Genomic DNA, 72,089 nt, shown 5'->3' on the forward strand with positions numbered 1-72,089 from the left:
ATTATAAATTTAACTCTTTTATAGAATGTTATAATATAAATAGTACCATGTTATGATGAGGGCTATTAATTTGTTTAGTTTCAAACTTTTCTCTTAAAAAAAATCAAATCTTTCTTTCTTATATTATAAATAAAATTTTAAGAACCAATCAAAACATAGTTGAAATCGATATTTTAATCATGTATTCTTCAACATACACGTACTATATTATTTTACATCACATATTCAAATTCTAATACTAAATATATTAAAAAATAATCGGAGAATAACATCACTCTAATACTCAAATAATTAGATAAGTAGGGACAACTTAGAAAAAAGAAAAAAAAAAAAAGAGTGACACATGTCATACCTAAGAACACAATATTATTATTAATTTGAAAAAAGAAATGATTAAATTAAAAAGAGTAAAAAAGTAATTAAGAAGAAGAAAAGGAGAGTTATTCCAAAGTGAATTATGAGCAAACCTAGATTCATCCAAATGTTACCCAAAGAGTGAGCTATAAGTCATAGAGAATGGACCACCTAACCTCTATAATGGAACCCTACCCTCTAAACATAGGCCCCTATCCCCTATATAACTCCAAATTATCATATTTTTTTAACTTACCCCTTTTCACTTTTTTTTTTTCTTTTTTTCTTTTTTCTTTTTTCACCCTCTAAGTGCATCCCTTTTTCCTTTTTATGGGCCACTTGTGGGGGAATGGGCACATTTTATTACATAATAATTACTCCATAACTTGTTTATTTTTAACAAGTTAACAAGTGGAGGATTTTTAAAATACCATAATCAACCATATTTTTTATTTTTTAGATTTTTTTATTCAAATTTATACTATATAAATATAATATAGGAGCTTAACTCAACGATAATTGACATAATTTTTCTTTTTAAACATCGAAATTGAAATATTATTCTGGAATAATATATTTTTTTCATTTTCATTTTTTTTTTCATAAATCTCATTCATATTTTGGTTGATATTCCTTCCATGTTGTCTCTATTAAAAAAAATGTTTACTAAAAAAACTTATGAACCTCTTGAATGGGTACAATTATTTTGATTGATAACTATTTATAAACATAATTTTCCCCTTATTTTGTCTATTTTGTTATCTATATTTTTTTGTGTTGTTTTCAAAAAACTAGATTTTTAAAAATAAAATAAGTAATTTATAAAAGGTTTCTTGCAGACTTGACAAAATAAGTTTTAAAAGTTAGGTTCATAGTCTAAACTTATTATTTTTGCAAAAATGGCAAAAAACAAGTCAAACCCATGAAATGTAAAAAAAGTATGGATACACCTAATACATCTAATACACACTTGATACCCTTGATACACTCAATACACTTCATATACTAAAAGTATCATATCTATAAAATGAGAAAAGTGTTATTACACACTTTAAATATCCTATTCTTAAATTGTCACCCACTACAATTTCCCTTTATAAAATTTCATTTTGATTTGAAAGATAAAAAGTTATTATAAAAAAAATTGTGAGAAATAAACACAATTTTAAAAACGAAAAACGAAAAACCTAGACCATGATAACTTGGTTTTTTGTTTTAGTTTATTTTTAAAATTTAAGTCTATGACACGGCCTTTACTTCTAAACTTCTTTGTTTTGTCAACAACTTTTTACTAATGTTTTAAAAAATCCTACCGAGTTTTGAAAAATTTTAATAAAATACTTTTTAATTCTTTTAGAATTTGACTAAGAAATTATATTTAAAAAAATGAAGAAAATCGAGAAAATAAAATAAAAATTTTCAAAATAAAAAACTAAAAATGAAAGTATAGTCAAATAAGGTCCAAATGATTATCCATCTAAGTCTTAATTTCTTTTAAACATCATCATAAGAACAGATACCTTAAATATTATAATTTTAAGACCCTCTTTAAACATTGATTTTTCAGTTAAGAGTATGAATTAAGGCTATGTAGTTTAATTAGTGCCACTATTATTTGAAACGAAAAAGTAGATTCCATGCACAATCCCAAAAGAATTTTTTTAGAGAGAAGCATATAAATTTCTTAATTATCATATTATTATAACAAAAAATAATTAGAAATCAAGAGATTCGAACTCGTAATGGATTCTTTACCAATAAAGCAAAAACGTTTTAAACGAGTAACTAAAAAGAAAGCCTCATTAATTTATTAATATTGTATTTATAAATTTCTGCTTAGGGAATCAATCTCATTAAACCATATATATTATGGAGGCTTCAAGATAAGCATATTAATAAACCATAATTTAATTTATTCTTTTGGATAATTTGGAGAGTGTTTAAAATAATTTTGGCATTTTCTAGCTATTACCCCCATCATTTAAAGTGTAATCCATATTTTTCTTATTTTAATTGAGAAAAAGTTTTAGTAACCAACGAATTTAGCTCTTACCATTAAAGTTTGAGCCAATAATTTTATAAATAAATGACATGGTTTTTTTAAAAAAATTATAGCATGATCAATAGTTAGGAAAGGGTAAGTTCAAGAATAATGTATTTTTTAAAAAAATAATGACAAAAATAAGGTACATAGGAAAGAAATTACAAAAGTAAGCGGAAAATAGTGTACCAATACATGATTTTTGTTAAACATACTACCAAACTCGTGGATGGAGTCCATGAATTTCATATTTTTATTATTTTTTTTATTGCTTTTCGATTTAAGGGGATACAAAGTGGAACAAATCTCTTTGAATTTTACGGTAAAACAAATCTATGGTAAAATAAATCTATGTAAAAAAAATTTACGGTAAAACAAATCTACATGAAAAAAATTTACAATAAAATAAATCTATGTGAAAAAAAAAATAGATTTAGCCTTAATTTGTAATTAGAAATTTGATTCAATTTTATCGTAGGCCATTAAGAATTTAAATTTCATAGTAAAAAATTCTCCGAAAATACAGAAAAAAATAAAAGAAGAAGACAAAAGTTGGGGTTGAAAAAAAAAAAACCTTAATCCGTGGCTAGAAATTTGATTCAATTTTTATTTTATGGCAGATCTTTGAAAATTTGAATGAGAAAATATGAAGAAAAAAAGATTTAGCCCTGGATGGGGTACACGATTTAGCCTTAAATTGTGGAGGAGTACACTTACTCAAAACTCGTGGATCCCATCCACGATTTCACAACCCTATTTTTGTCAATAGTTTCAACACAATCCTATTTTTGTCAATAAATATTAAAATAACATTATTTTAAAAAAAATTCTTAGGAAAGAAATATAAAAGGTGAGAATATTAAAGAAATGAAGGCTTAAAACCACAAATGTCATACAATATAAAATATTCAATAGATGTCACTTTTTTGTTTTAATTTATTTGGGTTAAAGATATTAAAAACCACAATGAGTAAGACTTACAAAAAACATTTAAAAGGGACTAAAAAACAAAACAAATTTAAACAATGGGGACAAAATATGAAAATAAAATCAAGTTCAACTGTGAAAGCCCCATTTGAACCAAAATTAAATGAATGTTAAATAAAATTTTGTAGAGGTGTAAATTCATTGCTAAAATTGTCCTAAGCAATAAAACTACTAATTAATTAAGAACTTAAATAACTCTAAGTTGATGTTACTATAATTAAGGTTTAGATTTAATACACAAAAATGATGGCTCAAATTGTATAGACTAATAGAAGTGATGAAATTACATTGTATGACTAAGATGTGAGAACAATGAAGTATTTTCTATCCCTACCATAGAAGATACCTTTAGAGTATTTGCATCAATATTTCAATAATTTATATGATTTACACTATTAGGTGTGGCACTTATATGAATTAGTAAACAAATATTCTACATTTTTTAAACGAGTAAAAATTTTATTGACTATTTTTTTTTTCATGATTCATCTAACTTTTTTTATGATATAATGACAATGTCGATGTAAAATCTATATCAATGGAAATAATGGACCTCTAATCACTTTTTTTAACCTCTTTTCAAAGGGGAAAAAAATCTCCATCATATTTATGTTTGTTGAGAAATGATTGTGAAATAGAGTAAGATCGTAACTAAAGTAGATTGGGAAGAATAATAATGAAGAAGAAGATGAGAGAGAACAGAGTGATTTACGTGCGAACCCCTAAACAAATTAGGGTAAAAACCACATCAAGAATGAAAGAACTCCACTACATAAAATAGGAATTACAAACTTTCTTTGAAGAATACCAAATTTTTTTATGAAAAGAAACTCCCTCTATTTTAGCTCACTCACTTGTAAGAGATTTTGAAATAGTACGGAACCATGAATCCCCATCTATTTATAGTCCAAAGAAACATGACCATCAAACAAATTCAATGGCTCAAAATTGTCTTTGATAGATGTGAAGAATCCAATGACCCCAATTGTTCTGAAGAGACGTGAAAAATCTAATAGTCATGAATTGATCTTAAACGAAGTGTAAGATCCAACGCCTCATAATTGTCTCCAAAAAAAACTTTTAGAATAATAAATAAGTTTCTAGAAAAAATATTGAATTATCGAACAACGTCTACACTCAATTTGATAACAAAGGGTTAACCCCATCCTACCTTGTCCCTCTCCAAAAATAGCCTACATCACAATTTTGAAATTAGACTAATTTGATTTGATGAGATCATAAAAACATAATACAACTAATTTAAGGGACATAAACTGTATCTTTTAAGTACATTTCAGCATAACATTCTACTAATTTATACTAAACCATTTGTCTCCTAATATAATCTTAAATACAATTCTTTTCATTAAGAGTTCACTAGTCCCTAAATCAAAAAATAAAATAAAATAAAATGTTACCACAGGGATAAATTGTCAATTAACATATTGTTCTTTGTCAGAGGAATAATTTTCTTTGCATTAATTTTTTTAACCATAAGGTTCAAACTTTTCTACTTTTTAACCTACACGTCTTTCTTTTTTACTGATTTTTTAATGAAAACAATAATAAATAAATAAAAAGGACCCCACCGTATCCCCCGGTGAAGACGGGTGCAGAACATTTATTGCGACAAAGAATTTTATGAGCAATAATGAAATTCATATACATACATTTTTAATTTGGTATAATATAAAATATAATTCTATAAATAATGATTAATTGATGGAAAAGTAATTCAATTTGAATTAGTTTTAAAGCTACTAAAAGTATTCTTTAAAAGATAATTAATTTAGTAACCATTTTGTTTCACACTACTTCTACATCTAAATTTCTTTCTTTATTATCTATTTTACCCTAATAATTTAAAAAACCAAGCCAAATGTTGAGAACTAAAAAAAGTAGCTTTCTAAAAATTGTTTTTGTTTTTGAAATTTGACTAAGAATTCAATTATTGTACTAAATAAAGATGCAAATCATTCTACGAAATATAGATGAAATAGAATTGATTTAAAAAATAAAAATGAAAATACTAAATGATTACCAAACAGGGCATTACTATTAATATAGTTCGGTGATTGAGAAATCCAATCATAAATTCACATATATATGTATATCTTGAGAAGGAAATTGTTTAAGTGCCATTTCTCCAAACTTTTGAATGACTTTTTAAAGTGAATAAGATGAATATAAATCAATTGTTAAGATCCAACAATACCAATTATGCTACTTTTTACTTCTAAAAGTTAAATTTGCTTGTTCAAAGATATATTTTTTTAATCAGAAATTAAGGATTGGACTTTCAAATTTATGTCTATTTAATCTCTAAACTTTAAAAAATATATAATAATTCTCTAAATTAAACATTCAATTTCGTTTTAATAAGTATGAGAAGTTTAAAAATGTCTAGCATAACTCTATAATAAGTCCCTAACATATTCTATTTATTATTTTTTTTTAATAATTGATCTATTAGGTATAAAACTAAATTTCATGTCTAAATGAATTCTAAATTTTGGATTTTGTGTCGAGTAGATCAATAAATTTAAAAAGAAAATATTTTATAGGTCAAGAAACAATTAGGCACAAAATTAAGAACTAATTGACCTATTAGACACTTTTTAAAGTTCAGAGATTAAATAAACACAAATCTTAAAGTTCAAGAACTAAACTTGTAACTCAACCTATGTATTTCATGTCAATGGTAACACAACACATCTCTATAAACATAACGATGCAACACGACAAAAGAGATAACTACGCAACAAGAAGGATTTCGTATCTCCGCATGTCAATCTCATCGATCCCTTCTCTCTTCAAACCATTCGTCAAGGTTTCAATCAACAATGTTGAAAAAGAGGAGAAAATGGAAGTAAAAAAGAAAGAACAAAAATGAAAACTTGATTATAGACTATATATCAAGAAAAGGAATGGATTGCAAGAAAAGAAAATAGGTATGAAACTAGGTAGAGATAGTGATAGAAAAAGAAATAGAGAAAGAGAAAGAGAAAGAGAAAGAGAGGATAGTAAGGTAAAATTAGGAGAAGCTAAGGGAATAGGCATAAAGAAGTAGATTCAAAGGTAAAAAGAAGAAAAGGGTTAGGGTTGGAATAGTCCAAACCAAATAAAAGCAACCAAAAATTCAAATTTCAACAGCAAAATGCCAATGGGCTAAAGACCGAAATGTAATAGGGAAAATGTACTAACACTAACACTACTAACCACCTATTCTACTACAACTCTTTTAGGTCTTCTCTTGATCCATATCCCACCACTATTCTTGTTTCTTGTTTCTCTTTTCATCTAAACCAATCCTACTACAACTACATAACATGCTTTACCTTTTTTCCCCTCTATAAATTGTATCCATCAACAAAGTTCACAATGATTTGGCCTTCTTTCATAACAAATAATTTTAGTTTGATTCCTTAGAAGAATTGGCTAATTAGCTAAAAAAATTGATAGAAGAACAAATAAATCCATATGTGGAAGTAGTGTTTATAATTTTTTTTTTAATTTCAAGAATTTAAAAAATAAGATCTTGTTTTATAAAGATTATATTTTTAGTTTTATGTTTTTGAAATGTATGTGTTCTTTCACATGATTTCCTAACTACTATTTTCATTTTATTTAAAAGGTTCATCACAAATTTCAAAAACAAAAACAAAATTTTAAAAAAATTACTTAAAAATGACTTGACTTGAATTATGAAAACATATCTATGAAAACAAAGAAACTCACATGGGTGAAAGTAGTGTTAATAAATTTAAGCTTATAAATACTACTCCACCCAAAATTTCTAGTTTTTTCTTTTTAGAAAAAAAACTACTACCTACAAGTATTTACAAAATCCTAATTAACTTTTAATTTCTTTTTATAAAAAATTTAAAATCTTATTTTATTTTTAAAATATGGTTTAAAATTCAAATGTTTCTTTAGAAAAATCGGGAGAAAAAGACACAATTAAAACAAATAAATGAATAAACGTAACCTTAATCCTTTTAGTTCTAGGAAATTGAAAGCTTAAGAAAAATTTAAGGTATGCTTCAGGTTCGTATATGTGTTGAACAATTTAATAAAATTGTTTCGAAGAACTGTGTTTAAGCAAGAGTGTAGCCTTTTTACAACTTCTTGTTCACTTACAATTACTATTTAAAGTGTGATTTTCGTGGTTTTTAAGAACACTCAAAACATTATTTTAAAGTTAAGTTGATTCTAAAAGCTCAACTGAAAACATACTTGAAAAAGTTTGATATACAATCACATTTTCGTGTTAAACATGTCACATTGAAAAATCCACATATTTTTTTTCCTTCTTATTTTTCTTGAACACTTGCACCACAAAAAAAAAATAATAATAATAAAATAAATAATAATAATAATAATAATAAAAATTGACACTCACTAAAGAAATAACGTTTATGTATAGATTTTTTTTTTTCTTTCAAATAGACAAAGCCAACTTCTTGTTTTGATTTTTATTTGAACCATAATGAAATTTGTGTTCCAAAAACGACAATTAAAGTTCTCAAACAATCTGTTTCCCCGATTTGACGGGTACCAAATAATTTGAAAAAGAACACGTCAAGTTAAAACACACAACTACTTATTGGTGCTTTGGAACTATATTAGAAAACGTCAACCAATAGCTTTTATATGCCACAAATATAATATTAAATATGTTAAATAATAATTAGTACTTTGGTATTTCATGTTCTCTAAAATAATACTCTTAACATATTAGTTTTATACTTCAATTTTATTCCATTTTACTTATCCAATTTTAGTCCATATACTTCAGTAAATCCTAAATTTAGTAAGTTAATTTCCATTGAAATTAGTTAAATAACTATGATCATTGTACTTTGAGACTTGTTCAATTTTAATCTTTGTACTTTTAAATGACCAATTTTTAGTCCTATACTGAGGATAAATCTTAAATTTATCGCCTACTATAAGTTTATTATCGATTTTTTTTTTCAAAAAAGAATATATATTTATTTGCATGTTCACTATAAATTTTGAAATCATATTCACATACTATATTTTCTTACATGAAAATTATTATAACTATTTAATTAATTTTGGTAAAATTTAACTTTAAGTGACTAAATTTAAGATTTATTAAAAATAAATGGACTAAAACTGGACATTTGAAAGTAAAAGACTAAATTTGAACAAACTGTAAAACCAAAATAGTATTTTAACGAAATTATTATTTCTACATAAGAAAAAGCACAAAGTGAATGCTTTCAAAATTTATAATTAAAACGCTAATATATTTATTTATTTATTTGGGAGGGGTTAATCAAAATTAAATAAATAGCAAAACTATTTTGAAGTTTATTGAAAGTACACCAGTCAAGTTTGAACATTGTAAAGTATAGGCAATAAAATTAAATGAAATCTGCAATTTGAACCAAAATAGTATTTTAAGCATAATTATTTATATGGCAACCTTAACTATAATTTTAAAAATTTTGAAATTTTAGGAGTGAATATATGTAAAAAAAAAAAAAAAAAAAAAAAAAAAAAAAAAAAAAAAAATGAATCTGATCTTTCTAAAACTTTGAACTGTCATGAATATTTTGTCCGGTTACTAAACCAGTTAAGATTCAATCTTGACTCAACGTGTGTTAGACTTCGCAATTAAGAATCAGTCCCCTATCTTATATGCGATCATTTAAATGTCAAATGAACCTTTTTTTTTCTTTTTGGAATATCATATGGATAATATTATTCATCGCATTTTTCTTTCATTAATTTGGAATAAAGCTCGTATGATAAGACTGATTCTATCATTTAATGGGAGTGGAAGGGCTAAAATTAAGATTCTTTATATAAGAGCCAAGAGAGTGGGAGAAAAAAAAAAAAAAGTCCTTTGATGTTAGACCAAAATAAAAAATTTCAAATTTTTTAAGATGTAAATGAATACAATAGATGAGGTAAAAAACCCTAATTCAACCTTAGATTTATCATCAATAGTTTTTTTTTTTTAATTAAAATTTTTACCATCAATGTTCACTAGTTCCATTTAAAGAATTTAGAAGATATTTTGATGATATTTTGTCTCTTTGTATTTTGTCTTAATGTAATTGAGCTATTGTTCTTTTCATTATATCAATAAAAAGTTCCGTATCCATTGAAAAAAAAAAATTAGAGAAATCCCATGGAAACAAAACCTTCCCTTTTCTCTTAGTTTTTGGGCATATTGATGCCAAGGTAAACAAACAAGACAGAAAAATAATTTTATCTACTCCCTAAATCTGAAACCTAAGCAATTAAAGCTAAAGGGCAATGTTTTTTTTTCCCCCTCCCTAAAACAGAATGATACTGTAGCTAAATAGAAATTTCAGACAAACAAATACAAAAGTCCTCGAAAAAATTCCAGCTAATAATTTAGTGCTGATTGATGAGGCCAAAAAATATGCCAAGGGGGTAATTACTGGAGAAATAAGCAAAGAGCAAAAATAAAAATTTTTAAAAGTGCAATGAAAATGACATTGATTAAACGTCATTGAAGGCAGTGACTAAACTGGAAAAGTTGAAAAGAAAGCTACTGCTGGAAACTAGAAAATAGAACTGATTGTGAATGTCATAGCATGTATTGAACCTTGAACTATATGAGCATAGCCACATGCTTTCCATGTTAATATTCACATGCATTATTGACCAGCAAACAGTGTTTATGTCAAAGAAAATTCAAGATTAATGTATACATATGGTAACACATGCTCAAATTTATCTTGGAGCTAAAGTGAGAGGTACCTCTTGGATTTTGAGTTTGTTCAAACAGCTGCAACACATGAGATCCTTAGCCCGGTGAGCCAGGTCGCCTTTTGAATTCAGTAGATAGAAGCAACTATTATCAAGATAAAAACGGGAGTTAGAGTAGGAGAGTGAGCCCTCACTTTTGGAGTCAATGCATCCTTTAGCAAATGAGCACACACCATTAAGGATAGGCCTGTATACCACCAGTATACGTTGCTTCGATAAAAGCCGATCCGTCAGCTGCAAACTTATCCCATGAATCTCTAGATAATATAACAAAATCTGCAAGCTTTCCTGGGGACAGAGATCCGAGATCTTTGTCAAGAAAGGATGCATAAGCAGCGGATATTGTATACCTGCAAGGTTGATGTGCAAATGTTCTTGAATGGAAGTTGATTTCATTAAAGAGAGGAAAGAGATGCTTACATGAAACCTTGCACATTACCTACAAATGCAAAAGATTTTCCAGTATCAAGAAACTAAAAATTAGAAGGCATCCTGCATAACAATTAACATTTCTGAATTTTCAGCTATATCAAGTGAGGCAATTAGTCTAAGCTTCCCTTGAAGCGTTAACTAATGGCAGCAACTCAAATGCATGTTGGGAATTGGGATGACAACAGATAGGTTGGGATTTAGGGGACCTTGACCCCACAGGGGTTTTTAATTCCCATCCTCACCCCATATTGTGAAGAATAAAAACCGGTCTGAGATGTCACCCAAGTCCCAACAGGTATTTTCATACAGGAAAAGAAATCCCAATTTAATCTCTCTATTTTTCTTCTTTAATTTTTAAATAAAAGATAATCCAAAATTAATATATAGAAAAATATATACCCAAGGGCCAGAAATAGATAATTTTTTTTAATTATTATTATGCCTGACTTTATTTATTTAATTTTTAAAAGGAAACACTTATCTTTGATTTCATTGGTTTTGAGAGAAAAAAAAAAGTTACATATAGAGTCTAGACCTTCCGAGTTTAGAAAAGAAAACACAGCACCCAGAGTAGAGTTAATTACAAAAAGACGCTGGATGCAAGGACACAAGAGCTGAGCAATGGTACTAAGCTAGGTCATAATCATTCCTCAATCCCTTTCCTTCTCATGGCATTCCCCCGCGAGTTTCTTTCTAACAATATGGCACACATACAAACAACCAAATTCATCCAAGGATTATAACTTTCCCTTTAAATATATGGCCAAGTAATAATCAAGCCGACCATTTTCGGTTGACGAGCCCAACACCCAAGACAGTTTGAAGACTGAAATAATACATTCCACTCTTTCCTCCGCAAGAGGATTGAAAACGGGCTTTCCAGGTTTTCTTCTGAATGCAGAAAGGACTCAACCAGCAGTTTTTAGCCCCTTACTGAGGAATACTTAACAGTGTTAATAATACATAAATAATTAACACTTTTATCAATAAATTAAACAATTTTATGATCGAAAAGACTTGGGTCGGGGTCAGGTTCGGGGTGAGGAAATGCATCCCCCAACCACTGTCCATCCATATCACTGAAATAGAATTTTTAAAATTATATCCTAACCCTGTTTCCATTTCAAACAGAGATTTACCACTCCATTTGAGGTAGTAATTTGTTCATCTCTACGCTAGGTCTGGCCCCATATTTAACAAGGCTAATACTTAGGAAAACTGTGTTGCTTCTATGAGTGCCGAACAGACCCCTAAAATTAGAAACAAACAAAAGCAAACCAAACAGGTACATCTGAGAAAGTGATTTCAGAGTATTGCTTACGCCTTTATGGCTTCATCGAGTGTGAGGCACTCTGATGGCATCCATGCGTGATCCCAGGATGAAGGGATCCTTCTCATTGCAGTACTGATACCACCCAATGGATTGATATTTGCAACCTACTCACAAGAAGCAATCTTGAATATTAAACTTAATACATATAATTTAGAAGTTTTCTTTTCTCAAGTTTAATTTTTTAAAATAGCAACACACGAGATTAAGCCCATGCAGTATTTAAGTTATGAAAAAGTCACAAGCTCACCGGGCAGTCAGAACCAAATGCTAAGCATGCTTTGCAAGTTAACAGTGATCTAAATAAAAAAGATTCTTTTTCAGTCCTCTGTGCCCCAAGTTTGTTTGTTGCAGACTCTGCATCATCCAAAAGGTGTTCGGGCTGCCAAGAAACAGATTAGATCGTCAATAACTTAGATGAACCTATCAAAGGGATGCTGATCTACCAACGTGCTGTATAGTAATGTTAAAACCAAACTAAATCAAACTAAAAGGAACACTTAGTGAAATTAAAATGTTTTGGATAACTAGTAACTAACGGAAGAAGGGAAACTTAAAGAAGAGAAAAATATAAAACGGGATTTAACAATTCAAATAAATTATTAAAGATTAAGATCTCTTTGAAATTATTTTTTAAATGCTTGAAAAAAAAATTTAGCACTTAAAATACTTTTTTAAGCATTCGAAAATCGACCTTAATTGGTGTGGATTATAATTTCCACATGTAATCAAATACATGGAACAGCTCACAATACAAGCATCAGAACTTTGTTTACATCTCATAATTTCTACTTTGGTCAATTAAGATGTGGTTGCATCCTTTCCCCTTCTCTAGTCCAAGACAACGAAAAGCTCTCTATCTTTTTACCCATTAAAATTTGTCCAAACTCTGTTCATCATATGAAAAAATTAATGTGACACATGATTTTCATTAGATATGAGAATTTTGTTTTGAAAAAAAACACTTACAAGTTGGTAACATACTATGCTGAAACTAGCTACATAACCTATCAGAACTTAGCATACAATCATGAAATATTGGAAAAGTAGGACCGCGCTATGAGAGCATAACCACAGATACTCAAAGTGAAGAAGTAAAAAGACTTTTAGCCACAGCACAAGCTTTTCAACGTGAATAGTTTCTTTAAGTTTTTTTCCTTGGTTTATAATATTTGCGCCTCATGGCCCAGGTATCAATCATTAATCTGAGAATTTGAAAATGGGACAAACATGTCAACAGAGAGCCCGTATGAGAACAATAAGAGACCTGGGCTGAAGCAATAATCCCTAGTTTACCAAATCGTTGAGGAGCTCCAGGTGCCAAATGTTGAGCATGCTCAACCTATTCATGAGAAACAAAAATCACGATGAGGTATTTTTATCAAGATATTAACTAGTTTCCCTATTTCTCAGAGTCCATTACCCTAAATCTTCGATCCCTTGGCCCATTTGTGGAAATAACAGATTCATAGATATCAAGGACCATATCATTTGCTTTGTCGCCAATGGCATGAATAGCAACCTGAACCAAATTTAAGGTAAACCTATCGAATCATGATGTTACAATCATGCTTATTTAGATGAACCATAAACAATAACAGGAGAAGGGAAAAAGACCTGAAGCTTAGATATATCTGATTCCATGGTCAAGTTGAAAAGCTTCTCACGTTCTGTCATTTGCATGCCGCAGTTGTCAGGCTCATCAACATAAGGCTGCATAGTAAAACAAATAGTTACTAAACAATGTACAATTAAGAGTTTTACTAAAAAGATGGGACATGGTGAAGATACTTCTGCTTTTGAAAAGCTCAGTAGGATAATTATCATCATAAAATCGTAAGAACATGGCAAGCCCCAAAAAGAAAGTGCAAATGATCATTGACCAGATGATCTCAACTTATAGCTATAAACTTCCAATGAATGTTTCAACTTCGAACATATCAAACTCAAATGCCTGCCTAGTGATTGTGATGCAACCAAACATCAAAAGAAAAAAAAATCTAAAAGAATCCTCAAAGGAATGTTTGTTACAATTTTAAAAGTCCCTCAAACACGAACGATGTATTTCCTATCTATAAAAAAAGTAACTATCTAATCAAATAAACCAACTAACAACCAACTCAAACAAATTACAGAATAACTCTCTTGTAATATGGTACATCAATAAATAATAATATTTCCATCCCTCTTTAAAACGAAGAACTCGCCCTCGAGTTTTCCCAATTTCAAAGTCGGAAATCTTGCTTCAAAACTACTTCTTCCAAGATTAGAAAAAATACCAAAAGAAAAGATTGTTTTTGAGTGCATCAAAACTCCAACACAACATCTCATCAATCAAACTATCAAATAGTTACATGTTTGTAAGATTGATCCTTTTGGCTTTTAGGTTCTTGCAGAAACATATATCCAAACTGAAAATCTCCATCTACATCCTCAAAGTTTGTTATTTGCTGCCCAGATTTATTCAATCCATATCCCTCTTCATTATCTTGTTGTTGCTCAAACAGTAAAAATAAAGCTTTCTTTTTGTCATAATATTGTAGCTCCTTTTCGGTAGATGCATCATTTTCAACAAATAGTTTTTCCAAGCAGAACAAAACTTCATCTTCCTCATTGAAATATTCTTCAAATCCATAAAAAGATTCATCCTCTACATTCTTGAGTAGAACAAATCATGTTTAAGTAAGGTTGTTCATATACATCCTTCAAACTGTCTGATCATAATCGTCATTAAATTATTCCAAAAACCCATGAAAAAACTCTTCTTAGCTGGAAAATTTTGAATCTTGAACCACAAACCTTCCATTTCGGCATTCTGAGAGTTTATCATGACAAAAACGATTCCTGATCATTTCTGGAACGTGTTTGCACTGTTCTTGGAGCAATTTTACTGGCAATAGAGGTCGTTCTTGATGAAGATTATTGTTGCTGCATTCCCTTTGCCCTCACTTTGACCGTGAAGATTAGAAAATTTCCATGCTAGTCAATCCAGTTTGAACACTGTATCCAACGCACATTGAACTTCAATCAATTCTTTTTTTTTTTTCCTCAATTTCTCCAAGAGATGCATCAACTGACAACAAGCGTCAAGTGCTCTTAGTCAGAAAACGGATTGCAAATCTTGGTGGAGTTTTGCTTCAGATTCCCTACGGAACTAAACCACATCATATTTGAAGGTGGCTACAGCCTTTCTAGAGATTGAGCCCTCAGCCTCTAACAAAGTTTCTTTGATACCAATTTTTATGCAACCAAACATCAAAGGAGACAATACTAAGAATCCTAAAAGGAATGTTTACTATAATTTTAAACTCTCCTCAACATAAATAATGAATCTCCTATTACAGAGGATTTAAGCCAACTAATCAAACTAAGCTAACAAGCAACTAGAACAAAATTATAACATAACCCTCTCATATGCTACATCAGATGCACTCACCTCATGAAACAAAGCAGTATGTGAACCTAAAGACCCATCAGCAAAACCCTTGACACCACCCAAGTAAATCCATGGGCTCACAACTTGACCCATTTTGTGGATAAGATCCTGGAAGGAATAAATTGTTGTTAGAAGCAAGAATAAACAAGTGGAGATACTGAAGCAAGTAAAGCGACCAAAGGAGCCTGTACAGGTGAGGTTGTTGCAAAGTCATAAGTAGCATAGTCAATTGAAGCAGAGACCGGCAAAGATATAAATAATTAAATAAGCAACCATCATATTACAATATGGTGGTGGTATTTTGGAGAAATGAGAATGGAGCAATTATAAATACCAGAAACTTATCAAAAAACAGTTATTGTACATGGATATGGTGAAATCTGTTTCTTTAAATGATGAATGAATATGTTGCATGAAGAAAGAACCCAAGTAATCACTTCAGCACACAGTTTAACATTTCACTTATTATTAAACCTGTGAAATGAAAAATGAATGAATTGAATGCCGTTGGGTTATCTGAACAACTGAAAATGAACAAGTGGCCAAATAACGAATTCTGTCAAAGAAATGTTAGAACTTATTTGTGCTGGACAAATGAGCATGAAAACTAATTTAAAAGTAATTGAAGTTCACACCAATTCTAACGTGGGTAAGTTGACAAATAAAATCTTTTATTAAAGTTCCATTCAATAAGGACAGTCCATATCTATGTCGGTTTGCATGTTGATGTTTGTCTTTGTGCTTCTTATTGTAAAATTAAGCAGCACATCCTAAAAAAAGCTGAATATATGTTCCAGAGATGAATAACAAGATTTGTTCCAGAGATGAATAACAAGAGTTAGCAACGCAAACTTGGGAAATATGGCGAACATCATTTAAATAACATTCCATTAGGTGTCATACGTGTAGAGATGACCATGTTTCCATTGGAAAAAATAAGCAAACCCTGATCATCATCTTCCCTGAAGAATCTGCCCACTGATACACATCTGCCCATTTAAAATTATTGACACACCAAAAAAAAAAATGGTTTACTACATGTAAGTAGGAAACAAATAAGTGATCATATCTGCCTATTGTGATTTGTGAGTCCTGCTGTATATGTAAGCAATTGAGGAAGCAAACCAAGGCAAGTTAAAAAACAATAGTAAAGAAGAAATAAAGAGAGAGAGAGAGGCCTGAACTAATAATTAAAACAGTAGAAAAATTACCTGAAAAGTCTTCCCACGATAATTGCACTGATTCTCCAGGATAATATCTCCCAAAATCAACTATTGTTGTAACACCTCTAGCCAGAGCAAGATTACTGACCCTTAGCAATGCTTCTCTTCTTTCCTCCACCGAAACCTTCGGAATAAAAGGTAGGACCAACTTCCTTGCAGAATCAATCAGCAATCCAGTAGGATCTACAGGATACAAAAACTAAGTTATAGCTAACTTCATTTATCAAGTGACTATTAAAATCTACAAAAAGAAGAAAGCAAAAAAAGAGAAATGAAGCTGACTGGTTTTTGTTGAAAAAAGATAGAAGAAAGACACAAGATTTATGTGGAAAGCCCTAGATCAGGGAGAAAAAACCACGATAGAGACTGATTTTTTATTATTGATTTGATACACAAAGTACATGAGAATAGGCCAAATAAATAGACTAATGGGAAGCCCTAAAGTACATACAATTACTAAAATACCCCTAGGGTTACAAGCTGTTTTTTGACACTTCCCCTCAAGTTGGAACGTAAATATCAATAAGGCCCAACTTGCTGACACAATAATCAAAGCTTTGTCTCAGTAACCCTTTTGTGAGCACATCTGCAATTTGCTGATTTGAGAGAACATAAGGAATGCATATACTTCCGTTGTCAAGTCTTTCCTTGATGAAGTCCCGGTCGATCTCAACGTGTTTTGTTCTGTCATGCTAAACAGGATTATTCGCAATATTTATTGCTACCTTATTATCACAGAACAGTTTCATTGGGAGCTCATTGCCTTGATGAAGATCTGACAACACTTTCATCAACCAGATTTCTTCACATATCATTAAACTCATGGCCCGATACTCAGCTTCCGCACTACTTCTGGCCACAACTCCCTGTTTCTTGCTTTTCCAGGTCACTAGATTACCCCAGACAAATGTACAATACCCAGATGTTGATTTTCTATCAACAACAGATCCTTCCCAGTCAGAATCAGTGTAGGCTTCAATGCAACGTTTATCAAACTTCTTGAACATTAACCCCTTACCTGGTGTTCCTTTCAGATATCGTAGGATGCGTTCAACTGCTGTCATGTGTTCCTCATAAGGGACCTACATAAACTGACTAACAACACTAACTGCATATGAAATATCGGGTCTCGTGTGAGATAAGTATATCAATTTCTCAACTAACCACTGATACCTTTCTTTATTGATCGGGACACTGTTACCAGTATTGCTGAGCTTTGAATTATATTCAACTGAGGTGTCAACAGGTTTGCACCTAGTCATTCCTGTCTGCTTTAGGAGGTCAATAGTGTATTTCCGTTGGGACACTGAGATCCCATCCCTTGACCGAGCTACTTCCATTCCGAGAAAGTATCTTAACTTTTCAAGGTCTTTAATCTCAAATTCTTTGGCCATCTTTGCTTTGAGTTTCACAATTTCATCATCATCATCACCAGAGAGCACAATATTGTCAACGTACACAATGAGAACTGCAACCTTCCTTGAAGTTGACTTCTTTGTAAACAGTGTGTGATCTGAGTGTCCTTGGATATACTCTTGTCCTTTGACAAAGGTGGCAAATCTGTCAAACCAGGCCCTCGGAGACTGTTTTAACCCATATAGTGACTTTCTCAACTGGTAGACTCGCTATTTGAACTGATCTTCAAATCTAGGAGGAGGATTCATGTAGACTTCCTCCTCAAGTTCACCATTTAGAAAGACATTCTTTACATCCAGTTGATGCAGAGGCCAATCCCTGTTAACTGCAACTGACAGCAATACTCGGATAGTATTGAGTTTAGCTACGGGAGAGAATGTCTCGGAGTAATCTACACCAAAGGTTTGAGTAAACCCCTTGTCAACTAACCTGGCCTTGTATCGGTCAAGGGTTCCATCTGACTTGTACTTTATAGTGAAAACCCATTTGCACCTAACTGTCTTGTGCCCTTTGGGTAGGATCACCTGGTCCCACGTTCCGTTTTTCTCAAGAGCCCTCATTTCCATAACAGCAGCCTTCCAAACTTCAGTTTTCATTGCTTCCTGTATGCTACTCGGTATCACCCCTGTATCTAAATTGGTGGTAAAGGCCTTAAATTCAGATGATAGGTTACTGTATGAGATGATAGGTTACTGTATGTCATGTAACTATGCATAGGGTACCTTGTACATGATCGAATACCTTTCCTCAGGGCTACTGGAAGATCGAAAGAAACATCATGCTCTTCCAGACTGTCAGATTTCCCATTATGATCAATAGTCTCCTCTGCCTGGGTTTCATCTTCAAAAGTCCCCTTTACACCATCATCTCTAGTATCACTCACATTTTCTGGAGCTGTTTCCGGATCACTATTCGCCGTCTTCCCATTTGCTATAGTGGTGCTGTCAGCACCTTTTTCTCCTTTTTCCTCTCTGCATTTGTTAGTCTCAGCACAAGTATCAATCTCGTTAATTTCAGGAATACACGTACCTGATACCAGGTTTGACTCATGGACCGGAGCCGGAGATGTGACAGGTGGCGCTGTTTCCATCCTGAGATTCTTCTTATAGTATGTTATCCATGGGACTTGATTGGTAGGGAGGATAGGACCGACATGTTCGGGAATAGGAGATGACTCTAAGGGAACTGTATATGTGGACCAGTTAGCCTCTTCACTAGATGTCTCCCCATGAAGATGGCTAACAGAAAAGAAGCACTGATCCTCAAGGAAGGTGATATCCATGGAAACACAATATTTGCGAGAGGATGGGTGGTAACATTTATACCCACGCTGATGGAGCGGATACCAAACAAAGATGCATTTTTGAGCATAGGGGGTGAAATTTCGTGCGGTTTGGACCATGGGAGTGAACAAAGGCAACACAGCCAAAAACTCGAAGTGGTACATCTGAGACTAAACGAGTAGTTGGGCAGGACTCTTTCAAACAGTCTAACAGATTTTGAACGTTGAGGCCTCGGAAAGACATTCGGTTGATTAAGTGAGCGGCAGTAAGGATAGCATCCCCCCATAGGTAAGACGAGAGTGACGTGGATAGCTTTAAGAACCTGGAAACTTCCACCAAATGACGATTTTTTCTTTCGGTTACCCCATTTTGCTGGAGAGTGTACGCACACGAACTTTGGTGGATAATCTCTTTGGATGCAAGGAAGTCCTGGAAGGAAGCGTTAAAGAATTCCCGCCCATTGTCACTTCTCAAAATACCAATCCTGGCATTAAATTGGGTTTCCACAGTGGCATAGAATTGCTGGAATACAGATAACACCTCAGACTTATTAGTGAGAATACAGACCCAAGTAAGCCGAGTGTGATCATCTATGAAGGTGACAAACTAGCGTTTCCCTGTGGAAGTTGTGGTTGGTGAGGGACCCCAAACATCACTGTGAACTAAGGTGAAGGGTTTGGATGGTTTATAGGGCTGGGAATGGAAGGAGACACGACTTTGTTTGGCACGAATACAAACATCACAATTTAAAGGAGACATATTAATATTGCGAAATAAATGCGGAAACAAGTATTTCATGTATTGAAAATTTGGACGTCATAAGCAGTAATGCCATAACAGAACATCATTCTCAGAATTAGAAAAATTTAAGGAGACAAGGTTAGTCCTATAATCATTCCTAGAGGAAGCATCATCAGTCAGGAAGTAGAGTTCCATATCATGCCGGGTAGTGCCAATCGTTGTCCCCGAACTCAGATCCTGAAATAAAATAGAGTCAGGTGAAAAAACTGCCTGACAATTCAGATCTCTTGTAATATTATTGATGGATAACAAATCATATGATATTTTAGGAACATGTAAAACATCTCGCAATACCAAATCCTCAAACGGAGATAAATGTCCTTTCCCTGCAACAGGTGCAAACAACCCATTTGCAATCCTAATTCGTTCGTTACCGACACTTGGCCAATGTGAAAGAAACTGATAAGAAGTACCAGTAAGATGATCTATCGCCCCAGAGTCAACAATCCATGGTTTTTTACCGTTAATACTAATAAGACCAAAAGACTGGATAGTACCTGACTGGGCGATGACACTGACTCCAATTGTACTTAAGTCTGCTGAGGGTTGATGCTGAGGATTCTCATTCGCCGAGTCACTCACAAGGGCACGTCCAGGGGTTGATTTGTCATGTGACTGGCGACGTTTACTGTTTGGGGGCCGTCCATGTAGCTTCCAACACTGGTCCTTTGTATGCCATGGCTTTTTACAATGCTCACAGACAGGAGTGGGCCTTTTATCACTGTCGGTGCTGGAGGACTTAGTGGCAAAAGCAGCAGCATCTGTAGAGGTAATTACTGGGTTATTCATTGCACTTGATCTGTCTTCCTTCAGACGTATTTCTGAGCAAACTTCCATAAGAGAGGGAGTAGGGTGTTGCCCTAGAATCTGACTCCGAACGGCATCAAACTTCGAATTTAATCCGGCAAGGAAGTCATAAACACGGTCAACTTCTTCAATTTTTGCATACTGTGCTCCGTCATGTGCACATTTCCAGACTATCTCCCTACAAAGATCCATCTCTTGCCATAGAAGAGACATTTTATTAAAATAGGACGTTACGTCCATAGTTCCTTGCTTGCATTCATGTGCCTATTTCCATAACGTATAGAGTCAGGATGCATTCTACCTCTTTGGATAAAGTTGTTGAACAACATCCCAAACATCTTTGCCCGTTGCAGCATAGAGTAACGGTCTGCCAATCTGGGATTCCATACTATTAATCAGAACAGATCTCAATAGCGAGTCTTCCCCCTTCCAGATCCGCTCCTGAGGGTCTCTTGGTACGGGTTTAGGTATCTCTCCAATCAAGTACCCAAATTTATGACTTCCTTCCAAGGCCATTATGATGGATTGAGACCAGGAAAAGTAGTTCTGGCCATTCAGTTTCTCTCCAATAATAAATCTTGCAGAATTTTCCATGGATCTAGACAAGATATTTGTAGTGGGTAAAATAGGGAAAGAATTTACCGGGTTTTCAAAATATACTGGTATGTTGGCCAATAATTTTGGTTGAGAGTTCGTCCCAAGAACCGTTCTGAAATCTGCAATCTGCTGTTGGAGATGGACAAAACACTGTTGGAGATCATTTGTAGACCCTAGGCAAGGTTAATGTGCAGACCCGACCGTCGGCGCCATCGGAGCAGACCGCTGGACTGAAGGGTCGATCGAACCACTCGGTTAGAAGACCGGCGCATAGGGACTGACAGACTTCTCCCGGGATGACTCGACCACAGAAGGCGCCGCTGTCTGGAATTACGCCGAGTCTGCCGGCTGTTGTCCATGAAGCATCGCGACCGGCTGGATCTGCTTCGACTGGATCATAGCGTCGGCTGGATCAACTGATGGGGACGTGCGGCTGGGGTCGTCTGGCTGGAACACGCTAGGGTCGAGCGGCTGGAATCGCGGCTGTTCGACTGGGGTCGAGCGCTGATCCGACGAGATCTATTTGGCTGAGAATGGGCGGCTGGAACTAGGTCGGTTAGGGTTGAGGTCCAACATAGATTGGATGATTTTCAGCAGCATGGCTTGGAGGTATTGTTCCACAGCTTCCCGAACGGCTTTAGTGATGTCGGCGTTTATGGTCCCACTAGTTCCAATGGAGGTTGCTAATGGAGAATCTGGTCTATTCTCATCGATGATGACTAGGGTTTCATCGCCATGCTCTGATACCATGTTGAAAAAAGAGAGAAGAAAGACACAAGATTTACGTGGAAAACCCCAGATCAGGGAGAAAAAACCACGATAGAGACTGATTTTTTATTATTGATTTGATACACAAAGTACAAGAGAATAGGCCAAATAAATAGACTAGTGGGAAGCCCTAGGGTACATACAATTACTAAAATACTCTTAGGGTTACAAGCTGTTTTTCGACATTTTTTCTTACAAAAGAACGAAGAATTGAAATGAAATTTCATAGTACAATGAGGGTATACTTTTTTTTGGGACCCTTTTAAACAGAAGATGGTATAATACGCATGCTACAAAATATTTTTTTGAAAAAACGTGATTCCTTTTCTTCCTTGAATACCAAAGAGGAGCTTCAAGTCTGTTTTGCTTCATTCCCAAATCAATAAATGTATGAAAGAAAGAAATAGACCCAGCCAACTTCATATTTGATATTGGTGTGACCTTGATTGTACTATATTTTTAGATGTTGAAGTTTGCATAACCCAATGGCTTCCAAGTAGTTCATTTGACATTTTAAATCAAATAAGGTAAGACTTCAATCAAAATTCAGGCCCTTCCAGATATAATAAACCACAATGAATAGCATATGTCAAGCTAGAGTCCATATGTAATAGTCACTAATTAGATGTCCCAATCATGTTGAATATCCCAACATTACGCCCGGCCTTCTCCGTCCTTTTTCTTTTCCTTGTGTTTAAAATAGAAATTGTTTTTCAAATTATTCTTGTAATATAATAGATGCCCAGTCCTCTTATTTCTCCATAATTCTTTTCAACGTTAGCATATTTTTGCTTCCAACAATTTTTTTAAAATCCCAACCAAACTGTAAAACAGTACCTCCATCAGTAGTTTTCACTATGGTCCCGCCTTCTGGATCTTCCGTTAAATTAGAGATGCCAGCCAGCTTAAGTGTCACATTATTAGCCAAGCTCATATGACCATCAATCCTTGAGAGAAGAACCTGCACGCCAAGTTTTGAATGCAAAATAAATTACACTCGATATGTTTCATAGTAGCACCTTAAAGATAGAGATGGCTTACAGGGTTAGATGGCGTAACATCATCAATCCAAGAAGCCATTGGCAATTCACCTCCCCAAAGATCATTATTCCATCCACCACCCAGTACCCAATTTCCTTTCTTAGTGTCTGAATATTTTTATAAAGCTCAAAATTAGATGGCTCTACAAAATCATCACATACAAGCCCAAAATATTATAATCAACTATTTAGAAGTTAAAAACACAGTATATATTTGTTTTACTTTGCAGCAGAGGAAAAAAAAAAATCAAAAGAAATATGAAGTACAAGGAGGCTACCACCATCTAGGCAACTAAAGAGAGACCTGAAAAAAAATGAGCATTAAGAGACAAAGAAATTCAGCAAAGCCACACTTAAAACCCCTAAAGAGATTTGACAAAAAAAATTCTAGACAATATGAACCTTATGAGAAAATGTTGTCATTTTGAAGGTCTTTTGTTTGAGAAGATATTGATGAAAATAAACTTCATGATTGGAAGTATGCATATATTTTGAAAGGGGGCAGGCAGACACACGCTTATTCAAGCCACTCTTTCTAGCCTCCCTATTATTTGTCTTTGTTTCAAGCGCCTTCCTCAGTTATTAATTGCCTTAATAAATTGGTTTGTCACTTCTTTTGGGAAGGTTCTCATGGTGATGGAGGCTTGCATAATGTGAATTGGGTGCTTTCTTAGCGTCCTCAATTATTGGGCAGCCTTGGCATTGGAAATTTTAAACATCCAAATTCTGCTCTTCTTGCAAAATGGACTAGGCGATTTTTAACCGAGCATGATGCCTTATGGAGGAATCTCATTGTTCCTAAGTATTATTCTTCTGATTGTGTTTGGCCCACTCTTATCGCTAGTGGTTCTCCTAAAGCTCTATGGAGGTACATTTGTCATTTTATCGACTTGATTCCCAACCGAATTAGTCATCGTATTGGTGATGGTGCTTCTATGTCTTTTCGGCATGACTATTGCCTTAGTTGTGGGGTTATTGCCAATGCTTATCCGAGACTTTTTTGTATTGTAAAGAAGCCTGAGGTTACTGTTGCTAATGCTTGGATCCCTTCTACGTCTACATGGAATTTGAACTTACTAAGTTGGAGATTGTTGAATGGGCTTCATTATTCCTTTTTCTGACTTCATTATTCCTTTTTCTGACTTCTGTTCATTTGCGTTCCTCTCCTGATACTTGGTTGTGGTTGCTTGATCCTTCAATGGATTTTACTATTAAATCTCTTATGGCTAATTTGGTGGGTGACATGAATTCTATCTAAACTGATCTTATTCGGTGATTTGGACAGATAGATATCCCAAAAAAATTAAAATATTTCTTTGGAAGCTCAGCTGAGGTGCCATTAATACTGTTGACCGTTTACAGCACCGTATGGCTTATATGTCTCTTTCTCCCTCTTGGTGTCATATGTGTCACAAGCATGATGAATCGCTAGACCATCTATTTTTCCACTGTTCTTTTGCTACTAGCTTTTGGGATCTTATTTTGCCTGCTTTTGGCTGGTCTTTTACTTGTCTAATAACATTTATGATGTTTTAGCTTCATTATTTGTGGGTCATCCTTTTGATGGTACTAAGAAGACGATTTGGTTGGCCTTTCTTTGTGCGTTCTTTTGGTGGTTATGGGGGGAACGGAACAGAAGACTATTTAATAATACTTTTTCTTCTAGTGCTCGATTCTTGGAGCTTGTTCTGTCCACTGCTCTTTCTTGGTGTAAACTAAAGCACCATTTCACTCATTTCTGTTTATCCTTTTTAGTAAGTAATTGGCGATCTCTATTGTAATTTGTTTGAGGTTTCTCTCTTATACATATCAATGAATTGTTCCTTATACCAACAAAAAAAGACCTTCAAACTGCAAACTTAACCCAGCTGGTTTCCACAAACTTCCACAAAAGCTTTGAGGTTAGAAAGAATTTGAGAAGGTGAAAGGGGGATGAAACTTACTTGGATCGAATTAATCTCCTGCTCCTTATCTTTCTTTTGGAAGAGATCCACCAAATCTTCACCAAACTGGTCTTCAACAATCTAAACTGAACTAGGAATGTCTAACTCCCCATCATCACTGCTAATACTTTCGCCTGAATCATCCTTTGACTCCAGTTGATTTGTTGATTGTTTTTTAGGAGGTAGACAAGGAGTGCATTTTCTAAATTCCACAGGATAATTTGGAAGTCTTAAGACGGTTTGCTTAAAATCTTGAGAGGGTTTCACTTATTTTGAAGGATCTACCAATTTGGAAGCTAGACTAGGCACTTGAACCTTCACACAATTTATTTCTATTGCATCTTGATTAATCTTTTGAAGCTTTGAAAATATTGGGATCTTGCAATTCGAAGGTCTTTTGTTTGAGAAGATATCGATGAAGATAATTTCATGAAATATCAGAGGGCTTGGAGATTTCTCTAAAAGAGTTGTGCTGAAGAAATTTATCGCAAGCAAGAGTTCGGATTTAGTTTTATTGCAGGAGATAAAACGTGAGGAATTTGACATCAATTTCATCAAATCAATGTGAAGCTCTAGAGATATTGGCTGGACATTTGTGGAAGCTTATGGCAAGTCTGGAGGTTTGATCACTCTACGGGAATCTGATTCTGGGATGAAAGAAAGCTATCAGTTCTTGATGTCCTGCTAGGAGGGTATACTCTTTCAATAAATGTGATGACAGCTTGCAAAAGATCTCTAAGAACCACAAATGTTTACGGACCAAATGGCTACAAGGAGATGAGATTCTTTTGGCCAGAGTTATTATCGGTATTTCAATTCATTTCAGATCCTTGGTGTGTGGGAGGTGACTTTAACATCACAAGATGGGCACACAAACGTTTTCCAGAGGGGACGTACCACAGTAGGAATGAGGAAATTTAACAAAGTTCATAGATATGAAAAGCCTTGTGGAAATTCCTTTGTCTAATGGCAATTTCACATGGTTTAGAGGAGAGTTTCAAGACAATCTAGAACAATCTCGGATCACTTTCCTCTGTTGCTTGAAGCTGGTGTATATCATGGGGCCCTTCTCCTTTTCAATTTTGTAATAGTTGGTTGATACAAAAGGATTTTTGTGAACAGATCAAAGGTACAGTTGCTGATTCTAGTGTTCAAGGATGGGGTGGTTTTGTGATTGATACTAAGCTCAGAAAGATTAAAGAAATGTTGAAAGATTGGTTTGCTAATTTTGAGTCTGAAAGAAAGAAAAAAGAAAAAAGAAAAAGCTTACTGTCAGAGGTTGATTTTTTTTTATGCCAAAGCTGAGGCTGATAGCATTTCTGCCTTGGAAATTGATATTAGAGCAGCTGTTAAAGGGGAATTGTTGGATCTATACCTTGTTAATGAGAGAAATTCGATGCAGAAAAGTAAATTGATAAACTAGGGGATGAAAACTCTAGCTTCTTCCATCATTTATTGGCTGCAAAAAAGAGGAAGAATCTTAGTACTGTGTTGGTTTCCAGCAGTGGTGCTCCAATCTTTTCTTTTCCGGAAATTGAAAAGAAATTTTGGGATTCATCAGCAATTCATATAAAAAGTACCTTGATTATCGGTCGATTCCTTTAAGTCTACATTGGTCTCAAGTTTCTTCTGCCCAAAATCAAGTTCTCATCTCTCCTTTCTCCTTAGATGAAATTAAAAGAGTGATGCCAAGTATCATATCCCCCACACAAAGTGCCTTCATCGGAGTAGACAGATTTTGGATTCCGTGCTAATTGCTAATGAAGTTGTGGAAGAGTACAGAGTTAAAAAGAAGAGCTGGGTATTGAAACTTGATTGGGTGAAAGTTCCCTTTCCAAGAAGTTCTCTAATTATTCAGTTCAAGATATTTGTCTTAATTGGAATGCTTTCATTCCACCTATGTGATCATATCTTTATGACATTTACTTTTTTATAGTACTTGTCATATTTTGTTTTGGGAGGTGATGAGGGTGCTATGCGTGTGTCAACCTAGTTGAGATAGCCAGTTCCACCTACTAATCCATAGTTCTAGTTGTTATTTCATTGCTTTGTAATTCGAGCATTAGTCTCTTTTCATTTCATCAATGAAAAGTATTGTTTCTGTTTAAAAAAAAAAAAATAAGTGGAGTCTAGGAGGCTCAATAAAAAAGAATAATCCCTCCAACTCATTTATAATTGAAAATATGATCATCTAAATTTCGAAGAAACAGAAACCAAGAAAAGCATATATATGTCCTCACCTCCACAAATCCCAATTCCCACCCAGATTAAAACCTATCATAATAATTCTTCTCTTTTTTGTTTCTATTTTGCACCAATCAAATGGCTAAAACGCATGTAAAAGCATTTTTCTATTTAAAGCTACATAGAACAAACACACTAAATGCAAATCAAGATTTAAGAAGATCATTTTGATCATAATATTATCAAGAAGCAATGACAAACTTATATTCATACCAGGTTGAAAATATGAGAACACCATACGTTTGTAACGAACATCCGAAGACATTTGATGAATACGACAACATTTTTCACTGGATTCATGAACTATTTTAAAGAGGGAAAATTACTTTTAGCTGCTTCTGCAATCCTTCTCACAAACTCGTGTTTATGATTTACACCATGAAGGTTCACTTGCTTCATCTGATTCATATGAGAATAGCCGCCAATAAATAACAAAAAGTAATCACTGATCAAACTTTTGAGACATCGATAAAAGCATATGGAGATTCCACAGAACATAAAGCTGAAAACGGTGTAACAGGGGGAGCGGAATTCAAGTGGTTAGTAACGCAATCAGTTGAAATATATGAAGATTCAATAAAACCTGCAGTCCTTGATAAATTATGTGGCCATGTGAATCAATAAATCCAGGAACCACAATTTTTCCCCCGAGGTTCAACTCTCTTGTCCCTTGTCCAACCAATTCCTGTATTCACATAAATGGGGACATACTACATAAGTGGACGGAAAACATGATTCAATTTCTCAAACGGAGAGTAAGCTACATTGAGAAAGAGACGAAACTCCAGAATCATCCTCTACAAGTACAATGATTAGAAACGATATAACTTCCGGCAATGCCTTGTGTGAAACGGAGTTGAGCTTAAATCTCAAATCTCAAATCTCTCAATTCCAACTACATGACTCCAAACGCATCTGTCAAATATAACTCGCGCATTCTAGTCGTGTGAAAAAAGAAAAGAAAGAAAAAGTGCTATGGAAGAGGTTTGAAGAACCTGAATAGTGGAGTAGGTGCCGACGCGGAGAATCCTGCGGTTGAGAATGGCCATGGAATCGGCAAAAGGAAGAGAATCGTCGCTGGTGAAAATGAGTGCGTTCTTCAGTACCAAATCCGCCACCGGACACGAAGACGACGACATCGCCATTGGAGCTTGGATTCGTGCTCTAACCTGTAGGTTAATGGAGGATGGGAACAAGCTTTGAAAAATGGAGTGAAGTGGTTTGGTTGCAAAGTTAACAACCATCGCGCGCGCATCTCCTCCAGCGAAGGACTAAAAGGGTAATAAAAATTTAATACTAGTGGTTAATTTTTTTTCTCCAAATTTAAAATATGTCCGTCTATTCAAAACTAAAAATTATTTTAAACAATAAAATTGTTTGAGCTATTTACAAATAATAATAGATGGTATCAGTCTATCATCATCTATCGTATATAAATAGTAAAATTTTACTATATTTATAAATATTTTAATTTATTTTTCTATATTTGAAAATAACTCTTTTAGTCCATATGCATAGTTATAATTTGGTTTAAGAAATTTATCTTTAAATGATGTTATTCTTTGTGAAATCAACCATCTAAATATTATTTTTTTTTTGTAAAAAATTCACCGTTGGAACAAAACTTCTCATAGAATTCATTCAATTTAATCGATTTTTTTTTAAAAAAAAAAAGCTAAAGAGAAAATGCAAAAACCCAATCCTAACAAAATTTAACCGAAATTTTTGTGGAGACAACTTGAAAATGTGAGTTTGTTGAAGAAAAGATAACAAAAAACAAAAAATAAAATGATTGACTAATGAAGATTTTTCATCCTTAACCGTGTGGATTTAACGAGTAATAAATGTAGTTAGTTTCAAAGGTCTAGGATTCATTTGTCTAACAATTTCCAATAATCCATCTATTTCCTAACCCTAATTTTTATCCATAGTTCACAAAGTAAGACTTTAAATTTCATTCATCTTTCAAATGACTAGAGCTTTACAAAAGAAACATACCTTACCATCACATTAAATTTTCATCTTAATTTAAAAAGGAAGCTAAAAATGGTTGTTTGAAACAATAATTTTCAAAACTTATGAGTCAAAATGAAGTATTTGAAATGAAAAGAGGATGATTGGAACATGTCCTAAAGTTCTAGGGCATACAAAATTTGCCACATGTACCCATATTTACCTCTACTTAATTCAACACCACGTCATATTTATTTTTCTATTTTAATTAAAATGTTAATGAAATATTTATTTTTTTTAGTACAAAAAATGTAGGGATAGGGGATCGAATCTCTAACTCCTACGGATGAAGATCATGTCAATTACCATTAAACTAAGCTCATTTTAGCAATCGAGTAATTATTTATCAATCAACACAATCCCAACAGTTGAATGTTGAAATTTATATTGCAATTTAACCCCAAGTAAGAATAAGGGCTAAACTGTAATAATAATAATAATACCAAATAAAAGGTTCAGACTAAGATTTAGCAGATCCACGTTCCAACTAACAGTGTGACAAATTTTTCAATAATCCATCACTAGCTCAAACTCCGGAACTCAATTTCTTCAAGGCTACCTCTACTTAGAGGTACCCAAAATCTTCAGCTTCTAAGAGCCCAGCAATCAGGATCGTCTCTCTAACATCGACATATTATTCTACATCAAGCTTACAAGATAGATATTACTGATGCAAATATTAGAAGGATACAACAAACAAAGGGGCATTTATTATCTCGATAAGATCCGTACAAATTTACTTTGACCTGAGTCCATAGCAATATTCCCATTATTCGTAATGCTTGTTTAATGCAACCCATAGACAACCAGGAACTTGCATGCATCTTCTCTCTTCTCCAGTCCAGGCCAACAGAGATTCTACTGAATATTACATCTAGACAGACCCAGAGGAGGGAGAGAGAGAGAGAGAGAGTCTATATGATGCAGGTTACCTATGAGATGGCAATTCCCTTTTGTCATTAAGCAAACCAATAGATTATTGCGAGTTCTTTACTTGGTTGAATGCTGATTGCCAAATTCACTACAATGGAAGTTGGGATCTGTAAGCATCATAGCCAGAAGTGGAAGGAGTTACTGGATAGAACCTGATCGAGAACGAGTATGGCACTGGAGAAAGTAAATATTCTTCATGTACACAGGGAGACCAGCTATCATCTCCTCCCACACCCATGTGCTTGTGATCAAGATGAACCTACATGACACCACCATGAAACTAAGAGCTTAGAATGCACAGGATGAGTAAAAAGCCAACAGAAGGATCAGATCAGAGAATATCTACAAGTCGAATGACTGCGTTGCCACTAATGAGCAACTAACAACATGGGTTAAACCAGCACATTCTAGAAAAACTTGTGCAAACTGAGTGGTAAAAGAATAATAGACAGCCGTATCTAAATGCTCAGAGGCGATGTTAGATGTACGGATGTAACTGAAAAACTACCTCAATATCATCTCCCTCGACAAGGTCCTCATTGTGCACAGCACGTTCGAGTTCTGCTGTGGAGTAATAGCTTGCTCTCATTTGCATAGGTGGTGAGCTTCCATAAATTGAGGCATACATTCCAACACCATCCTTGTTTTCAAAAGTTACCCACCTGACATCAGCCCTGCCTGAAGATTCTCCAGGGACAATGTATGGGACATGCATTTCAGACACATTCTTCTCATAAACTCCAACATGAGCAGCTGCTTTTCGATCAGGATAACACTCAAACGGCCCTCTTCCATACCATCTAACCCGGTCCATAGATTTGTCTAGATGAAATTTGACTCCCACCCGTGGCAAAGGAGGAAGATTTGGACTTGGTTGTACATTGCAGTCCACAATAACATCCCCAGAGCCAAAAATTGTGTATGTCATATCCACTTGAATTAAGGCATTTGATTTCTCCGAGTCAGAGGAAGAAGCCTGCTGATCATCGCTCCCAACGCCAAGAAAAACGACAGCAATTTTCACATAATGTTCTGTTGTACTAAGTATGGAACATCTTTCCGCAGTGAAAGAGAGACTGTCAATATGGGCAGCTTTCCACAAGGATAAATAACTACATGAACCTCCACCTTTGTCGTTATCAGTGGGCGCTCTCCAGAAGGAAGGTATGATGCCTTTAATTATCAGAGGAACTCCTTTAACCTACAAGTCAACACTTAACATCGGACTCCCTAGTTCTCGTGAAGCTCAAAAGACTTGTCATAGAATAATAAACTTATGCTGATACATAGTTTAAAAAGGGGTTGCTTCATGTCATATCCAACATATAAGAATGAAGCATAGTGAAAATAAAAAACCCTATAGAAAAAATTCAATCATATATTATATTACCTTCCAGCTTTCAAGTGTTCCTGTTTGAACATCTAATTTAATCTCCCATAAGTTCTGCTGGTAGACTCGAACTGTATCCCCAAGAATTTCATTGACTAAAGTAGAACTTCCATTCTTGATGGACTGCAAATCAATATACATTTTCTACAGTTAATTTATATTATCGTAATGGTAAATTCTCCAATTTAGTTTCGATCGGTGTATATAAGCATACATGAGGAAAAAATTCTCGCTTCATTGGCAACTGGACTTGTGATAATGAAACAGTGTGACCAGCTTTGGCCCATCGCATCGAGCGCAGAAGTTTCACAGATACAGTTATAAAGAACTCTAGTGCAGGTGATGAAGCCCATAGCTTATACCATGGACTTGATTGCCATTCAATATGGTAACTTCCCTGAGGACCTATTACAGGAAGAGAGAGAATTCCATTTCCAAGTTCAAGACCATCACCATAAATGCTCCAACTGAACTCCAAATCCTCTGTTGTTGAAAAAAAATGATCATTCATAACCTGTAAAATGGAAATTCATTGTAAAACATCTCCCTCCAAGCTTCAATAAATGATGAAATAATCTAGTTAGGCATCTGAATACCTTTAGTATTCCATCCTTTGATGAAATCTTGATTGCCTGATGGAGATACTTGACCTCTGAAAATTGAGTTTTGTGAATTTGAAAACTTGTCAGTAATATACTTGATGCTTCCAAAATTGTAGCTCATCACGTCACTATATAAATAACAAGCTGATTGCTGAGTTACCATGTAGTGCAGGATGTGGAGTTCGATCTGGCCATGTCACACCGTTGAGACAAAAAGTTGAATCATTTGGGATATCCCCAAATTCACCTCCATATGCCCATCGCTTCCTGCCATTGCCAACCTCCTTCAACAGTGCCTAGATTAAAAAGTAAAACATTTGAAATTAATGCAAAAAAGGGTTAAACACCTCAAAGATAATGATTAGAAATTAGTTTGCAGCATGTAAAATTAGAAAAATGAAGCAAATAATTCATGGGTAGAAGAACAAACAAACAGTTGATCTCAAACAATAAGTATTTCATTTATTTTCTTGTAGGTTCTATACGGTTTGAGAAGTGTCAAAACCTGGTCAACCCAATCCCAGATAAAACCTCCTTGGAGGCCAAAGGTGTTGTCAATTGCTTCCCAATATTTATGAAGATTCCCAGTGCTGTTTCCCATTGAGTGAGAGTACCTATTGTTTTTGAAGATGCATAACATTGACAAAAGCTCACCTTAAAAGTTAAAAAACGTTTTAAATTGCCATATAAGATTAAAGAATAGTTATTGAGAATGCTTACTCGCAGAGTATCAATGGACGAGTTTCATTAGGATCATTAGCAATCTTCACTATGTCCCATACACGCATGTACATGGGACAAATTATATCAGTAGAAGAGGTTCTAGATCCTCCTCCTTCATAGTGCAACACTCGAGATGAATCTTTTCCACGGATCCAACCTGCACCAATGTCTGAGTCAAAATATTTCTGCCAAAAATTTTGCCTTGCAAGCATCAAACAAGCGTATTTCTATCATTCTTACAATTAAAATTAACTCAAAGGATAGAATTAAAAGAAAATGACAGACCAGCTAGAGCAGAATGGTTGGGTCCATATCCAGACTCATTTCCCAAGGACCAAACAATAATACAGGCATGATTCTTGTCTCTTTCGACCATTCCTATTACACGATCCAACATTGCAGAAGCCCAACTAGGTTGCAAAGTTGGATGCTTCACATGTCCAGAAAAATCAAAACCATGTGTTTCAATATTGGCCTCATCTACCATGTACATGCCAAACAAATCACACAGCTCGTACCATCGGGAGTGTTGAGGATAATGGCTGTTTCTCACGGCATTAATGTTGTGTTGTTTCATTAGGACCAAATCCTGCAATCACGATAGTAAACAAACAACTCAGTCACTATATAGTGTATTCTCGATACTTTTGGAGAGAATAATAATCTTATTATATAATCAAGTTAAAAATACATATATATATATAGACAACTAAGAAACCCTAATCTAGGAGATATAAAATTACAATAAAGGATTACTAATCATAATTACAATATAAATACATATTCTAACACTCCCCCTCAAGCTGGAGCAAATATGTCAAGCATGCTCAGCTTGTTGCACAGATAGCTTATTCTTGCTCCATTTACTACTTTAGTAAGGATATCTCCCAATTGTTCTCCAGTCTTCACATATCCTCTAGATATCAACTCTTCTTGTATTTTCTCGCGAATAAAATGACAATCCATTTCCATGTGGATTGGATGCAATGTGGAGAGCAACTTGATTATCATACCATAATTTAGCTGGCATAGTAACACTGAAGCCCATCTCAGATAAAAGTTGATGTATCTACGCTATTTCACACATAATGTGCTATAGCTCTATATTCTGACTCAGCATTCAAACATAAAACTACATTATGTTTCTTACTTTTCTACAACACCAAGTTTTCTCCTACAAAAACACAATATCCAGAAGTCGATCTCCTATCTTCTCGAGATCCAGCCCAATTAGCATCATTCTGGAAAACATTCAACCCTTGTATGACCATGATCTTTATATAAGATCTCACTTCCAGGTGCAGCTTTTAGATAACATAGGATTTGTTCAACTACAGCCCAATGATCCACATTTGGGGAAGAAGACATAAACTGAATCATAATGCTTACAGAATGAGCAATGTCAGGCTGTGTCATTGTTAAATAGTCCAACTTTCCAACTAATCTTCTATATCTCTCGGGATCTTTAAACAATTCTCCTTCTTAGCAAGTTACAAATTTGGTATCATCAGAGTACTACATGGTTTAATTCCTAGTTTACCTGTCTCAGACAACAAATCAATTACATATTTTCGTTGGGGTAGGTAAATACCTTTCTTGCTTCTCATTACTTCAATACCCAAGAAATACTTCAATTGCCCCAAATATTTGGTATGATATTGACCCGAGAGAAAAGTCTTGAGAGAAGAAATACCTTATACATCATTTCCAGTGATAACAATATCATCAACATATACAACAAGCAAAGTAATACCATTGTCAGATCGTCGATAGAATACAGAATGATCGGACGTACTTTTCTTCATACCAAAACATTCGAGTGCTTAACTAAATTTACCAAGCCATGCATGAGGACTTTGTTTTAGTTCATACAAAGATTTTTGAAGGCAACACACCTTATCATTCTCCCCCTGAGCAACAAACCCAGGTGGTTGCTCCATATAGACTTCCTTTTGAAGATCACCATGAAGAAAAGCATTCTTAATGTCAAGTTGATGTAAAGGCCAATTGTGAGTAGCAGTCATAGATATAAATAGTTGAATTGAAGTTAATTTGACAACTGGACAATGTATCAGAAAAATCAGTCCCATAGATTTGGGTATAACTTTTGGCAACAAGACGAGCTTTCAACCGAGCCACTATTCTATCGGGATTGACCTTAATAGCAAACACCCATTTACACTCAATAGCCTTCTGTAAGACCTCCAATTATTTACACATATAAGAGGAGGGGTAAAATAGGAAGAAAGGGGGAGAATACGATTAGGAATAGGGATGAATCAGCAGTGGGGATGGCAGAGGAGATAGTGAGGAATGAAAATGGTTGATGTGGGGCCCCAACTGTGAATTTAAAAAGAAAGAAGAAAGGAATTCAAGGGCAGGTAGAAAAATAAGGGAGTTTTTCCTGGGGAGGGGCTTCCGAGCTGCTTTGAAGAGTCACTGGTTCATTGCATTGTTTTTCTGCATCTTTATTTTCTTTCCTTGTGAGATTGGGTTATTGAGATGTGTTTGGTCCAGCATTTTATTACATGAATTAGAGTATATCTTCATTTGTTCATCTATGGGTTGTCTGGATTTTCTTCTTATCTTTTATAGTGTGGATTTATATTGTTCTATTGAGTATATAACTTGTAGGGGATACGCTGGGTAATCGGAGAGTCGTAACACCTTCTTTCTAGCCGAACGTGAAACCAGATCCCAAGTAAAGCAGTCATCTCCTCAATCATTGCACTACGCCACCTGGGATGAGATAAAACTTCATGAACAGAGTCAGCGATAGAGGTGGAATCAAGAGATATAATAAAATAATAAGTGGGAGAAGACAACTGGGTATACGAAACAAACGAAGAAATAGGGTAAGTACAAGTGCGTTTACCTTTTTGAAGGGCAATGGGAAAATCATCACTTGGTCCCGGATCAGATGTCGAAGAAGCCAATGGTGGACATGGGTCTGAAGGTGGCTGTGGAGGACGCTTGGAGTAGACTCGAGTAACCGGAGAGTCAGAAGGAAGAGACACAGAGGAAGGTGGAGGAGAGGATGATGTCGAAGAGGTAATCTCATAGATAAAAAGATCACAATCCTCCCTCTGACACGGACTCGACAGTGATGGACTAAAGGGTATATCTTCAAAAAATGTAACATCAAGAGATACGAGATACTTGTTTAGAGTAGGACAATAACAACGATAACCCTTTTGAACACGCGAATAGCCTAAGAAAATGCATTTCAAAGATTTTTTATCTACTTTGGTACGATTTGGACGAATATCCCGAATAAAACAAACACAACCAAAGATTTTAGAGGCAATAGGAAACAAAGATTTCGTAGGAAAAAGAGTACGATAAGGAATCTCTCCATTGAGAACAGAGGAAGCCATTCTATTAATCAAGAAACAAGCAGTGGACACTACATCAGCCTAAAATTGCTTTGGAACATGCATTTGAAAGGATAAGGTGTGGGCTACTTCAAGGAGGTGTCTGATCTTTCTTTCAGCAACTCCATTTTGAGATGGAGTATCTACGCAAGAGGATTGATGAATGATGTAATGACCACATAAGTAAGATCTAAGTACATGAGAGAAATATTCACTAGCATTATCAGCTCGCAAGGTTTTGATAGAAACATTAAATTGATTTCGAATCTCAGCATGAAAAGCACAAAAATGAGACAATAACTCAGAACGATTTTTCATTAGATATAACCAAGTCACATGAGAATAATCATCAACAAAAGTAACAAAGTAACGAAAACCTGTTTGGGATACGACTAGACAAGGACCCCAAATATCATAATGAACTAACTCAATAGAAGCACTGACTCGTTTATGAACTCTAGGACTAGAACTAAGATGATGAAATTTAGAAAACTGCCACGAATCACAATTCAAAGACGACAAGGAACGAAATTTTGAATAAAGTTTCTTCAACATGAACAACGATGGATGACCCAAACGACAATGAACTTCAAATGAGGATGTAACTCCAGAGCAAGCCACAACTTTGGGTATTTGGTGGTAAAAAATGTAAAGGCCCCCCCGACTCATGTCCTCTACCAATAATCTTCTTCGTCATACGATCCTGAAACATGCAATAACCAGGAAAAAAAAAGAAGACAAAACAGTTAAGGTCACGAGTAAGCTGACTAATAGAAATTAAATTAAAAGACAATTGAGGCAAATGTAATACAGAGGACAAAGAAGGTGATGGAGTGAGATAAACGGTGTCGGATCCAAGAATAGAGGAGGTTGATCCATTTGCCAAACTGACAGATGGAGATGAGGCATGGGACAAAGGCATAGAAAATAAGTTAGAATTACCTATCGAATAAGCAGTGGTACCAGAGTCTATGACCCATTTAGTAGATGATGTAAGAAGACATTTCATATTACTTGTCTCGGCAATGGAGGCAATAAGATTTGATGAAGATGTCTGTAAGGATTCTTGGAATACTTGAAATTTAGAAAAGTTGTCAGCAGAGATTGTAACAGACTTCTCAGCCATATCATTGGTGGAAGCTATCTGAGCATGTTGAGATCGTTGAGTCTTATACAACAACTTTTGACAATCACGTTTCAGATGTTCTGGCTTACGATAATAGTGACAGACGATCCCCTGAGAATTTGATCTTCGATTATCATAACTAGACTTCTGAAAAATTGTTAGTCATCCCCGAAGTACCTTGGGAGTTATTATTATTCTTACTCATAAGAGCACTGTTAGGTTGAGAAACAGGCGAACCGGATTGAGAACTCTCAATACAAAGAACACGACTGAAGGCTTCCTCTAATGATGGAATTTCAGAATCAGAAAGAATCTGTGTTTTAACCATTCCAAACTCAGGTAAAAGTCCATTAAAAAATATCATAACCATCTTTTCTCGTGAGCTTGTTGAACTTTGACATCGGGGCTAAACGGCCACTCAAACCCTAACCTTGTGAGAAGCGTAAATCCTAACGTAGTCGTCGAATGAATATTCTAAACCCTAGACTGCTCTGATACCATGTTCTCAATATTTTTGGAGAGAATAATAATCTTATTATGTAATTAGGCTAAAGATACACATATATAAGCAACTAAGAAATCCTAATCTAGGCGATATAAACTTACAATAAAGGACAACTAATCATAATTACAATATAAAAACATATTATAACATAGTGTACCATCCCTGTAGCCTATAAACGTCCCATAAAAAACACTCAATCACTATGGCCTATAGACTATGCCTTTTTAAAAGTTGCTTATACACTAAACAAAAGTGGATGAGTTAAATTTCATCCATTTAAACCTTGAACGAGTATAGCAATTTAAATCCTATATTTGAATGAGTGGTGCAATTAAACTCCTTAATTAGTTTACTTTCTAATTTCTTTTGAAGATTTGTGACTAGCTACAAATGTACTAATAAGTGCTATTTTTGTAGTTCTAGTTTCTCTAATCATGTAGCGTTTATTTTTATTTTTTATTTTATTATTGTTTTTGAAAAGGAAATGAACTTTTCATTGATATAATGAAAGAGGCTAATGTTCAAAATACAAAGTTAATAATAAGAAGACAAAAAACAATCCTTCTACCAAAAATAAAATACAAAAGACTATCCAAGAAAAACAAAAGCATTCTGCCTGCAAAAGACTTGGAGAGAGAGAACCAAGAAGAGGCCTTGATCCAAGCAAACTCAAACCGAGCAAACCAAGAAAGAGATTTGTCATGGAAAACACGTTGATTTCTTTCAAACCAAATCTCCGCGAGAATAGCCATTTAATAAGTTGGATGCCTTTTTGTTGCTAAGTTTGAATGTTGTCTTATCTGCTTGATTGTTTTGGTTAGATTTGAGTACTTTTGTAATTGGGTTCGGAAAATTCAATTTTTGCCCCAGAGAAAAACAAAAGGGAAGCGTTACCTGAACCATGCAGGACTCTATATTTGTCTTCCCAAGACGTGGATGATGCTCATGCCTGTTCACACCTCTGATTACCACTGGACAACCATTGACAAGTAGCTGTTTTGGAGCTTTTGTTATACTTCTTATTCCAACTAGGCACGATTCACAGTCAACAATCTGATCCGACGAGTCTTTCAGAAGAACAATAAGAGTGTAGAGATGTGGCTGTTTACAAGGGAAAAAGAGTGGATTAGCATGCAATAACAAAGAAAGAGAAGAGAAACTAACAGATTAATGAGAATGAATCTTCATTACCTGCTCTGCAGACCAAAGTTTAGGTTTTTCCAATCTTCCCCCAAGTATATAACCATGGAACCCCAGGGTTGTGACAGAGAGTAGAGAAAGCTTAACATTGGCCATGTTTGACGAGAGAAGATCAACATTACCTTCGTGATTCTCCCAGGTTCCATTGTCAAACAATACTGCTTCTAACTTAAAATCGTTTAGAAAATTTTCCTTCCTCGTTTCAAGAGAGTTGTCAATTTTCACTTCAACCTGTAAGATGACATAAACACACATATTCAGTTTCTGTCATATAATGGGTAATCTACATGCGATAAACATGAAGCTTAAAAAATTTATGCCATCAAGCAAACAAAATCAATATGTATGTTCATGGAAATTGTACCATGATAGAGTTCTTTCTTCTAAGAGATATCTGAATCAGTTTTTACAATTTTATTGCAACGAATAGATAATTTTAATATTGATTCAACCTAAAAGAAAACCATATTTAAAATATAAATAATATACACACATTATTTCTAAGCTAACTTACGTTTTAGTCTCAAATTTCCACCTATAAATTTTAATCCTCGATGTTGTGAAATATTTTCATTTTGAACCTAAATGTACCTCTGTTTTTCTTTCTTTTTCCAGTTATATACACTATAGATCATTTAAAGGACCATTTTTTTTTATTTTATAATATTCTTCATGCTTATGTTACAAAAAAGGAGCCCAAGAGGTGATAATTTGAGGGAGATTATAAATACAAAATAACTAAGAGTTAATAGGCCAAAAAGAAGCAAAAAGTATGGCGAGGACCCCAAAACACCTCCCTGTTGGACTCATGGTTGTTGAAGATTCTTGAGTTTCTTTCAAACCAAAGTCTCCAGGGAAAGCAAAAACCTCATTACAACAGAGCAACTTTGCTTGCCTTCTAGAAGGGCCTCTGACATTTTTCTAGGCCAATACCATTGATATCGAAAAGGTTGAAACGGTTTCCCAGAAAGCAGTTGAAAAAGGACGAAAGACGAATAGGTGCATCAAAGTTTCTTCACTTCCTTTACAAAAGGAGGTAGGATAGGAAGAGAGTATAAGGCCCCAGTTTCTTCATTAATGTAAGTTTGAGCATTTTACTTTTACAACCAAAGTTTTATGCCCAAATTTTTTAACTTATGAAGAGTTTCTAATGCATAGAATTAAAAGTTCAAAGGTGTAATTGTAGCAATTTAGGGGTAGTTCATACTTCATACAATCCGCCTTTATTATTATTATTATTATTGTCCAACTGACAATCCACCATTTCCTCATAACTTCTTCCCACAACAGTGATCAGTCTATATCCAACTTCATACTTTTCTTTCATTATCCATATAAATTCAACACATTGCATGCTCTATCATCACTTCACTGAATCCTTCATTCTATCACCACTCTTGTTTCAACCATTGTCAAATTGAACCTTTCAATCCGAAAATTTTAAAATATAAGTTAAAAATTAAAACGATTATTTAAAAAGAAATAACAAAAGATTATTATGCCGAAATCATATAATGGTGACATATGAACCTACAGCGTACCTGTATATCAGCATAAGAAAAATCCTCTCCAACATGTGACTTGAAAAAGTAGTCCCCTATGAACACCTACATGTAAATTTTTTATTTTTAGGAACCAACCAAATTGGACGCAAGAACAAAATTCTTTCAACTTTATTTTCTCAACCATTTAATTTTAGAAGTATTAGAGATACATTAGTTAAACTAATATGAATATTAAAACAATAATTATGATATGGATATAATTTGAATCTTTTTTTTTTTTTTGGACCAGCATAATCGATTAAAAACATTTACAAAACTTTACAAATAAAACAGAACGTAGAGTAAAGAAAAGATTGAAGGGGGAAAAGAAAAACCTGCGGTTTGGATAAAAGGAGGACATCCCGATGAATCCCTGAGAGCCACCACTGGTCTTGGTCCTCAAGGTAAGAACCATCGCTCCATTTTAACACTTGAACAGCGAGGACATTTTTGGACTCTGAGCCACATGGATGGCAATATTCTGTTACTTCAAACTCTGCTGGTAATCTACTGTCCTGACTGACAAAACCATAACCATACCAAATATTTAACTCTTCAAAAGAAGTCTCAGATTTCTCACTCCTCGCAGTAAAGGCTTTAACCACAGTTTCATATCCAACACTATAATCTCCTAACTTTCAAGTTGCTTTCAATATTAATTTCACCAAACCCCTCCAAATGACCACATCTTCACTAAAAACCATAAGCCAAATCACATTTCAGTAGCTAAAATGGAAAACAAAATGCACTTGTTCAATTCTATTTTCTCATAAGAAAATTAGCACAGAAGAGAGCAACATTATCAAAGACAATAGAAGTATGACAAATAAACCTGCCTAGACCTGCCTTACTAGTCACCGTTTACCTGTACCCTACGAGACTCCCATTTATCCACACAAAAAATGCAGAATCAACAGCTTCAAAGTGCAACAAAATTCTACGACCTGTCAAAGACATTGTTTATACATCAAATATAATACAGATTACAAAGATAGCATATTGATTAACGTTATGAGTACTGTTTCTTACCTTTTCAGAAAACAAGGTAACAAAATAAAAAGGAAAGAACGATAAAAGAAAAAGAACCTTTCCATTCTTCTGGAAGGTGAAAATAAGTTCTGTAGCAGCCAGTAGGATTGTCCTCTGGAACGTGGGGAGGATCAAGAGGGAAGGGATAAACAACATTGGTATAAATAGGCCGATCAAATCCATGCATCTGCCAATTTGAAGGAACTGTTCCAAATAGCCAAGCAATGAAGAGTTCAGACAAAAAAATGTGTTTACCAGACAACGTTGAAGAAAAATAGATGTTCTATATTCCTCTTTTGTTCTCGTAAAAATTCATCATGCAATAAGATAGATATGATTTAACTCTTGTGAACTCTAATAATTCGATTTTGATAAACCAATCCATCAAACCAGGCCTGAACCAGGAACCTTGGAGAGCATCTCCAGACATCCTTCCTTGTGAATATGGATAATTCAGTTTAGGCTAGAAATAGAGGGCCTAATGCAAAAAAACATGGCAATCTCATTTTAATATAATATAGATGAAAATTTAAAATGTGAGGATGTCACAACGAAAGATAGTTACCCAACTCCTAATTCATGTATGCATAACTATATCTTCTGTGCAGCATGATATACCTGGCAAAGTTGTCCATTCAGAATCCTCAAATACACTGCCATGAAAATTCTCTGGAACGCTTGTTGGACTAGCAGCCAAGTAAAATTTCCAATAACCAGATAGAGACTTGATGAAAGGTAAGTCCTTAACCCAGAAAGCAGCACTGTCAAGAGCACTTTGAACAGCATCATCATTCCAAACAGCCGAGTTTGACACCAGAAAATCTACTTTACTACGGTCTTGCCAGTACTTGAGACATCCTAAGCGTACACAAAACAACAGAATTTCCTGAAATAAGTTGACTGGAGTAAAATTTGCTAAACTCACAAGGAATAAATAGATTTTCAGGAAGGACACTCAAATGATGATGAGTTTTAGCTTTACTTGAAAAGATTCATATATTCATGGTTTAATTAACTACTTTCCATCAAATAATAGTTTGCTTCATCTAGATAATCTCCGATGTTACACCCGAATCACTGGCGACTGCTTTCATCAAAATGATCAGAAGTGTTTCATTGGTTTAAGCCTTTACGCTATAAAGAGGTGGTCAAACAATAACAAGCATAACATGTAGAGTAAATATATAACCAATACATTCATCAAAAATGCATTCTAAAAATCGTAATCTTGCTTTTTCTTTTTGAACACTAGGGCATCTGGGGCTCCATTTCTTCCATTACGCTCATGTCCCGTCACTAATCTCCAAGAGGCATTGCCCACCACAATGCCAATTCTGAGAGGCAACAAGAGATTATAAGTTATCAAGTTGCTGCCAATCTAAACACAACTCAATTGGTCAAGGTATTTGCCTTCAACGAAAAGGTTGGAGGTTCAAATTATTGTCACCCTGCAGGTTACCAAACTCAAAGTTTCCTGTGGAGGTTACATTCAAACATTCCAGCGCTCCATACCAGGGCATTGGTGTTATTCACACTCTTACTAGAGCTTCCTAATTTCACTAATCAATACACAGATATGCACAGGATGTACGTTATTAGGCACTAATGATGGTCCTTAAAAAACTTAAGAAGACAATGTTTAAGAACCAATGAATTTCCATGATCCACAGAGAAAGACCATTTTGTGGAACCCCGTCCGTCAAAACAACAACGTAAACGTAAGGAGTACCTTCAACAGAATCCTGGCAGCGTAGAGGAACATGGGAATCCCTCTTCCTCCATTTGATGAAAGTTTGGTCTTCCCACGCCCTGTAACCATTCTCAGAGGGAATCAGAAGCTTAGAAGCCAATGCAGCCATGACCTGCAGCCACACCCACGAATGGTTTGAAAATTAATCCGCGGAATCGGAGCACAACCCAAGATACAAATTGAACTGCCGCAATTGAAAACAAAGTTGGGTGAAAAGAGATTACCAGAGGGGGGTTTGTGGATCAAAGAGAAATTGGAGTGGTTAGATGGAGGATGGAAGTTTAATCTCTGAAGAGATTGTTCATATGTGGGGCTTGATCATGTGAAAATGCCGATTTTCCACAGAAATGTTGTAATTGGTTGATTAATTTTGATGGGAATAACCAATATCAATGTGGGTAGTCGCAGTTTCAGGAAGTGGGCAACTGATGGAGTGAAGAACGATTGGATAATTTCTGATCTTATCGCTTTTTTGGAAGTGTCTTTTGTTCAAGTCATTACTTTTGACTTTGGCTTAGCTTTTAAAATAATTAGATGCTGTTTCGGACTAACTTAAGATGTTATATCTCCACATCCTATATCATCTTAGTATTTGAAGGTTTATTATCCTATCTCCTCGATTTTAATTGTTTGTGGGTCCATTTTCAGAACGTGTTTTATATTTCAAAGTCATTTTCCTTGCATGTATATTATCTTAGTACTTGAACATATCCGATTGTTCATACTCGATCAGAACTCCTCAAACATCAAAACTCTCCAGACATCAGCCCCTAACAGTGTTTTGAAATAAATATGTAAAATTAATGTTAATTAATACAAAATTGTCATGATTTAGCTATAATGATTAAAATACATATATTATTTTAATTATATAATGGTAGTTTTTTAAAATGATAAAATGTTAGAAATATTTTCAAATCTAGCAAAATGATATTGATAGATAAATATCACGAATAATAGTAACATTTCGTATATTGAAATTTTAGATTAAATTTGTGGTTGGGGCCTTTTCAAATATAAAAAAAATATATTTACACATTATAACAAAAAGTTTCAAAATTATTGTATTTTTGAACTTTTTACTATAAAGTGTAAATATTTTTGGATTTTTCTATTTATAAGAATTTTCCTTTATGGGGTAAGATAAATATTTTAAAATTTTATATACTTTAAATGGAAAATAAATGTTATTTTCCTTTAAATTATTTGATAAAAGTTTTAAAAAATATTATTAAAAATAAAAAACTGAATAGACGTGAAAGGATTTTGAACCTAAGATCAATTTGAAAAAAGATTTTAGCCAAACTTAATTATAGATAGTTAGATTTACTAAACTACCGGTTAAGATTTTCCTACCATCACTTTTTACTCCGACAAATGGCAATCATAATTTTTTTTTTTTTTTTACTTCGAAACTTCTTTGAACTTTTTCTTTTTATTTGAGTTGAACTATACATAGAACTAGGGATCGAACCTCTAATCTCTTAACTGAGGGTAGATTTATATCATATATGAGTTAAATTCATACATTATACTTATACACACCATTTTCTTTATAAAAGGAATACAACAATACAACTTATTAATATGGAAAAAAAAAAAATCAGAAATCTTATCCTCATCGACAAGTGGTATAAGGAACCGTGAAAAATGTGAGAAAAAGTGTTTGGCCGACACATCTTGGCATCGGCCATGGCATGCATGCCTACATCGTCGTAATCATTTTCATTTTCACTATTATTATGAGCAACTCATCGTTTTTTCAAAAAATCATCTTTTTACCCTACATTTATTATACTAAAAAATTACCATCACTTTCATCATTTTATATTATTTATTAAGAAGTAAAACATTACCAAAAAAAAAAAAACCCATTTTGACCCGTACAATTCTATCCAAATGCTTCTATTCATAATTTTTTTAGATCAAATTATATATTCAGAATTTATAATTTGGAGAAAGTGAAGATTTTATCAAACTATAGAAACTATTTGTAAGACTTTATCAAATTATAAAGTCTTAATCATAACTTTCTTCGAACCATTGATTATCCTCAACTCTTTACTTGTTCATTTTATAAATCCATCGTTGTAATTTTCTAAAACGTGGTTAATCAATTATGTTGATGTCAAAAAATGGATCAATCGTGAATTTCTTTTACGGGAGAAAAATAGTCTAAGCGTCTGCAAGACAAAAAAGATTAAGCATCGGTGTAGTGCAAGTCACATACACTTCAATTCGATGTCTTGGTTTTGTAAGTAACTTGATAGTAAAAAATGGTAGGGTATTTTAGGCGTCCCTAATTCGACCCAATTACTTTGATCATTTATATAAGATAGTAAAACATAATCGACGTTTTGGCTCATAATTGTCCCTCCTAAATTTTTAGAATTGTTGAGTTAATACTCGTAGAACGGTTACACCAACATTTTAATCGATGTTTAAATGTTCAATTCTCAATGTTTCCTTTATGGCTTGTATGTTGAGAATCTAAACGGTTTCAAACTCAATCACTCTAAGGTTTCCCATGAGTCCTTTGAGATCCTGTAGAGGTCTTACGTTGTGAAGGAATCAAATTTTTCAGTGGAAGTGCGTGAACGCATGTGCCAATGAAATTCGTTTTGAAAAACTTGAAAAATAGAGAAAATACATAGAATAGAATATGTACAAGATAAACATTAATTCTATAGCATGCTATTAGGAAAAGAGAATAACTTACTCTTGAAGACTTTCTTTTTGAAAATTCACTCCATGTCACGAACATTTCGTATTGTGAAATTCTCCTTCAAACTCAAAACTACTTCCAAGAACACGAACAATAACAAACAATGGACACTACCAATTGGAAACCTTGCTATTCTCCAACAAGAATCGAGATGGTAGGATCTCACTTTTGGAATGAGAAAGTTTTTACAAGTTTTCTATAAAATCTTTGAAAGATAATTCTTGGATGTGTTAGAGAGAAAAATGTAGAGAGTTTCTTCTTTTAAATCTCTACCCAAGTTTTCTTAATGTGAGAGTGTGAAAGAATTAGTTGGGAGGAGTTACAACTCCCCTCCACGAATACATAACTCCAAGGGAGTTATTCTCATTTAATATATACATTAAATTAAGTTATATATATATATATATATATTATATATATATATATATATATATATATATAAATAATATTAATTAATTATCATATATTTAATTTCATTTAAATCATATTCAAATAACTTAATGTGAATCTCATTCATATTAATTTTAGCATATAGTTTTATATGAATCTCATTCATATAAATAATATTTGAATCTTATTCAAATAGTTATTTATAACATATAACCTATAGTTTTAATATGAATATCATTCATATTAAATTTAACCTAATTATAATACGAATGAGATTCGTATTATTTAATATTTGAATCTTATTCAAATACATCATTCTCTCATATACTAAAATATAATTTTAAATCTCATTCAAAATTAACTTTATATCACAATGTATTTATATATATGTTGGGATTGGCGTCCTAAATCTCTCTTGTATTCTCGCAGTTTGTAAATATTGTATAAACAAATTGTTATTAATAAAATAATTATTATTTATGAGCATTTACTCAATCCAATAAACTAAGATTCTAGGTTATTTGATGTAATTTAAACATGTATGTAAAGATATACAGGTGGATCATGTTTAAATGATAACCTAAACGGTCTGTAGTAGATAGATAAGGTTAGGTACCTTATCCTGGCGACACTGCGGATACGACCCGCTTTGTAGATGTTATAAGTGTTGTAAAGTGCTACAAATGATTTGATCCTGATCATTCATGTGGAGAAACCCTCTCTTGGCATGAGAGGGATTTGGTTATAGTTAAACTATGACTTATTGTTCATTAGAGGGATCAGTGGTACTTAAGGAGTTAGATGTAACTACAAGGGCAAAACGGTAATTTTGGTTCAACTATACTTATGAGCAATTTGTGAAGGATCATCACACTGTTGACTGATTATATCCAATGGACACAGAAATATATTTGTAGTGCAGATGTAACTACAAGCGCAAAATGGTAATTTTGGTCCAACTATACTTATGAGCAATTTGTGAAGGGTCATCGCACTGTTGACTGATTATATCCAATGGACACAGAAATATATTTGTAGTGCGAAGAATGCAGTTGTCGGTCTTTAATGGAGTGTCCGACAGTTAATGAATGTTACATAGTTTAATTAAAGATGTTTAATTAATTATTCAAGTACCATTGGAGCTTCAAGCTACAAATCCATGAAGTCCCATCTATAGCTCAACAGGGATTTGATGAGAATCAATTTTGAATTAATTTGAATTGTTCATATTAACTGTGGGAATTAATTATATGTGATATAATTAATTTTACTTAATTGTATATGATATAATCACTATAATGTATTAGATACATTATAATATAAAGTTTATTTGAAAGGACATAAATATTTGAATATCACTACAAGAAAAAGAGACTTTTTCGACGCCATATATAAGTTATCGGGAGATATGTCCGATCTCCCGATGGGTAGACAATTGAAGGAGTAATATAACATGCAACGGAAGACTTCAGAATTAATGAGCACTTAAACTACATTTAATTTGAGTTTATAAACATGTTGTTCATATGACATTCATAAGAGGGTTTGAAACACATATTACTTTTGAAGATTTCTTCTACGAATTCAGCAGAAATCCACCAAGATAGAGCTTGAATCTTCAAGAAGACCACTACCAAGATCTTCTCCACTATGCTCAAGCAGAAACGTGTGGTGGAAATACTTAAATCAAGCTGAATTGAGGATGAACAAGTGAAAGTTGAGTAGGGTTTTCAGTATTTTTACTTCAGCAAGTAAACTCAGGTTTCTTTATAATCTTTCTGCATGGAGCTTCTATATATAGATAGAATTCATGCAAAACCAATAGGCTGCATGGAGGGCACCACCTACTTGGTGATCATCACAAAATTGAATTGGACTTTGGTAATAATCCATTAAAATGTAGTTAGTGGATTTTTCCCAAAAAATGGAAAAATCCACTAACTTGAAAATGATTTAAAAAATCATTTTATTTTATTATTTAAATTAGTTTTATAAAATTAATTAAAAAATAATTAATTTTTTAAATTAAACTTTTTAATTACAATAATATTAATTTAATATCTTAATATTAAATCAATAAAATATCAATTTCACCAATATAAATCAATTTTATATTTAAATCATAATTTAAATATTAATTAATTTTTCAATTTCGTTTAATTTCAATTAAATTAAACATTTTAATTGTATCATATATAATCAATTGAAAACCCTAAAATTGAATTTGAACATTTCAAATTCATAACCCTAATTTCATACATCCATACTTAATTTGTTATTCCAATTTAAGAGCTAGTAGAGGGACCTAATGGACCTACAGATCATGAACTCTAATGATATGTAATTAATTTGTTAAACTCTTTAATCGAATTAATTACTATTTGTTAACTATCAAGACACACCACTATAGCTCGATAGTTGCACTCTCCTCACTGAAGATATATTTCTATCCATATAAACCATAATCAGTAAGTTGATCCTTCACAAGTCGTTCATAATTACAACTGGGTCAAAAATACCGTGTTACCCCTGTAAATACATCTTGTTCCTTAAGTTCCCACTAACCCTCTAATGAACAATTTGATTCATAATACCACTTATGAATCATGTTCCTCTCTATCATGAGAAAGCAGGGTCCCGATTATTCAAGACCTGGAATCAGCACTTAAGAGAACAATCTATCTGCTAACCCTAAAATGGGTAGGAGTGAATTCCATCTTGCAGGGCTATGTCCCCAGCTATCCATCCGGTCTTATCCCCAAAATGGAAGGCTTATTGAGTAGTGCTGTTGGACTACTCTCACTCATATAGATCAAAGGATAATCCCGAATAAATAAGAGTTCATAGTTAGCTCAGGATTAAGATCGAGTTATCTTAGGTTACTTTAGTATGAAATAGTCAGTTTTAACAGTAAATGGTCGTTATAAAGAAAAGTGACTATTTCGTGGTCCAGTCTATATGGAAACTCATTACATAGGATGCCTCCACTCACATATCTCTATGTGAATGATCTGTGGATCACATCATTTGTATTACCTATACAAAATGGTCTGCATCCAATAGTGTTACCAAGATGAGATACCTAATTTCATCCATATACTTATAGACCATTTAAGCTATATACTATTAACTTGATCCTGTTTATGTCACCCCATAAAGTTAAAGTATTCATATTATAGCCATGCATATATTTATTGGATTTTCATAATAGAACGCAAAATCAACAACTTTATTGAATAAGATACTCAATAATATTTTATTGATAAATAGAATGTTTAACACAAAATTTACGAACTGCAAGTTCCAGGACATTCTCAACAATCTCCCACTTGAACTAAAACTCTAGTGAGAATAAATATATACAATACAATGTTGAGAAACATAAAGGAAAAATACAATAAACTAGGGCATTTCTAATACCATAGATATTTTTCCACTTGTCCTAGATTATGTTGCTTGGAGTCTTAGTCCAACCAGGTGGCCCTCAAACACTTTAGCCGAGAGGGCCTTCGTAAATGGATCAGTAAGGTTGTCTTCAGAGGCTATCTTCGTGACGATCACGTCTCCTCGGTGTACTATCTTTCTGATGAGATGGTACTTTCTCTTAATATGTTTTCCAAGTTTGTGACTCCTTGGTTTTTTTGAGTTGGCAATAGCACTAGTGTTGTCACAATACAGTGTGTGAAAGAACTCTTATCAAAGAGAACCCATGAGTGGAAGCACGATCGATCCAAATTCATTGTGATAGAATTACAAGCATTCACAAACATACAAGCCAGTTATGCATCTATTAAAAAATTATGGTATGCTTTTGTAACTAATAACTAAAAGGGACGAGAGACATACCTTTGAAGAAAATTTATTCTACAGATCTCTTGCTCTCGTGAAGATCTTGGACAACAATATCTCGCTCTCGCCCAAATCGTCTACCCAATCGTTCAGTAGTCAGAAACAAACTTCTCCACGAACAAGTAACATCTTAAACACCACCACTCGGCAACCTCGGTATTCTCGGAGTGAGAATCTAGGAGGTGTGGGTTCTGTTGGATTTAGTAGAAGGTTGGAGGAAACAACGATCGAACTATATGACCAAGCAAGTGGGAGAGTGAATTGTCTATTGTATAGATTTGGTGCTTGATCATTTAGTAAAACTCAGCAGGTACACAATCATTTAGGAAAACAGGCTTGATCGTTGACACGATCGTTTAGAGAATCTCGCTAAGGCACGCGATTGTTTAGTAAAACTTTACACGATCGTTTAGTCAAAGGCGCCTACACGATCGTTTAGTTTCTCGCTTAGAAAGTTGTTGTACAATCTTTAGTTAGCTAAACGATTGCTCATGCACTTAATGAAGCGATGCCTTACAAAAATGAAAACATTTTTCATTTTATCCTTCAGTTATGAAAACTGAACAAAACCTCCCACTTCACGCACGGTTGAAGGAGAGACCGCATACAACTATTGTATAATTGTTTTAATTATAAATAAATATAATAACAAACTTATCATATTATATTTATAACCTATAGTTTTAATATCACATCAAATGTAACACTTAAACCATAGTCCTTTTCTCCTTTACTCGATATAAATCATATTTATATCATATTTCTCCAATTAATGTATCTCATACATCATATCAATTATATCATATATAATTGAACCAGTTTAATCATATCATATATAATCAAACTTCCTCTTGTCAATTTGAACACTTCAAACTGACCCAAAAACTGATTCTCAACTTGAATCTATTGAGCTACCAAGGGACCTTATAGACCTGTAGCTTGAAGCTCCAACGGTATGTGACTAAACTCTTTAGTCACGAGATCCACCATTCGTTAAACTGTCAGACACTCCACTAAAGACCGACAACTACACTCTTCTTACCACAGATATATTTCTGTGTCCATCGGATATAACCATTCAACAGTACGATAACCATTAGTAGATGTTCGTAAGTACAGTTTGGCCAATTTACCGTTTTGCCTCTGTAGTTACATCTAACTTCTTAAGTACCACTGATCTCTCTAATGAACAATACATCATAGTCCTACTATGAGTGGACACCTCTCGGACCATGAGAAGATGTGTGGTGCCACATCGTTCAAGCCCCCGGAATCAGCCCTTAAAGAAACAATCTATTTACTTACCCATGCTTCGGAGAAAGAGTGAATTTCATCTTGTGTAGTCGAGTTCCCAGCTCCTCAATCAGACGAATCCCCAAAGTGGTAGGTTTGAGTCAGCAATCTGACCACTTGCACCCATGCAAATCAAAGGACCACCCTCATAAGCAGGAGTTCCCAACTCACTCAGGATTAAGGCCATGTTACCTATGGTCATCCTAATGAAATGAAGTCTCTGTCATGAACGGCGTTATATAACGAGACTAAACACTTCGTGGTCTGGTCTTATACAAACTTCTTTGTATAGGACACCCCCGCTCTCATGTCTCCACATGAATGCACCCATGCAAATCAAAGGACCACCTTCATAGGCAGGAGTTCCCAATTCACTCAGGATTAAGGCCATGTTACCTATGGTCATCCTAATGAAATGAAGTCTCTGTCATGAACGGTGATATAACGAGACTAAACACTTCATGGTCCGGTCTTATACAAACTTCTTTGTATAGGACACCCCCGCTCGCATGTCTCCACATGAATGATTAGGATCAGACCATCTGTAGCACGTCACGACACTTGTAACTATCTATAAAGCGGGCTGTATTCGTAGTGTCACCAGGATAAGATTTCCCTCCTATATCCATATACTACAGACCATTTAGGTTATCACTTAAGGCATGATCCTCTTGTATGTCTCTACATACATACTTAAATTACAATGACAACCAGGGATCTTAGTTTATTGATTTGTGGTAAATGCAAACAAAATATCTCATATTTCATAGACAACAGTGAAGAAAATATTTCATATTATTACATCACAAGCATTTGTTCATATAGGTGTTTACAAACTACAGGACCCTACGAGAGTTTAGGGCATCAACCCCAATAGTGTGATAGATAGATGCATATCTGGAACTACTTCCAAGTCAGCCAAGAATTGTCGTAGCAATGCTGCTTCTTTAGCAGCTTCACATGCGGCTACGTATTCTGCTTCCATTGTGGAGTCAGCGGTACAACTTCGCTTAATGTTTCTCTAAATTATAGCTCCTCCATTGAGAGTGAAAACCGATCCTGAAGTAGATTTCCTTGAATCCATGTCAGTTTGAAAATCAGAATCAATGTATCTAGTAAGAACCAAATCCTTAGGTCCATACACAAGCATATAGTCCCTGTTCTCTTTAGATACTTGAGGATGTTTTTTACAGTAGTCCAATGACTGTGTCCTGGATTGGATTGGAACATGTTGATGATTTCAACTGCAAAGCATATGTCAAGACGTGTACATAACATTACGTACATCAAACTCCCAACTGTAGATGCATATGGAATTCTTGTCATTTCCTCAATATCTTAAGGTATCTTAGGACACTGTTCTTTTGAAAAATGAATCCCATGTCTAAAAGATAACATATCTTTTTTGGAATTTTGCATATTATATCTTGACAACATTTTATCAATATAAGATGCTTAAGATAGTACTAGGGTTCTATTCTTTCGATTTCGAAAGATCTGTATTCCTATAACATATTGAGCATCACCTAAATCTTTCATTTAGAACTGTGTTTCTAACCATCTCTTTACGTTAGCAAGGAAGCTTGCCTCATTCCTAATGAGCAAGATATCATCAACATAAAGTACTAAGAATGCTACAGTCTTGTTGACTATTTTCTTGTATACACAAGATTCGTCAACATTTTGTTCAAGCCATAAGATTTGATCGCAATGTCAAATTTTATATTCCAAGATATTGAAGCTTGTTTTAACCCATAAATGTATCGTTTAAGCTTACAAACTTTCTGTTCCTATCCTTGTTTGATGAATCCTTCTGGTTGAGACATAAAAATACTTTCATCAAGATGGTCGTTCAGAAAAGCTATTTTGACATCCATTTTCCATATTTCATAGTCATAATATGTAGCAATGGATAGAAGTATTCTAATCGATTTTATCATGGCAATAGAAGAAAAAGTTTCTTCATAATCAAACTCTTCTCTTTAGGTAAAACCTTTTGCTGCAAGTTTGGCTTTGTAGGTTTGCACCTTGCAAGTTTGATCTCGTTTTCTTTTGTAGATCCATTTGCAACCTACATGTTTAACCCCATGTGGTTGATCTACAAGTTCCAAGACAGAGTTGAAGTACATAGACTCCATTTCAACGTCCATGGCTTTTATCCATTGTTCCCTGTCAACATCTTCCATTACCTTTTCAAAGGATAATGGATCATCTAATCCATCATCATGTATAATGTTTTGAGTTTCTGTTAAACCTATATAGCGTTTTAGGTTACTGAATAACCTTCCCACTATGTCGAAGCATATTCAACTCTTGAGACGGACGTGACAGGACAACAACAGTTGTTGATGGACCAACTTGATCAACAACTCTTGTTGATTTTTCTGTAGCATCTTTGGTCATTTCTTGTAATATTAGTTTATTGCAAGGTAGATGATTTTTAATATGATCTTCTTCCAAGAATGTAGCATTTGTCCATATAAATATTTTGTCTTCTTGGGGATCATAGAACAGTCATCCTTTTGTTTCTTTAGGGTATCCTACAAAGAGACATAACTTCGAACGTGTTTCTAGTTTCTCAGGATTTTGTACCAACAGTGTGCTGAACAACCCCAAATACGGAAATGACATAAACTAGTTTTGCGTCCTTTCCATAATTCATATGGTGTTTATAAAACACTTTTTGAAGGAACAACGTTTAGAATATATATTACAGTCTGCACTGCATACCCCCAAAAGGATTGAGGTAACTGAGCATAACTCATCATTGATTGGATCATGTCTAACAAGGTTTGATTTCTCTCTTCTGTAACACCATTTTTTTGTGGTGTTCCAGGTGCTGTGAGCTGGGATTAAATTCCATGATCTACTAGATAGTTTTGGAATTGTAAATTCATATACTCACCACCTCGATCAGATAGAAGTGTTTTAATTCTTTTACTTAACAAATTTTGTGTCTCGGTCTTAAATTCTTTGAACTTTTCAAGAGTTTCAAACTTGTGACTTATTAAGTAAATGTAGTCATATCTCGAGTAATCATTAATAAAACTGACAAAATACTGATAGCCTCCTCGTGCTTTTACACTCATCAGACCACATAGGTCTGAATGTATAAGTTCGAGAGGCTCTTTGGCATGAAGACCTTTTTCAGAAAAAGATCTTTTTGTCATTTTTTCTTTAAAACATGATTCACATGGAGGTAAAGAACTATCTTCTAACTGACTTAGATGACCGTTTTTTTTTTTTACCAATCTCTCAATCTTGTTGAGATTAATGTGACCAAGTCTGAGGTGCCAAAGATATGCATTAGAAGAAATTTTCCGTCTTTTATTTTGAGTCTCAGCCGTTTTTAACATCTCTATATTTAGAATGACCTTTGCTTCAGTTGGTTTTAATATGTACAAGTTATTTTCGAGTCTTGCAAAACAAATATGAACACCTCTTGAAAAAACAAATACTTCATTAGATTCAAAAGATATTCTATACATATTTTCTAGCAGACAGAAAGTGAAGATTAAGTTTCTTTTCATCTTAGGTACATAATATACATTTCTAAGTAAGATGAAAGATTCTGCAAAAAATAGCTTGACATCTCCCACTGCATAAGCTAAAATTACTTCACCCATTCCCACCTTGAAAGTCATTTCCTATTCAGAAAGTTGTCTCCAAGAATTAGTTTCCTGTAGAAAAGTGCAAACATGATTAGCAGCGCCTGAATCTAATATCCAGGTTAGGTGAGTATTTCCCACTAGACATGTTTCAACTACTAGTAAATCTGATTTACCTTGTTTCGCCTTTTCGCTTTCTTTTCTGCCAAATGCTTTGGGCAGTTATGCTTCTAGTGCCCATCCTCTCCGCAATGGAAACATTTTCCTTTGGGAGTTCTGTTTTTGTTTTTATTTTTCTTAGCAATGATTTTCTTATTCCCTTTACCCTTCTTCTTCATTTGTATAACTTTGTCTTTTGAAGAAGAGGGAACAAACTTTTTGTTATCAATGGGTTTTTATTCCAGATGTAGACTCCTTAAAAAACGTCTTAGATTGAGAAATAACATTTACTTCTTTTTCTTTAAGTTTCATCATAGACTGATATGTCTAGAACTCGTTCAACAACGTAGTCAAATTAAAAGTAATTTTGTTCATAACAACATTGGATCTAAAAGGCAGATAACTCTCAGGGAGAGATTCCAATATCATACTTGTTGGGGTTGATGCCCTAAAGTCTTGTGTCCTATAGTTTGTAAACAGCTTGTACGAACGCTTGTGTTGTATAATATATGATAGTTACTTCACATCTTGTTTTTTTGCTCAATTGTATCTTTTATTTGCTTTACCACAAACCAATAAACATAAAATCCCTGGTTATATGTATGTAACTTAAGCATGTATGTGGTGACATACAAGTGGATCATGTCTTGAGTGATAACCAAAATGGTTTGTAGTATATGGATATAGGAGGAAAACTTTATCCTGGTAACGTTACGGATGCAACCCACTTTGTGGAATGGTCACAAGTGTTGTGACTTATCATAGATGGTCTGATCCTGATCATTCGTATTGGGGACATGCGAGCGGGGGTGTCCTATACAAAGAGTTTGTATAAGACCTGACCATGAAGTATTAACGTATCGTTATATAACACCGTTCATGAAAGAGACTTTACTTCATTAGGATGACCATAGGTAACATGACCTCAATCCTGAGTGAGTTGGGAACTCATGCCATTGAGGGTGGTTCTTTGATTTGTATGGGTACGAGTGGCCAAGTCGCTGACTCAAACCTACCATTTTGGGGATACGTCTGATTTGGGAGCTGGGAACTCAACTACACAAGATAAAATTCACTTCTTCCTCGAGGTAGGGGTTAATAGATAGATGGCTCCCTTAAGGGTTGATTCCAGGGCTTGAATGATGTGGCGCCACACACCTTCTCTTGGCCAGAGAGGTGTTCACACATAGTTGGACTATGTTGTATTGTTCATTAGAGGAATCAGTGGTACTTAAGGAGTGAGATCTAACTATAGGGGAAAAATGGTAAAATGGCCTAGCTGTACTTACGAGCATCTGTGAAGGGTCATCGTATTCATGATTGGTTATATCTGATGGACACAAAAATATATCTGTGGTAAGAAGAGTTCAGTTGATGATCTTTAGTGGAATGCCTGACGTTGACGGATGGTGGATCTCGTGGCTAAAGAGTTTAGTCAGCTATTCATGTACCGTTGGAGCTTTGAGCCACAGGTCCATTAGGTCCCCTGGGTAGCTTGGATAAAATTGAGAATCAGTATTTGGGTTAATTTAAAATGATCAAATTGACAAGAGGAAGTTTGATGATATAATTGAACTGGTTAATTATATATGATATAATTGGCTAAATGTATGAGATACATTATTTTGGAGGTAATTAGATATAAATATGATTTATATCAAGTAGAGGAGAAATTACTATAGTAGATATGTGATATCAAACTATAAGGTAAAAATATAATATGATTATATTTATTAATTATTTAATTGGTTAATTATTTGATAATTGACCTAAAATTTCTCTCGGACATGCGTTAGTGGGAGCAGCTGCTTCGGTTATGGTAACCGAAGAATAAAATGAAAATTAGTTTCATTTTACCAAGGTTCGAAAAATTTGGCATCGGTGTGGAAATGTAAACGGTAGCATAAGTCGAAAGCCTATACGATAGTCACTCAGTGCCTAAACGATCGCATACCTCGCACCTAAACGATCGCATGCTAGTCCCTAAACGATCGTTTAGCTTTCCTAAACGATTGTATAGTGTGAAGTGTTTTCTAAATGATCGTCTACCTTTTACTAAACAACCACTTAGTGAAACCTACACAATCGTGTAGCTTCTTATAAACGATAAGCATTTAGCTATATGATAGCTTCCTTTTCTCTCCCACTTGCTTATCATCTACACGATTAGTTCATTCTCCAACCTCTACCAAACTCACAAAAGACCACACTTTGGATTCTCACTCTATGAATACCAAGGGCTCCATTTTGTTGGTATCGTCTGCGCTACATTGACTTGTTCGTGATTGATCGTGCTGCTGCAGACGACACGCTTGCTGAGTGATAGAGTACGGGTGGAGGTTCTTCCACTGTATCTGAGTTCTAAAGCTTGAAGAGGGTCTTCAACTGGTATGAGAAGTCTTTCCCTTATTCTTTAGTGTTCAAAGCATGCCGTTAATTACTGTTTGTTTGCATAACTCTTTGTTAGAATGTATATGTTGTATTTTGGTCACGGTGAAATCGGAAAGATCTGAATGCACTCATGGATGCTCTTCGTTAAGAAATCCTTCAATACTGACTTGACTTATCTCATCTATTATTGCCTTATGAGCCTCAACAATATTAAAATAGACCATCATATCGAGAACATGTTCTTTAAAATTGGTACCATCTTTCATGCAAGTACTGTAAACATACTTAATGGCTTCATGTCGAATAAAGGATGACGGTTCTTGAACATCTTCTGAAGTGTCGCCATTATCTCACGAGTGGTGGGCATTACCTCATGTTTCTTATTAAGTACTTCGGATATACTTGCTAAGATGTAAGCCCAGGCTTTTTCATTAGCTCTAACCCACCGATCATATATGTCCCGACATTTCGGTTCACTGTTGGACCAGGATCTCGCTCGGTTTGAACAGAATCTCGCTCTATGTTAAAATCTCGCTCAAACTTGATCTTTCACTGGCTTCATTGAAATCTCGTTCAAACCATCAGAATCTCGCTCCTCGTATGAAATCTCGCTCGAACTTGATTCAAAATCTCGCTCGAACTTGAAATCTCGCTGGGAATTCCATTAGAATCTCGCTCGAACTAGAAATCTCGCTCAAACTTGATTCAAAATATCGCTTGAACTTAAATCTCGCTCGAACTTGGTCTAATCTCGCTTGAAATTCAAACAGAAGCTGAAGAACTCGAAATCTGCAGCTCGGCCTTCTTCACCTCTTTCTTCAATTACATCCTAATTTCAACTTCTAATGACTCCATATGAGTTACAGACTCTTAAACATACATTCAGGCCCATCAAACAAGAGCCAATTATAAGAGAAACAACATAATTGAAAGGATTCAAATGGCAAAACACTGGAAAAACCATATCAGTATACTATTTCATGCAGTTCATGAAAAAACACCCACCAAACTCAAATTAACAATAGTTAAGTGCTTAAATCATGCTTTGATACCAATTGAAGGAGTAATATATAACATGCAACGGAAGACTTCAAAATCAATAAACACTTAAACTATATTTAATTTGAGTTATAAACATGTTGTTCATGTGACATTCATAAGAGGGTTTGAAACACATATTACCTTTAAAGATTTCTTCAACGTGTTCAGCAGAAATCCACCAAGATAGAGCTTGATTCTTCAAGAAGACCATCACCAAGATCTTCTCCACTATGCTCAAGCAGGAACGTGTGGTGGAAACACTTAAATCAAGCTGAATTGAGGATGAACAAGTGAGAGTTAAGTAGGGTTTTCAGTATTTTTAACTTTAGCAAGTAAACTCAAATTTCTTTATAATCTTTCTGCATGGAGCTTCTATATATAGATAGAATTCATGCAAAACCAATCGGCTGCATGGAGGGCACCACCTATTTGGTGATCATCACAAAATTGAATTGGATTTTGGTGATAATCCATCAAAATGTAGTTAGTGGATTTTTTTTTTCCAAAAAATGGAAAAATCCACTAACTTGAAAATGAATTAAAAAATCATTTTATTTTATTATGTAAATTAGTTTTATAAAATTAATTAAAAAATAATTAATTTAAATAAAACTAATTTTAATTAAACTTTTTAATTAAAAAATATTTATTTAATATCTTAATATTAAATTTATAAAATATCAATTTCACCAATACAAATCAATTATGATTTAAATATTAATTAATTTTTCAATTTTGTTTAATTTCAATATTAAACGTTTTTAATTTTATCATATATACTCAATTGAAAACCCTAAAATTGAATTTGAAAATTTCAAATTCATAACCCTAATTTCATACATCAATACTCAATTTGTTATTCCAATTTAAGAGTTAGTAGAGAGACCTAATGGACCTACAGATCATGAGCTCCAACGATATGTAATTAATTCGTTAAACTCTTTCATCCAATTAATTACTATTCATTAACTATCAAGACAAACCACTATAGCTCGAGAGTTGCACTCTTCTCACTATAGATATATTTCTGTCCATATAAACCATAATTACAGCTTGGTCAAAAATATTGTTTTACCCCTGTAAATACATCTTGTTCCTTAAGTTCCCACTGACCCTCTAATGAACAATTTGATTCATAATACCACTTACGAATCATGCCCCTCTCTATCATGAGAAGGCGAGGTCTCGATTGTTCAAGACCTAGAATCAGCACATAAGAGAACAACCTCATATGTCTTTACATGAATGATTTGTGGATCACATCATTTATATTATCTATACAAAATGGGTTGCATCCAATAGTGTTACCAGGACGAGATACCCAATTTCATCCATATACTTATAGACCATTTAGGCTATATACTATTAACTTGATCCTGTTTATGTCACTACATAAAGTTAAAGTATTCATACTATAGCCATGGATATGTTTATTGGATTTTCATAATAGAATGCAAAATCAACAACTTTATTGAATAAAATACTCAATAATATTTTATTGATAATAGATTGTTTAACACAAAATTTACGAATTGTGAGTTCTAGAATATTCCCAACAACAATATGCCTAACTCCCAACAGGTAGACAATATGCGTCAGAAGTTTGGGTTAAAAAAAAACCCAAATCGAAGAAGGTAGACCATCTTTGCCTTCTTTAACCCTAGGTAGGCCGAGACTAGACGAGCAAGAGAGCAGCACTGCCCTGCCATTCATCCACGTCTTCCACTATTCGTCTGTTTGTCGTCTTCCATCGGTAAGTCGACCATTCGTCCGTTGATGCCTAAGTTTGTTGCTCTCTTTCAAGTTTGTTTCTCTCTTGCTCTTGGCCCTCATTGCCCTTTCCATGCTTCAAACCACTGTAAGACCCTCTACTTCGCTACCTTACTTCTCTTTCCTTTTTTCCCTCTGCATTCTTTCTTCATAGAACTAACTCTGCTTTTTTTTCTTTCTTGTTCGATTCATTTCTGCATGTCATGGCCGACAGTGGTGGTCGAAACAGGGTAAAAATTCTTTTCTAGTACTACATTTTCACTCGAAATATGGGTTTCCAACTCTGTATTATCGGATTATTTTACCATTGCGACATTTCGTCAAACACTTAAGATTTCCTCTGTATTATCGGATTATTTTACCATTGCGGCATTTTGTCAAACACTTAAAAATTCTTTTCTAGAACCCTTTCTTCACGTATCCCTCAATCGTTCAGCAACTCAGCCAATAACACGAACTTACGAGCAACTGGAAGATCTTCGATCACCACCGACTACAACTTGATCCTCGAACAAAATTAGACACCACCACTCGATTACCTTGGTATTCTCGGTGTGAGAATCCAGGAGGTGTGGGCTATATATGGATTTTGATAGCGGGATGGAGTAACTAGACGATCGAGCATGTGACAGAAGAAAGAAGAAGTATATTATATAGACTTGATACTCAATCGTGTAGTAAGCGAGTAAGTATTATATAGTAAACTCAATGACTTATCGTTTACTCTCTCAACAAGTAATCTGATCACTTGCCTTTGTGTAGCGTGTGTTATGACAAAATGAAAACTATTTTCATTTTTATCCATAGCTATAAACCGTGTATAATCACCCACTAAGTTTGTTATTAGAGAAAAAGAAGACTAATTTATTAGATAAAAAGAAAACTAATTATCTCATAATTAATATATTATAAATAAATACAATAACTAACTTATCATATTATATTTATAACCTATAGTTTTAATATTTCATCATATGAAACATATAAACCATAGTTCTTTTTCTCTTTTATGGCATTTAATATACATCATATTTATATTAATTTCTTCAATCAAATAATGTATCAAATACATCAAATCAATTATTTCACATATAATTAAATTAATTAAATTATATCATATATAATCAAATTCCCTCTTGTTAATTTGAACATTTCAAACTAACCTAAAAAGTGATTCTCAACATGAATCCATTGAGCTACTAAGGGGACCTTATGGACCTGTAGCTTGAAGCTCCAACGGTACATGAATAACTGACTAAACTCTTTAATCACAATATCCACCATTAGCTATCAAGCAATCTAATAAAGACCGACAGCTGCACTCTTCGCACTACAAATATATTTTTGTGTCCATCGGATATAACCAATCAACAGTACGATGACCTTTCATAAATCTCTCGTAAGTACAACTGGGCCAATTTGCCAATTTTCCCCTGTATTTACATCTAACTCCTTAAGTACCACTGATTCCTCTAATGAACAACATATCATAGTCCTACTAGGACTAAAACCTTCTCGGGCCAAGAGAAGATGTCGCCACATTGTTCAACCCCTAGAATCAGCCCTTAAGGGAGTAATTTATCTACTTACCTCTGCTTCAAAGAAGTGAATTCCGTCTTGTGTAGTTGAGTTCCCAGCTCCTCAATAAGAAGAATTCCCAAAGTGGTAGGTTTGAGTCGGCGATCTGGCCACTCGCACCTATGAAAATCAAAGGACCGCTCTCATAGGCAAGAGTTCACAACTCACTCAGGATTAAGGTCATGTTACCTATGGTCATCCTAGTGAAATGAAAGTCTCTGTCATGAACGACATTATATAACGAGACTAAACATTTCGTAGTCCGGTCTTATACAAACTCTTCTGTATAGATCATCCCCGCTCACATGTCTAATACACAAATGATTAGGATCAGATCATTTATAGCACTTTACAACATTTGTAACACCTACAAAGCAGGCCACACTTGTACTGTCATCAAGATAAGGTTTCTTACCTTTATCCATATACTATATACCATTTAGGTTATCACTTAAAGTACGATCCAGTTGTATATCTCCACATACACGCTTCAGTTATAATGATAACTGAGAATCTTAGTTTATTGGTTTGTAGTTAATGCAACTAAAATATCTTATATTTCATAGACTGAAGTGAATAAAATATCTCATATTATATATCATAAAACCGTTTGTTCATACATGTGTTTATAAACTACATGATCCTACGAGATTTAGGGCATTAACTCCAACAATCGTCTACTTGTCCTAAAGCTAGTGGGGTGTACAAGATAATCACATTACAAGTACATAAAACAATAAACTAGGGGACAAATGCTTAGTACAACATCTCCCACTTGCCCTAGTCCAGCCGCAGTCGGTCCCATAGACCCATACTCTACTGGTGACTCTCAAACACTGTAGCTGTGAGAGCCTTTATAAATAGATCAGCAACATTATGCTTCGAAGCTTTCTTCGTGACAATCATGTCCCCTCGATGCACAATCTCTTAGATGAGATGGTATATCCGCTTTATGTGCTTGCTGCGCTTATGACTCCGAGACTCATGGGAATTCGCCATAGCACACTATTATCACAATAAAGGGTGATATGCCTAGACATATATGGAATAACTTCCAGATCAATCAAGAACTTCCTGAGTTAAATGACCTCCTTAGCAGCTTCATAAGTCGCTACATACTCGGCCTCCATAGTGGAGTCAGCGATGCACCATTGCTTAGTGCTTTGTCGTACTATAGCTCCTCCATTAAGAGTGAACACTGATCCTGAAGTGGATTTTTGAGAATCCTTATCAGTCTGAAAATCAGAGTCAGTGTATCCTGTAAGGATCAAATCCTTAGAATGATACACAAGCATGTAGTCCCTCGTTCTTTGAAGATACTTGAGGATGTTCTTGACGGCTATCCAGTGACTCTGTCCTGGACTAGATTGAATCTACTGACTATCCCATAAGGTAGCATATATCAGGTCTAGTACATAACATCGCGCATATCAAACTAACGACGACAGATGCATAAGGGACCCATCTCATTTCTTCAACCTTTTGAGGTGTCTTAGGACATTGTTCCTTAGACAATGTAACTCCGTGTCGAAAAGGCAATGGACGCCTCTCTAAGTTCTGCATTGAGTACTTGATCAACATCTTGTTAATGTACGATTCTTAAGACAGTGCTAGCATTTTGTTCTTTCAATCTCGAAAGATCTGAATCCCAAGAACAAACTATGCCTCTCCCACTTTGATTTGGAATTGGGTCGCTAGCCAGTTTTTAATTGAAGTCAGTAAACCTGCATCATTCTCAATGAGTAGGATATCTTCTACATACAACACTAGAAAAACTACTGAACTGTTGATGATTTTCTTGTATACATAAGGCTCATCAACGTTTTGATCAAAGCCATAAGATTTGATCGCAGTATCAAACCTTATGTTCCAAGATCGAGATACCTGTTTCAATCCATAAATGGATCGATTCAGCTTGCAAACCTTTTGCTCTTGACCTTGGGCTATGAATCCCTCGGGTTGCACCATATAAATGGTCTTCTCAAGATTTCCATTCAGAAAAGCAGTCTTGACATCCATTTTCCATATCTCATAGTCATAATATGAGGTAATGGATAGGAAGATGCAGATAGACTTCAGCATGGCAACAAGCGAGAAAGTTTCCCCATAGTCGATTCCCTCAACCTGGGTATAACCTTTTGCTATTAGTGTAGCCTTAAAGGTTTGCACCTTCCCATCAGCACCTCGTTTCCTCTTGTATATCCATTTACAACCTATAGGTTTAATCCCATTAAGATGATCTATAAGATCCCAAATTGAGTTAAAGTGTATAGACTACTGATGACATGCAGAAATGCACGTCATCTTATGCTTTTTATTTAGAATTATGAGAGTTGTTAAGCATAATATGCGGCGATTATGTCAAGAATTCATGAGAAAATGAGTTTGCGTCCATCGATATTAAGAATCTCGGCTAACCCACTATTATGCGTTATTATGTGTTCAAATATCTATTTTTGTAGCAACCACAGAATGCGATCGCATGCACGGAAGCCAAGCTATTGCAAAGATGACTGCATGCGGGGATCTCTCCATCGTAGAGGCGAACGCATATGTTCGACGCATGGATGTTGCGGCCATTAACGCATGCGTCCATCGCATTGAAGTGTGGCTGTCGAGCGAATACGATCATCGCATAGATGTTTCGACCATCAACCGCATGCATCCATTGCATGGAAGTTCCGGCCGTTAAGCGAATGCGGTCATCACAGAGAGATTGCAGCTACAGAATAATAACCATAATAGAGGAATGATCGCAAGGTTGGTGAAATGCAACATGAACGCATATCTCGGGATCATTAAAAGATGATGTTGACATTTCACCTACCATGCCATTAGTAGCAGAGATTTAGAAAAGGACCATCACGCCGCGATTGTCAGAATCAGAGCAGGTCCATATCTGGGGACATGCACTTGAAACTGTAGTGTATATTTTGAACATAGTTCCCACGAAAAGTGTTTCTGAAATGCTTTACGAGCTCTTAAGAGAATGTAAAGAAAATTTACGTCATTCAAAATTTGGGGTTGCCCAGCACACGTATTGGTGCAAAATCCTAAAAAGTTGGAACGTTGTTCAAAAGTATGCCTATTCGTAAGCTACCTAAAAGAAATGAAAGGTGGTTTATTTTACGATCCTCAGGAAGACAAGGTATTTGTATCGATAAATGCAACCTTCCTAGAGGAAGCCACATGAAGAATCATCAACCTCGCAGTAAGCTAGTAATAGAGGAAATGTCCAGAGAAACGACAAATGCATTAAAAAGAGTTGTTGATAGAGTAGGTCCATCAACAAGAGTTGTTGATGAAACTGGTACTTCACATCCTTCTCAAGAGTTGAGAATGCCTCGTCGTAGTGGGAGGGTTGTGCAATAGCCTGACCGGTACATGGGTTTGACTAAAACTCAAGTCACTATACTAGATGATGGCTTAGAGGATCTATTGTCTTTTAAACAAGAAATGAATGAGGTGGATAAAGACCAATGGATTAAAGCCATGGACCTTGAAATGGAATCTATGTATTTTAATTATGTTTGGGATCTTTTAGATCAACCTGAAGAGGTAAAACCCATCGGTTGCAAATGAATCTACAAGAGAAAACGAGATCAAGTTGGTAAGGTACAGACCTACAAAGCAAGACTTATGGAAAAAAGGGTTTACCCAAAGAGAGGGGGTAGACTATGAAGAAACTTTCTCTTCGGTTGCCATGATAAAGTCAAATAGAATACTCTTGTCCATAGCTACATTTATGATTATGAAATATGGCAAATGGATGTCAAGACAGTTTTTTTGAATGGATATCTTGAAGAGAGTATCTATATGTCTCAACCAGAAGGGTTTATTGAACAGGATCAAGAGCAAAAAGTTTGCAAACTTCATCGATCCATTTATGGGTTAAAACAAGCATCTAGATCATGGAATATGAGATTTGACACTGCAATCAAATCTTATGGATTTGAACAAAATGTTGACAAACCCTGTGTATACGAGAAAATCGTTAACAAACTGTCGCTTTTCTGGTGTGTATGTTGATGATATTCAACTCATAGGGAATGAAGTAGAATTTCTAGCTGATGTCAAGAGATGGCTGGCTTTGTAATTCCAAATGAAAGATTTGGGAGAAGCACGTATGTTCTTGGGATCCAAATAATCCGGAATCGCAAGAATAAAACATTAGCATCATCTCAAGCATCTTATATAGGCAAGATGTTGTCTAGGTATAAAATGCAAAATTCCAAGAAAGGAATGTTACCTTTCAGACATGGAATTCACCTGTTTAAGGAAGAAAGTCCTAAGACACCTTAAGAGGTTAAGGACATGAAACGAATTCCATATGCATCAGCTGTAGGGAGTTTAATGTATGCAATATTGTGTACTCGTCTCGATATATGCTATGCCGTAGGAATAGTCAGCAGATTTCAGTCTAATACTGGATATGATCATTGGACTGCTGTTAAGAACATTCTCAAGTATCTTCGGAGAACGAGAGATTATATGCTGGTGTATGGTGCTAAGGATCTGATCCTTACTGGATACACTGATTTTGACTTCTAAACCGATATTGATTCTAGGAAATCAACTTCGAGGTCAGTAGTCACTCTGAATGGAGGAGCAGTTGTGTGGAGAAGCATCAAGCAGAGTTGTATTGCTGACTCCATAATGGAAGCTGAGTATGTAGCTGCAAGTGAAGCAACAAAAGAAGCAGTATGACTCAGAACGTTCCTGACTGATATGGAAGTAGTTCCTAATATGCACCTTTCTGTCACTCTCTATTGTGGCAACAATGGAGCAATTTAAAATTCAATGGAACCTCGAAGCCATAAAAGAGGAAAACCTATCGAGCGAAAGTACCATATCATCAGGGAGATTGTACACAGAGGAGACGTAATTGTCACGCAGATAGCTTCACAAGACAACTTAGCTGATCCATTTACAAAGGCCCTCTCGGCTAAAGTGTTTGAGGGTCACGTAGTAGGACTAAGTCTTCGAGATATTCATCATTAGGGCAAGTGGGAGAATTTATGGGTATTAAAATGTCGTAGTTTATTGTATTTGTACGTTTTGTTCTCTCCGTGTAAACTCAACATTTTATATATTTGTATATATTGATCCACTGAAGTTTTAGTCCAAGTGGGAGTATTGTTGGGTTTTATGTCCTAAAACTCGCAGTTTGTGAAAAGTTAAACACATTCTATAGTCAATAAACTTATTATTGATTTTATAAATTACATACATAAAATTCTAAATCTAATAAACCAAGATCCATGGCTATTATATAAATACTTGAACTTTATGTAGAGACATAAAGATGGATCAAGTTCGAGTAAATAGTCAAAATGATCTATAGTATATGAATAAGATTGGGTACCTTATTCTGCTAACACTATTGGATGTGACCTACTCTATTGTTGTTACAAAGAGTTGTAAAGTGCAACAAACGAAGTGATTTTAATTCGTACATTTTATGACATGAAAAGTGGTGGCATCCTATGCAAATGGGTTTGTACAAAATCGGACCACAAAATCAGTCACTCTTACTTTATAACGTTGTTTACTATTTAAGACTGACTATTTCAAAGCAATGACCTAAGTAACTTGACCTTAATCCTAAGCTAACTATGAGCTCTTGTTTATTTGGGATTATCCTTAGATTTTTATAGGTGAGGGTTGGCTCAACAGCGCCGACTCAATAAACCTCCATTTCAGGGATAAGACCGGGTGGATAGCTGGGGACATAGGGTGCAAGAAGAAATTCACTTCTACTCTCTTTTAGGGATAGTAGAGAGGTTGTTCCCTTAAGTGCTGACTTTGGGTCTTGAACAATGAGCCACACCCTCTCACTGGGCTGAGAGAGATTTGGTTTAGTGACTGGATCACAAACCAGTTGTTCATTAGAGGATCAGTAGGAACTTAAGGAATAAGACGTAATCTTGGGTGTAAAACAGACATTTGACCCAACCGTTATTACGAACAACCTGTGAAGGATCGACTTACTAATAATGGTTAAATCACGTGGACATAATATATCTACAGTGAGGGGAGTGCAACTATGGGCTTTAGTGGATGGACCCATTAGTTAACGAATGATGGTTAATTCGGTGTAATGAGTTTAGCCAATTAATCTTGGATCATTGGAGCCCATGAGCTGTAGGTCCGTGAGGTCCCCCTACTAGCTCATAAATGGATTAGCTTTAGAGTAGTGTGATAAGTTATTTTGAAACGTTCAAATTAGAATTAAGGGAATTAGTAATTATATGAGATATAATTACACGTTTAATTTTAAGAATTAAACGGAATAGGAGAATTAATATTTAAATATGATTTAAATATATAAAGGTGGATTTGTATAAAATTAATTTAATATTTGAATTAAATTAGTTAGCATTAATTAAATTGATTTTTGAAATCATTTGGTAAAAAATTGAAAAAGTTTGAAAAACACAAAATGAAAATTTGATTTTTTCCAATAACACCTTCAACAAGCTCACACAAAACTCACCTAAGTTTAGCTTCAATAACTCCAAGCATAAGCTGCATCTTATGCAATCATCTTCTTTGCATGAAAATCGTGCAATATATTGAGAAGATTGGAGTGAAATTGTGGCATGCATCTAAAGAATGTTATTGTTGCTTTAATTGGTGGATTAAAATGAATTGGTGGATTACATTGAATTGGTGGATTTTCATTCTTACAATTTATTCATGCAATGAATGTTATTGTTGAATGTTTATAATTATTGGATGTTTCAGGATTGGCCATTTAGTATTTGCTGCTTTAATTTAAAAATTGGTTTGTAAGAGCCCACGTTTTGGGCATCTTTTTTGTAATCGAGTTTGTAGTTACTATTTTTGAGTCGCATGTTGTTTCTGGTGAGTTTTTGGAGAAAACGAGACTCAAATCGGAGGAAAAACGTAGGAGATAGCGACTGTACAGTATTGACTGTACCGCAACATTGCAACATTGTGACCTAGTGTTGCAACGTTGCGATGAGGAAGAATGCTTTGTTCTTTCCGTAGTGTTGCAATGCTCTATGACGGAAAGAACAAATCGGTTCTCATCCGGTTCTATTGATTTGCGTCCGGTTCGGCTGATTCGAGCGTTTTGGGTCCAGTTCGGTGCTAGGTGGATCGATTCAAGTGGTTCAAGGCCCGATTCACTTGTTTCAAACCGGCCGACTATTATTTTATAATAGTTAGATATTTTATAATTAATTAAATTAATATAAGTGTTATATTAATTTAATTAATTGTTTAGGTGTCCAATCCTAGTCCAATAATTTTTTTAGTTATGCATTTGATGTATGATTCTTATTTATTATTACATGTCATAATGTATGCCATATAGTAAAAATCTCACCATAGGTTATACATAATTCATGCATCATTTATATTATAAATGTTATAATATATAATTGCATGGTTTTATATTTATAGCATGCTCATGCATCATATAATATAATCGTTATAGTATATGCATGCATGCATTAATAACAAATCCATGCATCATTTATATTATAAGAGTTATAATATATAGTATGTATGTATAGATGGTTGTATGTTATTAATTGTTTCATTGCTTTATTATGTAAGTGTTGTATAAGTTTAGTAATGAAATGGAATTGCATTATGCATTACACTACTTTAGGTAATTTTATAATTGTTATAATTTTACTAAGTACGTCATAACATGCAATAAATGATTTTAACTTGTTTCATTTCTTCTATAAAAGTTATAATTAATTGAAATTAGAAATTAAAACCAATAATTCAGAATTACATGCAAACCTTAGGTTAAAATCATTTTTTTAAATAGTTTTAAAATAGGATTCATATAGACCTAAGATCATATTTCTAATAATATTATAATTTAAGTTTAATCTTTTTAATCAGTTTAATATGATTACATTTATTTTAATAAAAGAGTAAAATTGTAGCAAACGTATCTATAAGGGATCTTTTGTCTAAGGTTAGTTTTGTCTAAGTTGGGGTATTTAAGTTGATGAAAACGGAACACCCCTATTAAGAACTGACCTGGAAAGATGAATTAGATAGATTTACTACAAGCATGCAATTGTTGATTAAGGTTTGTTAAAGTATTTAACGAACATTAATCAAAATTGTTTAACTATCCAAAGTAAATGTTACTTTTAAGCAAACTTAAACAATCACTTAATAAAAATAATTAGCCGTTTTTTTCCTAAGTTAAATAAACGCTAAGTTTTATATTCAGTGGGAGGAAAAAGATGTATACGATATGTCAAATTTTCACTCACGTTTCTCCCTTAATGTTCACACTGTGAGACTTATGCTTGGTCTCGAGGTACCCTAGGAGCGTCCCTCTTTGGATGATGTTTGTATGGGTCAATATCAAGGTGAATGGAGAGAGTATTTAGAGTAAGTGGGAGAGGGATGTGTGTCAACATGTCCTATGGTCTCCTTCATTAGTTTGCATCGTGAGATCTTATCGCACGGCCTCGAGGTGCCTTGGAAACGTCCCCATTCGGATGGTTTGTGCATTAGGTCAATATCAAGGCAAACTCCAAAAATAAATAGGATCGCTTTAGTTTTTGCCCCAATCAGTTTTTCCTTTCGGTTGGCTCATTAGAGTGGAACTTTAGGGTCTAAAATGAAGGGTCACACATGAGAAATTGTTAAGCTAGTTAACGATTTCTTAACCAAATCAATGATGACTAATTGTTATAGGAGTAAAAGTTATTTTAATGTAATAATTAGTTAAGAATGTCTGAGTTTAGTAAAAGGACAACTGACTACCCTTCGGTAGCTTTTGTCTTAAATCACTGAAGCATCATTGTAAAAATTAGATGTTATATGGGGTTTATATAGTTTTTGCTAAAATTGATCGGATGTTTTAGAGTTATGCTAAAATCTAATGTAGATCAATTTATTTCTTTTCAGCAAAAATGTTAAACTGTATTTTTCCATTATTTGCCTCTAGTAATTTTATCGGTTTTAATTATATGACTTGGAAAGATTCAATTATAGTTAATGACCTCAAAATCGTCTTTATTGAGAATTGTCCTCAAGTCCCAACCCCTGATGCAACATGAAATGTTTGTGATGCATACGAAGTGTGGACGAAGGCTAATGATAAGGCTCGAGTCTACATTTTGGCAAACATACCTGATGCCTTAGCCAAAAGATTTGAGAGTATGGTCACTGCACATCAAATCATGCAATCAATGCAAGAATTGTTTGAGAAAAAGTTCTCACAATTCAAGCTAAATGGGGTTGATGATAATGAAACCAATATTTTTAGCTCCCTAGATAAACTCTAGTCCATATTGAATGTGAAAAGACTAATAGAAAAAGCAAATGTTACTAAATCTAGTAAAGTTAATCAACGAGGATTATCCTCTGAGATGAAACTTGGAATTTATGATATAGGTTATGGAGCTGATCCCACTATTCTTCAAAAGAGGAAGAATTCCGAAGAAAATAAATTTGTTTTATTTGTCTTGGAGATGTTCTTAATAGAGAATGATGATTATGTCTGGATAGTTGATTCAGGAGCTACTAATCACGTATGTTCTTCTTATCAAAATGGTTTTAATCCATGGAGACAATTAGTAGCTGAAGAGATGACTCTCAGAGGTATTGGTGAG

At 34.3% G+C, this 72,089-nt stretch overlaps 2 protein-coding genes and 1 long non-coding RNA gene across 12 annotated transcripts; all 3 read right to left on the reverse strand.

The window, feature by feature from the left end:
- Positions 1-6,073: 6,073 nt before the first annotated feature.
- Positions 6,074-28,734, reverse strand: LAF3 (Amidohydrolase family). Of its 9 annotated transcripts, none has more exons than XR_016530952.1 (16): positions 28,472-28,734; positions 28,060-28,161; positions 27,803-27,875; positions 23,291-23,397; positions 23,087-23,210; positions 16,566-16,760; positions 16,258-16,343; positions 15,355-15,462; positions 13,536-13,631; positions 13,342-13,440; positions 13,186-13,260; positions 12,169-12,300; positions 11,910-12,025; positions 10,330-10,506; positions 10,148-10,241; positions 6,074-6,193 (listed from the first exon to the last, which is right to left on the reverse strand). XR_016530952.1 is itself a non-coding variant. In XM_039036934.2 (15 exons), the coding sequence occupies exons 1-14, from the start codon at positions 28,718-28,720 to the stop codon at positions 10,332-10,334; spliced, it is 1,737 nt and encodes a 578-aa protein (XP_038892862.2). In that variant the 5' UTR covers positions 28,721-28,733; the 3' UTR covers positions 9,963-10,241; positions 10,330-10,331. The 9 variants fall into 9 exon arrangements, 5 of the variants coding, with proteins under 5 accessions (XP_038892862.2, XP_090172063.1, XP_090172062.1 ...); XR_016530953.1 differs by lacking the exon at positions 6,074-6,193 and adding an exon at positions 9,550-9,824; XR_016530955.1 differs by lacking the exon at positions 6,074-6,193 and adding an exon at positions 10,577-10,595 and having other exon boundaries at positions 9,963-10,241; positions 10,330-10,444; positions 28,472-28,732.
- LOC150035211 (uncharacterized) lies at positions 26,330-26,952 on the reverse strand. The gene is made up of 3 exons (XR_016530956.1): positions 26,813-26,952; positions 26,608-26,691; positions 26,330-26,466 (listed from the first exon to the last, which is right to left on the reverse strand). It is a non-coding gene; the product is annotated as an uncharacterized LOC150035211 (long non-coding RNA).
- A 1,443-nt stretch (positions 28,735-30,177) lies between the features above and the next one.
- LOC120080899 (glycoside hydrolase family 2 protein) lies at positions 30,178-44,156 on the reverse strand. Of its 2 annotated transcripts, XM_039035568.2 has the most exons (18): positions 43,890-44,156; positions 43,645-43,777; positions 42,534-42,773; positions 41,973-42,119; positions 41,752-41,830; positions 41,222-41,405; positions 40,884-40,949; positions 39,334-39,573; positions 39,037-39,243; positions 33,423-33,726; positions 33,135-33,294; positions 32,920-33,028; positions 32,575-32,710; positions 32,409-32,464; positions 32,027-32,326; positions 31,813-31,935; positions 30,931-31,623; positions 30,178-30,681 (listed from the first exon to the last, which is right to left on the reverse strand). In XM_039035568.2, the coding sequence occupies exons 2-18, from the start codon at positions 43,772-43,774 to the stop codon at positions 30,511-30,513; spliced, it is 3,345 nt and encodes a 1,114-aa protein (XP_038891496.1). In that variant the 5' UTR covers positions 43,775-43,777; positions 43,890-44,156; the 3' UTR covers positions 30,178-30,510. The 2 variants fall into 2 exon arrangements, with proteins under 2 accessions (XP_038891496.1, XP_038891497.1); XM_039035569.2 differs by lacking the exons at positions 43,645-43,777; positions 43,890-44,156 and adding an exon at positions 42,324-42,393 and having other exon boundaries at positions 42,534-42,673.
- Positions 44,157-72,089: the final 27,933 nt, after the last annotated feature.

This window comes from Benincasa hispida, chromosome 7 (assembly GCF_027475165.1).
Source record: "Benincasa hispida cultivar pf3 chromosome 7, pf3_genome.v1.1, whole genome shotgun sequence".
Classification (NCBI taxonomy): Eukaryota; Viridiplantae; Streptophyta; class Magnoliopsida; order Cucurbitales; family Cucurbitaceae; genus Benincasa; species Benincasa hispida.

Bases quoted from the DNA above. Each gene is read 5' to 3' on its own strand.
- LAF3 (XM_039036934.2), bottom strand. From the start codon at position 28,720: ATGGTTGTTAACTTTGCAACCAAACCACTTCACTCCATTTTTCAAAGC. The intron at 15,463-16,257 runs GTATGACACCTA...TATTCCTTCCAG, and splicing joins AAACATGGTCATCTCTACAC to GATCTTATCCACAAAATGGG. The intron at 12,026-12,168 runs GTGAGCTTGTGA...TCTTGTGAGTAG, and splicing joins CATTTGGTTCTGACTGCCCG to GTTGCAAATATCAATCCATT.
- LOC120080899 (XM_039035568.2), bottom strand. From the start codon at position 43,774: ATGGCTGCATTGGCTTCTAAGCTTCTGATTCCCTCTGAGAATGGTTAC. The intron at 39,574-40,883 runs GTACGCTGTAGG...GTCATCTTACAG, and splicing joins TTTCTTATGCTGATATACAG to GTTGAAGTGAAAATTGACAA. The intron at 33,295-33,422 runs GTCTGTCATTTT...ACATTGGTGCAG, and splicing joins CAACCATTCTGCTCTAGCTG to GTTGGATCCGTGGAAAAGAT.